Below are 72089 nucleotides of genomic sequence, written 5' to 3'. Positions count from 1 at the left end.
TCCTTCTTCATCAACCACTACATCAATGCTGTCAACAACTCTTCCAAGTCTTTTATTGTAACACTTATATGCTTTGCTATGAGGAGAATAACCAAGGAGAATGCCTTCATCTGCTCTAGGTTCAAACTTGCCAAGATGTTCATCATTATTCTTAATATAGCATTTTCTTCCAAAGATTTTGAAATGTTTTACCGAAGGTTTCTCACCATACCAGAGCTCATGAGGAGTTTGAGTGTTGTTCACCCGTACATTTGTTTTGTTGAGAATAACAACCGCAGCAAATGCAGCTTCACCCCAGAAGGTTGCGGGAGTTCCAAACTCATCAATCATAGCACAAGCCATTTGTTGAACCGTTCTGTTCATCCTTTCCACTACTACATTTTGCTGAGGAGTTCTAGCTATAGAGAATTCCCTTCTTATTCCATTTTTTTCACAAAAATCGAAAAATTCATTCGAGGTAAACTCCCCACCTCTATCAGACCTGAGGCATTTAATTTTGTGATCTGATTCGTTTTCAACCAAGGCTTTGAAAGATTCGAATTTTTCGAAGGCTTCGTCTTTGTGCTTCATAAGTCCTATCCAAACCATTCTGGAGAAGTCATCAATGAATAATATAAAGTATTCTTCTCCTCGAGGTGACCTTTTCCTAGATGGACCGCATACATCTGTATGGACTAGTTCAAGAGACCTGCTAGCTGATCCTTCCTTCTCAGGGAAGTTAGTTCTGGTTTGCTTACCAAATTGACATGATTTGCATATTGTATTGTCTGGAATTCTGATGTCTGGAAGACCACGAACTGCCTGATACTTACATGCTTTCCTTATCTGTGAAAAGCTTAAATGCCCCAACGTCCGGTGCCATAACCAGTGTTCATCATTTTTTCTCAAATAGCATTGTTGTTGTCCTTCTTCAAATATGTATAAATTATTTGGAGTTCTTATGCCTTTGATCACTGTTTTTCCTGTATCAATATCGCGAACACTACATCCATTTGATCAAAATATTACCTATGTTCCTTGATCGCACATCTGACTGACACTCAGTAGATTATGCTTCAAGCCATCAACATACAAAACATTTCCAGCTTTGACTTTTTCTTTCAACTGAACAATGCCTTTTCCTTTTATGACTGCAGGGGTATCATTTCCAAAAGAAACTTTCTTTCCTTTTTCTAAAGCACTATATGATTGAAGTTTTTCTTTATCACTTGCCATATGCTTCGAACATCCACTGTCGATGTACCATTGATTTTCCTGTCCTTCTGCATATAAAGCTATCCCACATCTTTCTGGTTGCGGTTCCTTCATTCTCCATGTTCTGGCACTTGAGGTTTTTTCTTCCGAGTTGTCTTCCGAAACCTGCTCCTACATTCAGAATCTTCATGACCAAAGTTATTACAAATAGAACATTCAATTTCATTTTCAAGGGTGGAAAAGTTTTTATAGGTCCTTTTCGTGATTCCAGTCATACTTCTTTGTTTTTGAGCTTCTCTAGTCATGATTGTCTTATAGGCAACACATTGAGCTGCTTTGTGGCCAAAGTTATGGCAAGAGAAACATTGGCCATTGAAGAAACTCCTGCGACTATCCAATCTATCAGCCAACCGATTGTAGTTTCTACTGACATCCATTCTTGAGGCAAATTGGGAATATTTTACCTGTGGCTGGTTGTGGCTTCTGTTTGTCCTTAAAGTAGATTGCCCCCGATTTTCCTGATAGTCTTTGTTCATTCTTGAGGTAAATTGTCCCTGATTTACCTGATGATTTCTATTAGGCCTTTGCTCGCTCCTCCTTGCTGCATCAAGATAACTTTTGGAGGTGGATGCTTGAGATGCTTCTCCATTATATCCCAGACCTATCTTGATTAGTAGAGAACGCTGCACATTGATAATCTCATCCAGAGTTTCAGATCCTTTAACAAATTTAAGATTAAGAGCTTTTGTTTTCTCAATCTCTTTTCTAAGACCAACAATTTCACATTCCAATTTTTCTTGATTTTTTTCCCTTTCAGCCAGTTGACAATGCAGAGAATCAATAATCACATTTTTCTCTTCTAAATAGATTTTGAGTTTAGAAATCTCTTCATAAAGACCTTCTTCATCTAAAGCATCCATGTAATCATCATCTTCAAAAGCCATTAAAAGTTTATAATTATTACCTCGTTCATCTTCATCACTATTTGAGAGTCCATCACTGTCTTCATGAGTGTAATAGCTTTTCTTATTTACGTATTGTTTCTTGTTCCATCTAACAGGTTTCTTCCCCTTGTCAATCTTATCCTTATGAGGACATTTGGAAGCATAGTGACCGACTCTTCCACAAGCAAAGCATTTGAAAGGTAACTTACCTTAGAATCGTCCAGCACCCCGTTGAAGGTTTTTGACAAAATTTTATTCTTCTTCTTCTTCTGACACGTGTCCTGACTCATAGTAATCTCCTTTGCCTGAAGCCTTGAAGGCAGCTTCTCTCCTGTCTGATGGTCCTTTCCTCATTTCATAAGCAGTCAGAATTCCGTGCAGCTGTGACATGGTAAGGTTTCGTAGATTCTCTTTTTCTTCTATTGCAGAAACTTTAGATTCAAACCTAGGGGACAAAGATCTTAGAACCTTTTCAACCACAACAGCCTCTTTTATTTCTTCACCCAAATTTTTCATACAATTAACAATCTTATATACACGAAGGAAATAGTTAGCCACACTTTCATCATTGTGCATTCTGAGATTTGCATACTGATTTCGGAGGGTTTGAAGTTTTGCTCGTTTTACCTGTTCATCTCCTTCATAGCTCAGAACAATCTTGTCCCATATTTCTTTTGCGGATTTATACTGCGTAACCTTCACGAATTCTGATTGAGATAGACATCCTAATAGAGTATTAACAGCCTTTGCATTTGTTTCATATTTCTTCTTCTCAGCCGGATCAGTAGGAGTTGTTGATGGAAAAGTGTACCCTGTATCTATGATATCCCAGACTTCTGTACCAAGAGATTGCAGATAGGTTGTGACTCTTACCTTCCAATAGACGAAGTTGGTCCCATCAAAAATTGATGGCCTGATTGATGCTTCTCTCTCGTAGTTGCTCATGATGATAGATCTTCCTTCAAGCGATCAAGCTTCTTCAGAAGGACCTACTCTGATACCAATTGTTGGAAATAATACTGAGAGGGGGGGTGAATCAGTATTATCAAGTCAAATATTTTATTTTTCAAACCCAAATCATATACGCTACTTCAGTTAGATAAAACTGTGTATATACGCAACTACAGAGAAGGAAACCCGCGTATGCAATGCAAACTTATAATTTAGTTTATCTTACTGATGTTGATCATTAATCTGTGTATTAGGATCAAATAAATAGTAACCAGAAACAGTAAAACAGATCTGAAGACAATCACACACACAAGAATACAAGATATAAGGTGGAAACCCAATGTGGGTGAAAACCACCTACTGCAATTCGTCTCTATCTTCTTTTAATTAGAAACTTCTTTTTACAATGTACTGGTGTAGTCCTTTACCATTACGCAGGCTGCAACCTGCAGAGAGCTACAAACTTCTCTCGTTCTCCAGCTTCTCCTGGAAGGGAGCTACAACCCCCTTAGCTCTTGCATTAGCCAAGATACTAGTACGTAGGTGCTGGCCTACAGAAGGCTACAACCTTATCTTTCTTCCAGGGACCACGTTTCATAAATTTTCAGACTTGATCCACATCAATCAAATATCAAGAATTTCTGCATCAACCAATCACCTTTTCACCAATCAAAAACTGAATCAAACTAAACACTTCTCTGACAACTGTACCCAGAACACAGTAACTGTAACCACACACCAATTCTAAACCCAGAACACTGCAGCAATAAACAGAAGCAGCTAGAACATAAATCAAGAGATGTACACTACTTCACAGTTCAAAAACCTGCGTGTATACGCTTCTGTGTCAAAGACAACCTGCGTATACGCTTCTTTCCCTTACCAAAACAGCGTGTATACGCGCCTTCACTTCACTGAACCTGCGTATAGATCTATAAAGGATAATTCATTCTTTTCAAACATTCAGTCATTAGTTAACCCAGATTACCAGATTTATAGATCAAGCATGCGCCACATATAACCGATCAAAATCATACAAAGATACTATCATTCAAGCCTAAAGATTATGACCCATCAATAGAACTTATCCTCCTCTTTGCGCTAAGGTTCCTCCTTCATTCAGATTCAGATCTGCACCATAACCCCAATCACCAATATTTCAGATCTGGCACTTATTAGATATTCAATTCATTCAGATGATCATTTGCCAAATGATCTCCTTCCCCTTTTATAGTCTTAGGCCTTTCACAATACCACGGTCCAAAACCATAATAAAACAATACCATGGACCCAATACTTTGGATCAACACTTCTGACGAGATACCATGGTCCAAAACCATAGGTTCAAATACCAAGGACTAACTACCACGGACCAAAAGTAAGTTCTCCAACATATACGCGCTTTTCCTTGCATGAAAGTGCGTGTATACGTATACGCGCCTTTGTAACGTCTAACCCGCGTGTATACGCGCCTTTGTCTAGGTGAGGTAGCGTATATGTTTTTTCCTTCATTCTGGAAGCTTGAACTGAGATCTATCACTAGAGAGAGTTGCCATCAAGGACAACACCTATGCCATAGCTCCAAACCTGTGCCATAATGCCAACACATATAAAATCATTCAATTTGTGCAAGTGTGGGCCACCCTTGCCACATCACCCCTAGACTTCAATCCCAAGTATTCTATTACAACCTTTGTCAAAACCCGTTGGAATGACGAGGACCAAGACAATGTGGCAACTAGTGGACTTGCAAAGGGACATGTCAAGCCTGAACAAAAATTCAGGTGACGTGGTTTATAAGGTGCAGCAAATAGTTAAAAGATGCAAATGGGAACTTTCCCATTCCTCGGAGTCCGTCTCCTCAGAAGATCCAAAGGTGTGCAACAAAGAGACAAGTTGGGGTGACTCGGCGCTGGGAGGGATATGGCATGAGGGCCATTTGAGTATGGGAAGGAAAGAGAACGAACGCCAAGTGGAAACGAGCCCGCATAATTTAATCCTAAGTGTTGAAGTCATCCCAGAAGGGAGATTCACGAGAGAAATATAGAATGCACTCCAAGGAACAGGGTAGGATGACAAGACTCCGGGATTGCGTAGAAGCAGAGAACCAATGCCCAACCAAAACCATAGAGAGTGGGCCATGTGATTGTTGAGTTGTCCCGGGCGCTTGAGGGAGTAGCTAGGTTGGGGTGACGTGTCCCAAAGGACCATAGTCACGAGCCTTGGTCGCATGAGGGCGAACGCTGATATTAAACGTCAAGATTATATGCCACGGTTGAAGGTGCCATCGAAAGGGAGCTTCGCTAAGGGACAGGGTGATAATATAATGCCTAATTATGTGCATCATTTACAGGTACAAAGGGATTATTCCCAGCACCCTTATACAAGTACCTTCCCCACTCTATAGTCACGATTGACGCAATTTTGAAGGGATTAAATCCACATTTGGGTGAAAGAAGCGCTTGCATATAAAATGTGTGTGTGTGTGTGTGAATACGTGTATGTAACCCACATACACATGAAAGCTATCCTTCCTAAGCTTGGAATAATGGACAATGCTTAATAGTCAATTAAGTAAGTGATACAATAAATAGAATAGGGATTTTCCCATTCATAATCACTAAGGCCCATTAGACAATTGCAAGCTCATAACAACTCAGAGATCTACAGGCCTCTTAGACTGATAATAACAGACATAAATCAAGCCCATATTAACTCAAAGATCCACTGGCCTCTTGGGCTATTGATAAACATATAACTTATGAAAGCAAACAAGAAACCATAAAATGCCCAAAATTTCTACAAGAAATCAACATTCCATAGGTAGACAGGGAATCTTATTCCCAATTCGATTCACAGGCATGACCCACACATTTGAGCATCAAATTAACGTCACTACATTCTTGTAGCCAACACAGTGAATACATTTTAGACATGTAATTGCAAGATCTTGAGTATCACTTATCTTATAACTTGAAAGGTCTGGCCACTGAGATTGGGGCTGCAACTCTCCACCCAACCATAAACAAGCTACAACCACTATTAGTTGTATTTGTCACCCGAGAGCCAGATTCCAATGCTTGAGGATGAGTGCTTTCAGAGAAATAATTGAATCTCCAGCTGAAACAAGGTGTCCCAAAGCCACACTACCTTCACCCACCAGCTATTCGAACAATCGATGAATCAATGATCCTTCATATGTACACAATCAATGGAAATGATATGCTTGAGCCAGTATCACCGCTGAAACAGGGAGTCTGAAGGCTACGTCGCCTTCGCCCACCAACTATCTAAGTAGATTACATCCATAGTTTTAAAAATAGAACCGGTGACCGGACCGGTCCACCTAATAAATCAGGTTTCAAACCGAGACTGGTCAGATCTCAATGAATCGGTTTTTAAAAAAATACATTAAACAATTAATTTTTAATGAAAAAACTATTTTTAAGATTTAAAATCATGATTCCAAGACAATAGAGACAAAATATGCAAAGTTTGCTCATCTATATACCTTGTAAAGCTGAATATATCAAAATGGCATTGAGTGCAATACATATCATCGACAAAATACATAAGCAATGAGGCTCTAAATGGCCTATAAAGTCCAAAAACAATGCTACAAAATATGAGGCCATTTGCCTACTATAAGACTACAAGTCTACACGTGATCAATCATCAAATTCATCACCACTACTAGACACGGGATCATCATCAGGAGCTACATAGACATCATCTAGTTCAGAGTGTGAGGATGCCTCAGCCTCATCTACAACCTCAGTAGCACTGCCACCAATAACAATATAAGTGGACCTAATGGAAGCACGAGTTCAACCTTCCATTGGTTTTTTTCCTTTGCTTTATGTGGCTACTAAACCTGGTTCTGATGGCACTACCAAATTTGCTTCAACCCCCACCAATGCCATGCCAATATCAAAATCAGCATCAAACACAGTATCTTCAGTCTCCTCCACCCATTCTGATGTTGGAGAGGGTGTTTTTGGAGGGAAACAACCCTAGTTTTCCCTCCAAAACATCCTTGAAGCTTCCTAAACCACATCGTGTGGATCCATCGTGACCTTGGTAATGAATCAGCCAGTTTGAAACGGCCGGTTAGGGCCGGTTCCATTCTAAACCGGCCGGTTAGGGCCAGTTTTTGTGAAATTTGGGTGAAAAGGACACTTCAACTGGGTTTTTTGGCCGGTTTGACCTAGTCGCCCAATGAACCGATCGGTTTGACTAGTTTCCGGTTCAAGCCGACCAGTTTTTAAAACTATGATTACAGCATCACGGCGTCATAGCATAGATCCTAACACAGAGAGTGAAACTCGACTTCAGGAGAAGAGTTTCCACTTAAAGCAAAGGGTTCATCAGCTAGCTAAGCTACCAAGGAGTACAAGGGTACATCCCTTCGATGGGGTTCACCAATGGAAGCAATCACCAGTCTTATTCAACCCCAAGGCAATACATGGTGTTTCACCAACCCAACAAGCACTAAAATTCCATGTGCTCCCAAGAGGTAGGTTTATCAATCCACCAAGCTTCCCAATGGATTCTTCAACCTCAAGGCAAGCCATTTTCTACGATATTGGCCCAACAAGTGTTTGTGAGGGTTCTTCAGCAAGTTTTCTTCCATTGCTTCCACGCGCGAGCCCTTTTTCCTAAGAGTTTGTTCTCCCTCCTTATGCATGTGCTCCGTCTGAGAGAGTGGTTGCATGCAAAAAAAAATTCTCCCCACTGACCAACTGTCCCTCCTTTTCTTGGTTTCTACGCAGTCCCCCTTAACAACACAACTCATTCCCATCTTCAATACTTTGTCCTTTCTTGCTTGATGTTAGAGGCTAAGAACACTTAGACCTATCCTTTTTTTGTTGGTTAAACTTATTGCTAGTCTGCCCATTAAGACCATTTCAACCAACCAAGGCTGACATTTAAAACAACATTTCCCTCAAGAAATGGACTTCGTGTCCCCCTCTCAACCATTTTAATTAATTACAATTTATTTGCAATGAAGGAATTTAACCAGGGGATGTCATAAATTACATAATGAAGATCACACAAAGTCATCATCAATTTGCAATGCTTGGGGAGAAGGTTGAAGATGTAAAGTTAGTGAACATGGCACTAAATGGCTTACCAACTTCACTGGAACCATTTGCCAGAGGTATTTGTGCTCAAGAAAACTTTCTTGACTTTGAGAGGCTTTGGAAGGATTGTATCTAGGAGGAGACTCAAATGGAGATTAAGGAGATGTCCAATGTCCTAGTTAGTCTTTTCCAAAGTATAAGCATAAACAAGAAGATGATATTGCAAAATAAAATCAACTCCGTAGAGATGACCAAATCAAACAAAGTCACCAATTATCTTATGAAGATCACAAATTTTCATGATCGACTTGTAGCAGTTGGGGAAAAAGTTGAAGATGTAGAGCTAGCTAACATGGCCCTAAATGGTTTCCCAACATCATGGGAACCATTAGTCAAAGGTATTTATGCTTGAGAAAACCTTCTTGAGATGATTGTATCTAGTAAGAGATTTGAATGGAGTCAAAGGCCAACAAGAAGGGTGGTGATCATAACCTAGCTCTATTTGGCCAATCAAATAAGGGAAAAGGTAAAGGGCCTAACAAGGATAAGGGAAAGAGAGAGTCGCCAACCTTGTTGGGTATGTGTAGCAGGAGTGGGGGCCACAAGGGGAGTTGCACGAGGGGTGATAGACCCCATGTAGGACCCCAAAGGGGCATGCCAAGCGAAAATCATCAAGTGTTTTTTATCAAGTAGTTTTTCTCATTATTTGGTGGTTTCTTGGCACACGATTTTGTGGTCCATGGTAATGTAATTTCAATTAAGGAACTACAGTTGCATTTGAGCCCGATCTTAATTGATTGGTGGTTTATATTGTATTGTAACATTGTAGAAAAATAAGGAAAATTAGGAGATGCGGCCTCTAAATGTTGTTTTTGGTTTTCCCGGTTTGGGTTTCCAAGGTAAAATATGTGTTAAATATATTTGTGTGTGTGTGTGTCCTTGCATATTTTCTATTTTTTTAAGAATTTGTTTGCAACAATTAACTATACAGGGTTGAAACCAACATTTGATATCAAAGCAGTTTAGCTTCAAGGGGGCACCTTTGTGGCTAAGGGTTTTGGCTCGAGTCTATGGTAAACATGTTACAGAAAGATAACAATCAAGAAATTCAATGGACAAAGTCTTGAGTTGTGGAAGCTCAAAATGGAAGATCTTTTGGTGGACAAAGTTTAGTGGATCGTTGTGGATCTGAGTGTTGCACTAACAAGGATGTTGACAGAAAACTAGACCAAGATGGATCAGAAGGCAAAGAGCACAATACAGTTGTGTTTCTCAGATTCAATATTATTGAATGTTTTAGATGAAGTTACAACAAATGCATTATGGAACAAGTTAGGGGCTTTGCATCAATCTAAGTCTCTAGGGAACAAATGGTTCCTACAAAAGAAATTGTATAACTTGGCGATAAAGGATGGAGACTATGTGACAAAGCATCTAAATGCCTATAATATTATGGTAAGACAATTATTATCACTAGATATTAAGATTTCAAACAAAGATAAGTGTATCAATTTGTTGTGCTCTTTACCAAAATTGTGGGATAGTCTGGTAGTTGCCATAGATAGTAATGCAACTACTTTAAGATTCGATGAAATAGTCCCATCCTTGTTATGAATAGAAAAAATTGAATAGTAAAAGCATAGATGCCTTATTTGTAAGAGCACGATCCCATGAAAGAAATAAAAATAAGTCCTCAAGTGGGAGATCACAAGATCACGAGGAATAAGTCCTCGAGTGGATTTGTTTGAAGAACCACCTTTCCTTCACGAGGAATGTCGAATAGTGATAGGTGTTTAACAGGTGAAAATGGTGGAGGATCATGACACGATATCATGCAGCTTTCCAAAGAAGGAGAAAAATTTTCTCTTATGGGGTTACCCACATTTTGGTGGGTAACATAGGGTACGGCAGTGGGGTTTCCGGTATTTGGGAGTCCAAAGGTAAAAATTGCAACAGTAAAGTTCTTTCTTTTGTATATTCTCCATAATTGAGGCTTAGAGTATTTTCATCAAGGGGTTGGGTTTCAATGGGCATGACTATTCTAACTTCTAATCATTTCTTGAATTGACTAAGGGTTTATGAAAAACATAATCACTCCATTCCTAGAAATGACAAGTTACTTGCTCGAGATATAATTCTTGGCACACAAGGTTAAAAATTCTCGGAAGTGAAAGGTTTTGGAAGTAGTGAACTGGGCCAAATAAGACTCCCAAACCAATGAGACATATTGAAGACTTATGAATTGTTGGAAGGTTTTCTCTCAATTCAAAAGGGCCAAATTCACAATGGGGATCAAAAACGTCTCATTCATTGTCAATTATGCTCATCTCTTCAAAATTGACAAGTTGAGAACTCTCGACGGATTCAGTGTTTGATTTTTTAGTTTTCATATTAAAAAAAATATGAACAAGGATTAAAAAATACTAGGGGAAGGCGATTAAGCAAGACTGATGGCGACTTTCAATGGTCATGAACTTCAAACAATTGTTGTTGGCGGTCCATCAATTAGCTTTCGCTTTCAAATATTGGCAAATGAAATGATATTTTCCCTTTTAAAACCAATCAATTTGTTGTTGAACATGTGGAGCCCTCTAATTGGATAAAGACATGAGATTTATTTTCTTGCTTTATATTGCCACGGTGTCCTAACGCCATATTCACATGGATCCATGTGGATCAATACTTGGCTGCCACGTATTCTGGAATCTTGATAACCTCTCCAATATAAACCATCCTAGTTGCAAGGTCCATAAATATACTCCATATATTTATTATTTTTTATCATGTCATTCTATGAAAGCGGTTTTGTTAAAATTGGCAACTAGGGCCAGATTCCATGTGGATCATCTTATTAATGGAATCTAATATTTTTCTTGGGTCTCTGTCATCGAGAGGTGTAGGATTGATCTAAATATCATCCGATTCTGATAAGTATTCATAGAGTTATGAATTTATTTGTGTTATAAGACAATTCATCAAGGTCGACCAGCGACCAAATAAACCCCACTTGTGCTCAACGTTTTAGTATAAAAAGAGGTGGCTTGCAAATCATTAGCGCACACTCTTCTTATGATATCTTCCTCTCCACTTGTCTTGGGTTCTGGTGGGAGGAGAGATCCTGAGAGTATACGTTGGCCTAAATCTTATGATGCCCTAAGGAGGATGCCCTAGCAACAGTCTAGGAGCAGTCTGGCCGCAGTCAAAGGAGGAACATCTAGACGCAGTCAAAGGGAATATGCCATGCACTAATCCGCATTCTGAGAGAAACCTTAACGTTGTCATGGAGGAGAGAAGAATTCTAAACGTTGACCTAAAGGGAGATGCCCTAACTGTTGTTCTATACGAGATCAAGGCATAGTGAAAAGAGAAGGATCTACGCAGTTAAGGAGGAAGCTCTATCCACAGTTAAGGGTGGCCCTAATTCACTGTGAAAGAGGCCCTTATATGCAGTCCTAAGGCGCCCTAATCCGCAGTTTGTTGAGCCCTTATTCACAGCTAAACAGTGATCCTATTCCGTAGCAACTGGGCCCTAATACGCAACGAAGAGGAGGTTCTATACACAGCGAATATAGGCCCTAACTCGTAGTTAGGAAAGGTCCTAATACGTTGTCCAATAGATACTTATATGCGGTCCAGAAGGAGCCTTAATATGTTGTTAATGAAGGCCCTAATAAGCTGCCTGAAGCAACCCTTATCCACAGTCCTAAGGGAGCATTCATCCATTGTCAATGAAGCAACAAAGGAAGCCCAATAATGCAGCAAGGAAATGTCTTATCACAACATTAAGATGCATGTTCGTTGTAGGATAAAGGAAGCTGATATAGGCATGCCTTAAGGATTGTTTGATAAGCCATACAGTAAAGGAAAGCAATGAAGTCTGCTCCTTAGTGTTGTTGCATTAATGATGTTTATGTAACTATTTTGAGGTCATTTACTTCTGAGTTGCTATGTGTTAGGCCATAGGCCATAGCATCATAGCAAGGGTTTCTTAATGACTGCGTGGAGGGTTGTTAAGTGCTACAGCTAGGCCGAGTTTGAAGAAAGGAGGACGCAGGTATGTGTGGGCAGTTTTAAGGTAAGGGAAAAAGTTGTTTTGGTTGGCTATAGGTCACAGTTAGTGTAGTAGCATGATGACAGTATGTACAGCAGCATGTATAGGTACAACTATAATGATTGCAGCATAGTGGAGGCAGTATATACAGCAGCATGTATGGGTACAACTGTGAGTGGTGCAGCATAGTGCACCGTGATGGGTACAACCATCACTAGTTGCATCTCAGTGACAAGAGCAGCTTAGTGAATGGGTGCAGCACAGTGACGGGTGTGGCATGATGATGAGGTGCAATATGGTGATGGAGTCACCTTAGTGGATCTGTTGAAGCAGTCTGCCTTCAACTAAGTTCAGCGCAGCTACCTCATGTGACATCTTCTTAGAGAAGATCGTTGCTTCTATGTTGATAAGTCAAAATGTTGACTTCTAATGTATATGTACTATCTCTCTCTGCTAAACTATTGAAGAACATATAAGAAGAATTGATCAAAGGTTTCCCCACATTGGGGTTTGTCCCTGGCTAGCACCACATCTTGTGTCCTCTTGTCTTGGCTTTTCTTCTGCGATTTATGTTTATGTTCTATCTGCAGTTTACTTTAATGCTGATGTGATTGCTAATCTAGAAAAGGTATTGAGCTAACTATGAAAATTGAAATAAATTGCTCTAAGCATAGAGCTTACCTAAAATTTAACATGGTATCGGAGCTGAGGTGAAGACAATGCCCAAGCAAGAGTGAAAGAGAAATCACCGAAGACAGTTGGGAAAGGACAAAAGGATCAATGGATTCCTCATCCCTCTTCAAATTCACCAAGGGTGAAATCGAAGCAGAGAACATTATCAGAATGGTGCAGCGAAAGCTTATGATGACCTACCCAAAGATCACTTCATCGGGAAATCCGGATCTAAGGGTGGAATAAAAGGCAGATGACTTGTTCGGCCACTATGTGAAGGAGTGTCTGATTGGCAGGGACACATCACTTGATGATGATAACAATCATTCCAGGGACATCTTCAATGATCAGAGGAATGAAAGGTAATGCAGGTCATCAAGGAAATGGCCAACTCTTCAGAGAAAGCAAGGAACCCCAGGAATGAAGAATCAAATGTTGTTTATGATAAGATAAAGAAGTGTTATCTTGTAATGGCCCTCTCTTTCAGCTTCTTTGGGAATCTAGCTTATTGATTGTAGTGCTTCAAGGCACTCCATCGAATAGAAGGGTGCTCTCTCTGATTTGGTAGAAATGGAAACATTCGTGGGATTATACTTGGAGCCGATGCCACCTATCCCAAAAAGGGTGTTACCCCTCAATTGAATGAGGGTAACTCGATTCATTTACAGAATCTCTTTTATGTACTTGATCGCAAGAAGAACCAAGTGTCCATTTCGACAATGGAAGTCAAAGGTTTCAGGGTCTCATTCATCGATGGAAAGGTACGTGTTTGAAAATAGAATCTTCAAAGATGCTCATACTCATGGGTTCAGGGTTGGCAATTTGAATCAAGTTGCAGGAAGTCCATTGGGGACCATGTCAGTTCACATAGCACCGGAGGTCTGTGAGTCAGATGATGACAGAGATCCCTGAATTCAAAAGGAGCATGAAGGTACATGTATGAGATGTACCAAAGGAAAATCTTACAAGGGGACCATTCCCCTCATGTAGCAGGTCCACAGGTTTGGAACAGCCCGAGGAGGTTTGAGATTCATGATCGGGAATCTCATGTGTGCAGTTGGAAGAAAGCCCTCTATGGCTTGTAGCAAATCACCCCGGGTTTGATATGAGAGGATTGATAGCTGTCGTCAGAAGCTGAGATTCACTAAGAGTGAAGCCGATACAAACCATTTTTTGAAGGTTGTGGATGATAGACCTCTCATACTGGCACCTTCTGAGAACGACCTATTTCTGATTGAAGCAGACCCTCTCACTTGCAGAAGTAAGAGGGAGTTGGATTCCATATGTGGAATGGTACACTGCAAGCCCGTGACTACCTCGAGGATCTTAACTTTCATAATTTATATGGTGGTGATACCGGACCAGATTCGGGAAATGCCTCTGAGTTTCATAAACTCATTTGCATTGATGTTCTTGGTGAACTTCCATCCGGATATATGTTTTGCAGTTAGTATGGTGAGCTCATATTTGGTTGAGCCTCACTGGACTGGTACCAAGAATCTTCTGAGATATCTTCGGGGCACAATCTCTCATGGATTGAGATACACAGTCGGAAATATGAAGCTGCATGATTATTCGAATGTTGACTGGGCAGGCAGTGTGGAGGATCACTAGAGCACTTCCTAGTGTTGGTTCTTTTTGGGTTCTGCTTCGATATCATGGATGAGCAGGAAGCAAAATACAGTTGCTAGAAGCACAGCCGAGACCGAATACATAGCCACGAGTATGATCTCGTATGAAGTTGTCTGGTTGTGGAAGCTCTTCAGTGAGTTGTTTTGTACACATGATGAATAACACCGTGATCCTCTGTGACAACCAGGGGGTGATTGAGGAAGTCCGTATTCGATGATTGCTCCAGCAGATAAAAATCAGATACTACCTTATCTGGGATATGGTAAGTCGATGAGCGAGGAAGCTCCATCGCATTGAGACTGATGTACAGGTCGCAAACATTTTGTCAATGTCAAAGCCCCAAGGAAAGGTCAAATATGTGACTTCCCTGAACGACTTGGAGTCGTTCAGAGACCTTCATATAAGGGTCCTACATGTTGCATGTGTTGAGCTCTGAGAGGTTTGGGGGGCTTGGGGTACTTACTAGAGCAACACACGACCATAGGGCGACTCACCCTCCCCTAATGGTGCGATGTGTACAGGGTGAATATCTCAACCTTCCCCTATGATACCCCGAGGCAACTTTGGGACAGGATGATTCGTTCTCCTGTGAGCCAAGATAATTAGTTCTCCTGTGGTACAGAATGATTAGTTCTCATGTCGAGGCATCCTACCCATGCAGTCTGGGACTCATGGGAAGTACCTCTCCTCTGATCAATGAGTAGGGAAATGGGGTTAGGGACCATTAGTAGTACTATCGATGGACGCATCGTTGTATCTACCATACTCCCTATGCTAGGATGACCTCCATTGATCTGGGATCAGTATGAGTGATTTGAAACACTCTTTTGTGATATTGATCTGGGATCAATAAAACTGACTTCAGGTCAGTAAGAGTCATATGACACACTCTCTTCATATGAAACTGACTTCAGGTTAGTAGAGAATGGTACGAAACATTCTTGATCAATTCTTCTTCTTCATGGTTCAGCAAAACAGCGCAAGGCACTGATGGCGGAGATAGTACAGTTGGACATATGGATCAGCGGATGGAGTTCTCCCTAGTTGAGAGGGAGTGTTAAAATTGGCAACTATGGCCAAACTCCATATGTGGCATCTTATTAATGGCAGATGATATTTTTCTTGGATCCCTCTCATCGAAAAGAGAAGGCTCTACGCAGTCAAGGAGGGAGCTCTATCCGCAGTTAAGGGTGGCCCTAATTCACTGTTAAAGAGGCCCTTATGCGTTGTCCTAAGGTGCCCTAATTTGCAGTCTGTTGAGCCCTTATTCACAACCAAACAATTATCCTATTCTGCAGCAACTGGGCCCTAATATGCAACTAAGAGGAGGTTCTATACACAGCTAATATAGGCCCTAAATCGTAGTTAGGAAAGGTCCTAATATGTTGTCCAAGAGATACTTATACGCAATCCAAAAGGAGCCTTAATACACAATTAATGAAGGCCCTAATACGCTGCCTGAAGCAACCCTTATCCACAGTCTTAAGGGAGCATTCATCCACTGTCAATGAAGCAACAATGGAAGCCCTCTAATGCAACAAGGAAATGCCTTATCACAACTTTAAAATGGATGTTTGTTGTAGGTGACTGTGTGATAAAGGACGCTGATATAGACATGCCTTAAGGACTGTTTGATAAGCCATATAGTAAAGGAGAGCGTTGAAGTCTGCTCCTTAGTGTTGTTGCATTAATGATGTTTATGTAATTGCTTTGAGGAAATTTACCTCTAAGTTATTATGTTTTAGGCCATAGGCCATAGCATCATAGCAAGGGTTTCTTAGTGATTGCGTGGAGGGTTGTTAAATGCTACAGCGAGACCGAGTTTGAAGAAAGGAGGACGCAGGTCTGTGTGGGCAGTTTTAAGGTAAGGGAAAAAATTGTTTTGGTTGGCTATAGGTCACAGTTAGTGCAGCAACATGATGACAGTATGTACAGCAGCATGTATAGGTACAACTGTAATGATTGTAGCATAGTGGAGGCAGTATGTACAACAGCATGTATGGGTACAACTATGAGTGGGGCAGAATAGTGCACCGTGATGGGTACAACCATGACTGGTTGCATCTCAGTGATAAGAGCAGCGCAGTGAATGGGTTCAACACAGTGACGGGTGCATCATGATGATGAGGTGCAGCACAGTGAGGTGCAGTATGGTGATGGAGCCACCTTAGAGGATTTGTTGAAGCAGTCTGCCTTCACCTAAGTTCAGATCAGAAGATTTATGCTTCTATGTTGATAAGTCAAAATGTTGACTTCTGATGTATATGTACTATCTCTCTCTCTTTGTTGAACTATTGAAGAACATATAAGAAGAATTGATCAAAGGTTTCCCCACATTGGGGTTTGTCCCTGGCTAGCGCCACATCTTGTGTCCTCTTGTCTTGGCTTGTCATCTGCGATTTATGTTTATGTTCTATTTGCAGTTTACTTTAATGCTAATGTGATTGCTAATCTGGAAAATATATTGAGCTAACTATGAAAATTGAAATAAATTGCTCTAAGCATAGAACATGCCTAAAATTTAACAGGTTTTCAATAGGGTAGCGAGGTGGATTTGGTATTTGGTATTTGGTATAGGTGTATGCTTGCCACATACCCTCAGCAATATACCACCTAGGAATCATTTCGAACCCCCCCTTATGTTAATCATCAGGTAGCTTCGGGGGGGTGAAATAGCTTTTAACTGTTGATCTACCTTTGCAAATGATGCACCCACCAAAGAAGTGTGCCTTTTAATTTGTCACTAAAAGTGTAAAAACCCACTGAAATTTAAAATTTTGATAATTTTATTTAATAGAAAATGAATTCCCGCACAATGAATTTCTCAAATAAAATTGATGCACACTTAAAAGCTCAAAAATTTCGAGCTACAACAGCTCACAAAATAAAGTGTTGCATTCAGGGAAAATACCTAGCACAAGCTAAGAAACCAACAATACTTGATAGCTTAGAGAGGATAGTATAGTAGATGGAACCCATGCTGCCATACAGGGAGACAATGGCTAGACGTGTTGCTAGAGTTAGTTGCCTAGCTTACGAGTGAGGAAAGGAATGGGTGGGCAAAGAACAACATTATTATGTGTGTGCGACCTGGGCTATGTGCAGTTATAACTACTTCACACCAAGAGCGAGTTAATACCTCGTTATATACGATGCACCATTTGGGAATCATATGCGCAATGGAAGGGTCCTCAGGAAAGGGGATAGGATCTCCAGAGAGGGGAGAGAAGGAGGTTGAGCCATTAGAACCAGGGAGAGGAGATAGGTTGTTGAGCCATTCACACTAGTCAGGGTTTTTCATTCATGCTGGTCAAATAGTGGTGGAATTCACATTGGTCCAGGCAATGCCTTCAGGGAGGCGCGTGATGTGTAGTACCAGTGTTAAGTTGTGATAGCACCCATTCCCCTAACTACTCCAAGCATTTCATGTTCTCCATCAGACGAGAGAAAGGAAAAGTCTCCATTGTTCCCACATACCCACTGAGAGAGATAGAGCTCCCCATACCAAAACTAACCACTGCAAAACAAAGGTACCTACTTTGAATGGATGCAATGATGAATGAAGCATTACATAAGTTGTTCACAATTTGAGCTTCATATGCAACTAACAGTAGTGGCTTTACAAATCATTCCACATAAGTCCAACCCTACCCAGTCTGATAAGGCACCCGCCAAGTACACGTCCACCAATATCACCAACGAGTCTTATATATCACATCGCATTATATATTTTTATCCCACTTCGTGTTCACTTGAGAGAGATTTGATATATTTAGGACTGATTGCACCGAGATATAGACCCGATCGAGGAGGCCGGAGGCCCCCAAGAACTTGGCACTGATCGAACTACCATGTGCGAGATATAATGTGTTTCCAAGTCAACACCAGATGAGATAGTGATTTATTGTTAAGTTGCGACCAAATGAGAGAAAGTGATGTTATGTTATTTGAGGTTATGTGAGGTTAGGTCCCCCATATGCTACAAGACAAATAGTGGTGATTGAGTTCAAGTTTACCCGCCATACGCTTGAGAGTGTGCCTAGCACGTTAGGCAAGGAAGAAAGAAATGGCAAGCGGGATGTCGTTGGATATATTTAGCGATCAATCAATGGACTACCTGGTTCGAAGTAACCACTAAGTTTCGTTGCATGAGTTTGAAAAACCTTCTCAACTTAGAAAGTGCAATTTATTTAGAAATAAAGCCTTCTTTTAGGAATTTAAGTTCAACCTATTGTTGTTCCGGCTCTTGCCTGTGCTTGCTTGGGTGGGTGGGTTGGAAAAAGGTAAGGGCTTCTTATAGATGTCGTCCCCTACTAATATTCCTTCCTCTTCCTTTCCTGGCTTCAGATTGGGCAGCACTCCATCCATCAACTAGGGGGAGTAATAAATTCAAGGGTAAGGTTGATCCATCCATCCCATCTGGTGTTGCTTGTAAGATAAAGTAATGGGTACCCGATTGAGCATCCATCACACTCTATCCAATGTCAATTAGTTGTCATTTTCTACTTGTTGGGATCCAATTGAATTAGCATAATTAATCTACATCCCTAGGTCACATATGCAACCCTAAAACCCTAATTAACCTAGTGGCCTTACCGCCTCTTCCACTATCCTAGAGTTTCTTGGTTTTTATTTAAACTACCTAGATTAGTTTACTTTCCTTTGTCAAATAGTTATCATTTTCTACTTGTTGGGATCTAATTGAATTAGCATAATTAATCTACATCCCTAAGTAACATATACAACCCTAAAACCCTAATTAACCTAGTGGTCTTCCCACGTATTCCTCTATCCTAGACTTTCTTGGTTTTTATCTAAACTACCTAGATTAGTTTACTTTCCTTTGTCAATTAGTTGTCATTTTCTACTTGTTGGGATCTAATTGAATTAGCATAATTAATCTACATCCCTAAGTCACATATGCAACCCTAAAACCCTAATTAACCTAGTGGTTTTACCACCTCTTCCTCTATCCTAGAGTTTCTTTGTTTTTATCTAAACCAAGAGACAACAACACTCTCTTCTTCCTCGTGGTAGCGTGGTGCCTCACTTTACATCATGCTACAACATCATTTCTACACACCAACCAATGTTCAACATCCATACTCAACATTTAGAAACAAATCAAAATACTTGCACCCTATCTATAACAGGGAAAACCAATAACAAAACCCAAGAAGAAATACCTGTTATAATTGAAGCCCAAGGATGCCCACAAACCCTAAACTTTGTCATTGCAACTAAAGTTGTCGACTATATCTGCTTTACTAGAAAGCTAGCCAAGGAAAAATCAAGGGAATTAGCTTCCCTCCCTAGGCCAAACTCACAGCAAGTAATCAATAAACTTCTTCAAGATTCTTTCCTTACCATAAAGGAGGATGAATAATCCATCAATAACGCGTTGGAATGTGTCGACATTTTCGCATGCCCTTCAGGCTTCAACGTTCATTAGGCTAAGAGCTCTTGCAGTAGCTCTGGAAAAATATTTCACAAATAAACCATTGTTGTCCTATCGGTACCAAGTTGATATTTACTTATCCGTTGGCACCAACAATTGTAATTGACCATAGCTTGTAAATGGGTTATTTTGTTATCAAATTCTGTTAAGTTTTGATTAACATGTTCTTGCTAAGGACAGTTACTTCAATCTTTCATAGACATCAATCCATTTCTATTAGAAGCATATCGATTATTATCACATTGACATCAACTGAGGCAAGAACATAAATAAATAATACAGAGGACAAGCCAAGACAAGAGAACACATGAATATGGCACAAGCCAGGGAAAAACCCCAAAAAGGGGAAAACCCTTGATCAATTCTTCTTCTTATTATGATCAAATGTTCAACAAAGAATGAGAGAGAGTACACATATAGTCAAACTGACTTGCCAATATGTTGAGCAATACCATTATCCAGATGTCAAGGAGATAACCCAATGATGTTTGCTCTTCTAAATGTTGCAACCACTTACTGTACTTCCAATGCAACTCAATCCTGAATATATATGCGGCCTTATTAACTGAAGATGAGGATGGAAAAATCATTGTCCAAATAGGACCTCCATCCAATATGATCCAAAACTTGGACCCAACGCCAAGGAACAAATCATGAACATACCTTCATGCTTCATTGTTCAGGTCAGCTTCTTTTGCTTATGGTCTCGGCCTGGTTAGGGCTAATCATCGGACATCTTCAGCCCTAATCAAGGGCTCAAGAATACTTCTAACAGTTGTGGCTACCTTCTGTGAGGCTCCTATATACCTCGCTGGCTAGTAGGGCTACTCCCAACCCACCATGCAGACTCACGGCCCTCCTCCAAACAGATGTAGGGTTCGACCCTCCTTTAAGCTTCACAATAGGACTGTGGCATTATTACCAAGGATCTGCTCACAAAATGCTACAAAACCAGACCCAAAACATGACTAGACAGTCCGCAAAACACCCTCTATTACTCGGCCCAGCTGTGAGGTCAACTCGACATTCAAACAGTCTTGGAAAAGACTTTAGAACCTGTCTAGGATGCTCCTAATCTGCAACCAAACAGAGATCCTTTGTAGTGTGAATTTCTCTTGAGATGTCTCCAAATGAGGGTGGAAGCACCCCTATTTATACAATTCAATAGAGGGTCAAGAGACGCGTCTATGGATCTGTTGAGCCCTCATAGAGATAAGGTCGACCTTGATAATTTTTGTGTGAGAATAAATTCAAAAACCCACTTTTACTTATCCAAATTTGACGATATTTAAATTGATTTTGGTCCTCTCGAAAAGAGGAATTTAATGCTACAATTATCTTCCCCAAAGGAGTTGTTCATAGTAGAATTTGGCCCTAGTTTCCAATTTTAACACTCCCTCTCAACTAGGGAGAATTCCACTTGCCAATCCATCCATCATCATTGATTATCATGCCAACTTGTCGTCATGAACCATCTTTGTACCTCATCTCTACTCTACTTGGCTAAACACTGATATGAATAATAACGAAGAATCGATCGAAAGTGAGACACAAGACCTTGGCACTCTCCACTAACAAAATTCAATGCTAATAACCATCGGACTTGATCTCAAGAGATCAAGTTGAAGAAACATCATACATCCTAGACATAGGGAGTACAGCGATACACAATGCGTCCATCAGCAGTGCTATGGTCCCTATCCACTTTTCCCAACTCATTGATCAAATGGGAGGTGCTTCCCATGTGCCCTGGACTACATGGATAGGATGGTACTAAATCAATAGCCGGGAAAAAATGAATCACATCCTACTCACAACCACATGTAGGAAAGGATGAACCACATCCTATAGTCACACATCACAACCACCCATAGGGAAAGGATGAACCACATCCTACATATGCAAATCACCAAGAGTAGGGAAAGGATTAACCACGTCCTACAAACATAAGTTATAATCACATACGGGGAAAGGATAAACCATATCCTACAAACACAAGTCACAAAAACCAATCGTAGGAAGGATCCAACATGTGGGGAAAGGATGAACCACGTCCCACCAACATGTCAACCATCAATCATAGGGAATGAGCATCCCACATGTGGTGTAAGAATGAACCACGTCCCACCGACATGTCAACAAGTGCCTATATGCATCTCACTAGGTTATCCACAAGAGAAAGTGAACCACTCATCCTATGCATATGTCATCAACAGTGGGGGAAGATGAACCACTCTCCCTACATACATGTGTTAGCAATCGTAGGGGAAGGTGAACCACTCACCCTACACACGTCATCCATCATGGGGTATCACAGAGGACGCTGAACCACTCACCCTGTACACAACGCACCAATAGAGGAAGGTGAACCACTCACCCTATGGCACCAATAGCTCAATAAGTGACCTGAGCCTTCAATCTTAACCAAAGATTCCCTCATGTAGGGAATAGTGCCAGCTGCTTTCTGAAAATCAAGACTAGATCTACGTGATGATATCGCTGACCGAATCATCAATAACTCCATCCAGCAGCATATATATACATATATATTTACAGCAAAAATCTTAGCAGTACTTCGCAATCCTCTGATTAGCATATCATGATAACTATTTTTACTCCCTCTTACTCAGGGAAACCACAAGCCTAAGCTTGTCTTTCAGAGTGCAGAGTGTCTATCTGGCAGCCTGCTCATTGTAAGATCCATCCATTTAGTATCAATGAACAGGAATTTAGTATTTAGAGTTCTTCCATGAACAGGAATGTCCTTTGTTGTACCATATAAAGTGGTATCTGTTGTTAATACGGAATTCTTTGAATCCTACTCTGTACTATGTGCATAAATGACTGTTGTGGAGTTTACTCAAATGGCCATGTTAGCTGCTTAGTTAATTCAGACTTAAGCAATGATAGATGGTGCACTAGATAAATAGAGTCACAGGGATAACTCAGCAAGCAACTGTCCATCATATGAGGCTTATCCATAGACATAAACAGGGATCAGCAGTTGAACAATGTAACATGTTAAGGTCTTCCACCTTGACTTTAAGAGTCAGCTTCTTCTTATATTGATAAATACGAGGATCATCATCATCAGACACTGTATGTTTATACTTTGATCAATATATCTCTTCCATACATAAACATCGAGATATCTGCAACCTATCCTTCTGAGCTGAGAGAGATTATCGAGTCATCATACCTGACATAGATTACATTTATTAAAAAAAATTGGATAGAAAAAAATATTCAGAGATTTTGCTGCTTCCTCTGAAGCCATGCTTCGGTTGATCATCTAGCCTTGAATCATCAAATTACTTAACTCACGATTTCTTATTCAAGCATCTGTATCTTTCTTTAAGGTACCTCTGACGTCTTTTACATAAGGGCTGTTACAGGAAACCGCTCAGACTTCCAAAGGTGCCAAAATGACTATGGTTCCATCAGGTGCTAGGCTTCTTTATACTGTCCCTTTTAACAGTCTTTAGATTAGAACCTCATCTGAAGAAAGCTCATACATTTTACTGAGAAATATCCTTTCCAAAGGTACTCATTATATTATCCTTCAACAGTCATCATTTCTTCTATCTCAGATACAATTGGAAACAAAATTGATGAAGATGAGACAATCATAGAACCCCCTCAGCTCTGATTCTTTACTCCAGAAGATTTATACTTCTTCAGTGGTTGCCAGGCACCTTACGGGTATGCATGTGATTTTCCAATACAGGCTAGTTCCCAAGAGGAGTATGGCTACAAAGATCATTCTGTTCTGTAGCATATGTGCCTACAACATACCTCAGCACCAACGATCTGAGGACTTATAAAGAATGGCATTCTGACAGAAGAGGTCATACTAGACTTAGTTCTGTCTTGAGTAAAACAACATATGCACAACCATGATGCCCTGCAACAGAATTAAAAATAAAATGCTCAAAAGACTTATGCTGGACTTAAATCACCTCCAGGTTACAGGCTTTGATCTGACTATAGATTTGTTGCAGCGACATACACAGATACAAGGAGATTCTCCTTTCGCTATGATTATCCCCTTCGTTCTTAATGCTGGAGATGAATATTCTGTCAAGATTTGCTGTAGACTAAAGCAAAATCTGTGCAATATGCAGTGTTCAAAACCAGGAGCAATACAACTTCCCCATACTTCTCATCATATCAACGGAAGATTCAAGTACAAATTAATATTGATGAGTGATCAATCTTCAGATGTACATAGGTCAGGACTTCACATAAACTCTGCTTGAAATGACTTACTGTTGAGGGCTTTGCCTACAAGAATCAAAACATACCTTGGATGCTCCCAGGAGACACCACAAGAAGTGTGTGTAGTGGTTGGAGTAAAGTAGATAAATCTTCTTCAACAAAAGACACCTGGAGTTTGCAATATTATCGTGTGCCATAACAGGTTGAAACTTTCCAGAGAGGTTACACCTCAGGTCTGCAACAATTTATGGGGCTGAAATTCTCCAACGTATTCAGATTTTGGTGCCTCTTTTTATCAATAAGGAGCCTTGATCACTAATAGTACAGTTGCCACACAAGTGCCACTAGTGGATGCCACGAGAGGGGCCGATTCAAGCTGCTTGGTGATGAATTCTTGCACAGAGTTTAGGCTTAAGTAAACTTACGGACCAGCCCTCGAAATATTAGCACAAACTTCATCATAAGATCAATACTTTGGAAGATAACGTTACCACAAATGTTTGATTCATACTTCAGATCCGACTGCCCTATCTCAGATCCACCACAGGTCGATGACTTGAATGCTAATGAAACCATTGGCAAATGAAACCAAACCCAGAAATCCGTTTGCAGGGCTATACTCGGCTGCAGGCTTATATTGTTAGGCCACTATTTGAGTCTTAGGTCTGTATAAATAGTGGATCCGAAACTGCTTAGGAGCTAGCCCTAGCAGAGGGTTGAAAAACACAAGAAGTGTTAAACCCTTAGGCACAGAACACAGCTTCAGATTTGCGGGTTTCTCAAGATTCTGTGAGAGAAGACTAGGTCGAACAAGTCCTTCAACAGACCGTCTTGGAATCAGATTCAAAGGAACGAGAATTTATCCCTTGATTGTCATGCAAACTTCCTGGACAGACCCTTGATCGTCATGCAAACTTCCTGGACAGACTTCAGACCTGCTTCAAATTTGTCCATTAATTGCAGCCTCAAATCTATTGTAGGATGGTTGAATAACAACAGAAATCTTCAATGAAACCCTTGCAAGAAATAAACATAACCATGAAGCCATAACAGGGATATCATGGTAAGATCATGTGCCATGCATAGTTAATGGTCCATGCCATGCGAAATTAATGAACTCTGCTATGTGAGGATAGGCCCTAGTGCCAAGTCATGCAGATTTGATATCTGAGCTTACCAAGTGAAGATGCCATAGATCATAAGCAAAATTTGACCTCGAACTGTACCATACAAGCTGATCAAAATTATATGACTGATCTTGACGAGAAAGGAGCCCACACAGAATTGGTGATCGATCTTACTCTTGCTTGGGCTTGACCTCACCTAGCTCTGATACCATGTTAAATTTTGATTAACATGTTCTTGCTAAGGACAGTTACTTCAATCTTTCATAGACATCAATCCATTTTTATTAGAAGCACATCGATTATTATCACATTGATATTAACTGAGGCAAGAACATAAATAAATAATACAGAGGACAAGCCAAGACAAGAGAACACATGAATATGGCACAAGCCAGGGAAAAACCCCAAGAAGGGGAAAACCCTTGATCAATTCTTCTTATTATTATGATCAAATGTTCAGCAGAGAATGAGAGAGAGTACACATAAAGTCAAATTGACTTGCCAATATGTTGAGCAATACCATTATCCAGATGTCAAGGAGATAACCCAGTCAAGTCTGCTCTTCTGAATGATGCAGCCACTTACCGGACTTCAAAAGCAGCTCAATCCTGAATATATATGCGGCCTTCTTAACTGAAGATGAGGATGGCAAAATCACTGTCCAAATAGGACCTCCATCCAATCTGATCCAAAACTTGGACCCAACACCAAGGAACAAATCACGCACATACCTTCATGCTTCACTGTTCGGGTCAGCTCCTTCTGCTTATGGTCTCGGCCTGGTTAGGGCTAATCACCAGACATCTTCAGCCCTAATCTACTGCTCAAGAATACTTCTAACAGCTGCGGCTACTTCTGTGAGGCTCCTCTATACTTCGCTGGCTAGTAGGGCTACTCCCAGCCCACTGTGCAGACTCACGGCCCTCCTCCAAACAGTGATGTAGGGTTCAACCCTCCTTTAAGCTTCAGTACAGGACTGCAGCCTCATTACCAAGGATCTGCTCACAAAAATGCTTCAAAACCAGACCCAAAACATGCCCAGACAATCCGCAAAACACCCTCTATTACTCGGCCCGGCTGTAAGGCTAACTCGGCATTCAACCAGTCTTGGAAAAGGCTTTAGAACCCGTCCTCTCCTCCTTGTCTAGGATGCTCCTAATCTGCAGCCAAACAGAAATCCTTTGTAGTGCGAGTTTCTCTTAGGATGTCTCCAAATGAGGGTGGAAGCACCCCTATTTATACAATTCGGTAAAGGGTCAAGAGACGTGTCTATGGATCTGTTGAGTCAACATAGAGATAAGGCCGACCTTGATAATTTTAGTGTGAGAATAAATTCAAAAACCCACTTTTACTTATCCAAATTTGACGATCTTTAGATCGATTTTGGTCCTCTCGAAAAGAGGAATTTAATGCTACAATTATCTTCCCCAAAGGAGCTGTCCAAAGTGGAATTTGGCCCTAGTTGCCAATTTTAACAAATTCACATATTGAATTGATGGTGGAAAATATGTAAATGGGTTATTCTGTTATCAAATTCACATACTGAATTGCTAGTGGAAAATTCTGTTATTCTACTGCTATACTTGTTATATAGATATCAGATGAATTGCTAGTGGAAAACGTTGTTATCCCACTGCTTTGCTTTTAAAGGGGCGCACCATATGGCCTACAGATAAATCTGATCATTCACAGTGATTACTTGCAGTAAACAAAACTCTGTAGCATTTATCATATGCCCTAAAACAATCCAAATATCCAAACAAAGTTACGAAATAGCATAACCTATTCAAAAAACTACTTTTTCTAAAATTTATAAAAGTGCCAAAGCACCTGCTGAATGTATTAGCACACACATACTGAATTGCTAGTGGAAAATTTTGTTATTCTACTGCTATACTTGTTATATAGATATCAGATGAATTGCTAGTGGAAAATGTTGTTATCCCACTGCTTTGCTTGTAAAGGGGTGCACCATATGGCCTACAGATAAATCTGATCATTCACAGTGATTACTTGCAGTAAACAAAATTCTGTAGCATTTATCATATGCCCTAAAACAATCCAAATATCCAAATAAAGTTACGAAATAGCATAACCTATTCAAAAAACTATTTTTCCTAAAATTTATAAAAGTGCCAAAGCACCTGCTGAATGTATTAGTGTTCATGTTGAATATAAATTCGTTTTTTCTTTCTTGAAAGGAAAAATTATAAAATTTAGTTTTCAACAGAACGATTACTGGATGGAGGCCCAAAGGTTTAGCAGGGAATACACTTTATTATGCCAGGAAAAACTCACTATTCTAGCATTATATGATGAAGATTGCCCTCCATTGCTTCTCAAAATTTTCCTATGGGAATTTTGCTTCTTTGCTGTTATTGGAGGAAAATGCCCTAGATCTCCATCCTCGAACTTTGCTGCGTGTGCAAGCAAAAATTGATCTAAATCTTTTTTGAGGGTGGAAAATTTAACCTGAACTCGAACGCCTGCACATGTGAAAAGAGCCAAGGACCCCCTTCTTTTGTATTAGAAAATCAATTATATTTATATCAAAAAGAATATAATTTGGTGTTACTTTAGCCCAAATATAATACATTATTTAATATTAAAAATTTTGTGTACTTTAAATTTTCGACATTTAGCTCTGTTTTACCCCAAAAAAATTGCCTCCAAAGAACTTTCGAATCTGCCATTTAAAATACCATTCAAATGCCACCAAATTTGTCATTCTCGAAAACCTAAAAGACTAAAGGTTGCCGCAGCCATCTTCGTGTAACAAAAAACAAAAAGAAATGCTGCATTTATGGTTCAGTACCCAAGAGAACCAATGATGCCAGTCATATGCATTGAAACATAACAAAGGGCAAAGAGGGAAATTTTGCCACAACAGTATGTAAATAAAGAAAGATTCCATGTAAATCCAAAACATGCTTTATGTACAGTAGTGCATTAGCTTTGGGACATGCTAATGAAAACTTTGTATTAATTACAATTTGGCCGTTCCTGGAACACTGCCTGTGAAATTCTCCATAGCAAGAGAGAAGCGGATAAATGTTAGGTTGCCTGTAAAATGTCATACAAATAAATGATGGCCACAAATAACTGCCACAGTGCCATATGCTTTTAGCTATTTCAAATTGGAGGCTACAAATAAGCAAACAGACAAACATCAGCAGCTGAAATCTTGGTGATGTTTGTACATGTTACGGTCAAGGCAGAGGAAAAGAAAAGGATAGTACAGAAAGGGTGCCAGAAAATTAGCCCCATAAATTTTTATTACAGCATCCTTCACTTACAAAGCAGCTTGCAAAAGCGAAGGAAGACTTGAAGAAGATGAATAAGCAGAAAGATATCTTGAATCGATTTAACAATATTTATTAGCCCTTATTTATGTATCCCATCTGCAACTTATATTGATATTCTTCTTTCCATGTAAACTTATCCGCAAGCCATTCACCACTTTTGCTACGCCTATTGAAGTCTGTTCTCCTCAATGATCCATTAGTCCCAAATACTGCAAAATCAAGTGAAGATGCAATGGTAAGTCCTATCTGCATAAATGTCATAAACCAGGCCGTTAAAAATAAAATTAATATATTTTCATAGATCAGGCTCATTGAAAAAGAACTCAATATATGTGCATCTATTGCTTAATGCTCATATAAAGAAAAAGTAAAAAAGATAAGGCTCCTCTATGCAATTCAGGACATGAGTAAAGAGGTGAATCCTGTTAATGAAATCCTTCAAAACAAGGAATCATTATTTCAAAACTTCTAGGTACTTACCTTCATTCAAACTGCAAGTTTTTGCACCGGTAAATATCTCATCAGGGTCAATATATTGTTGACTAGTGAGATGTTGAATCAAATTCTCCTTCCTGCAACAAGAAAAATGAGGCAAGGATCCCAAAAGGAAACTCAAAGCTGTTCAAAAAACAAACTTTTACGAGAATAATCAACTACCTTGCCCAGAGTGGTATAAATTTTCCTGGAGCAGCATCTTCATCGTCATCATCTTCATCTGAACCTTTATAGGGTGATATCTCATATGATTGAATATTAATGTCAGGCTCAATTGATTGGAGTAACATTTTGTTAATGCCTGGCATCGACTGCCCTTCTGTTTCATGTTTACTTTTTGAAAAACTATTGCACATGCTTGATACCTGTAATTAAGTAGCAAAAAAGAAGTCCTAAGTGTCACATTATAAAACAAAGAACTGAATACAGATCTAGCCTATATAAGCAATTTCCAAACTTCCTTCCTCTCTAGTTATCACCACTAAGTTACTAACATATTGATACCGCATTGCAGGATCTGAGCCAAGTAATCTGATCCTTGATACCTTCCCAGCATTTGCCTTGTGGGCTTCATGTGTTGCTTCATGCTGCTGATGGGTTTCCTCCAAATGTTTTGCATCCTTCAATGTGAATTTAATAGCCTTTGCATCCTCCTCTAGTCGTCGTCTGCGCTCGGCAGCTTCCTTTTCTTTTTCTATACGTCGTTGCTTCTTTGCCTCTTCCTCCATTGCCTTCCTCTTCCGCTCATATTCATCCTGTTCCAAAATGTGCAAGGATTTAGTTCACATCTTTGTATAACTAAACGCATCAATGTAGAAAATACATTTATGAGATATACTGTATATACCAGAGCTCTCCGCCTTTGTTCTTTCACTTCCTTATCTGCACGTAGTTGCTCTTCAGTCTCCTTCTGCTGCCTATGTGCCTCTTCTAATCGCTTCCTCTTTTCCTCACGATCTCTCCTTTCTATCTCTTCCCTTTTCCTCTTTTTTGCTGCAAGTTCAGCTTCTTTCTTCTTCCGTTCTTCCTCTTTCCGCCTTTGCTCCTCTTCCAATTTTCTCAGTTTTTCTTGTTCCAATTTAGTCTTTGCCTCTAAGGCTCTTTTTAACTTCAAATCAACACCATAAGCAGAGGTGTCTAACTGAGAAGAATTCTCTGCATGAGATTTTGGCAAAGCACATCCAACTGGCTTTTTTCTCACCACACCATTTGATATTGATTTGTTACTGCAATCACTGGTGGCCCTTATGGTTTCTTCTCCTTCTTTCTCCCCTCTGTTACGTTCTTCTTTGGGTTTCTCCTGAAAGTTCTTTTCATGTTCACCACGCCTTGCTAACTCTTTCCTCATTTTGCGTTCATGTTCTTTTTTCTCTTCCATTCGTTTTGCAACTTCAGCAACCTCCAGAGCTTTCACTTTGACATCTCTCTTTCCTGCAGGGAAATACCGTGAATTTAGAAACACCAATTTGGGAACATATCACAAAACCTATCAAAAGCCACATATTGTAGAGTTCTGTACTTAATTTACAATTCATGTGAAAGATTAAATAGTGCAAGTGGAGTCCCCAACTTTCATTTTCTACAATGGTAATATTAAACTAATCAGTATTCTATCCTGCTATATACTAAAATCAATAGGAATGTAAATCCACCTATTACCCTTTCAAAAACACATATTATTTCAACAGCTACATGCTTCATTAAAAATATTGAAAGCTGTAAAAAATTTCAGATAACGGGAAAATATGACTTCCAGTAAATTGGATTCCAGCATATGCCAGTATGAAGAGGCAAGTGAGCTTTTGTGACTATTATTTGCTACAGGTAAGCTACAGGTTAACAATATCAACTTAAGTAATCAGTATTCGTAATTTAGAAAAATATAAAAAAATAATAGATCATAATAATTAAAGAAAATAAAAGAATTATGAAAAAGCTATTTCTACTAGAGCTGAAATTGGTCGTTTGGTAATTCTGCAATATGTAGAAAGGCAGCCATTTAAGGGTGGATTTTCCATTCAAAAATGCCATCTGCAATACTTGAAAAGACATTTTATACATAGCTGACATGCTCGTGAGTACTGGCTAGTACTTGCCAAGTATGCATAGTATCTCGAGTCCGTATTCTCCATAATCGTCAGTAACTTTTCACTGCATTAAAATGATTTTGTGTTTTTTGTACTGCCAAGTGTGAGAATGCCATGTATGCCAAGTAACCTTCCTTGGCAAGTACAAGTTGAGTATGAATACAGAAACTATGATTGTATATATGGATGGTCATTCTTGCATTTTACAACATGGACATTCCTGGACTACTCATAAAGTTTTAACCATCTACATATTCATTTTTTCTGTGATCAAATTAGACACAGGAAATCTGTCACTTCCTACTCTTTGAAGTTTGAACCAATCAACTATAACATTACTTGGAAAATACAGAACAAAAGTTGATGGATGATAAATACAAATGAAAAAAAAGGCTTCAAGGGAAGGGAAATCATGAAACCCTTTATGCCCCATACGATTGAAAGCATCAATTACCCTACCTTTTAAGACAAGACTAAAGGGACAAACTTAATCTACACTGCTTGAAGGAGATTGAAGCTCATTTTGAGTTCAAATCAATGATAAATATATAAAGATCCAGTCAGCGGGTCCTAATCTACTTTAGGGTTGTTTCAAGAAAATTGAAGCACATTTTGAGTTCAAATCAATGATAAATATATAAAGATCCAATCGGCTTGAATCGCTAATCACAGAATCATTAAATAAAAATAACAAATTGTTAATGTCATGTTGCATACAAATAAATTGGAGGCTTTAAGCAAGACATGTATGCAATGAGCACCAGAGTTGAAAAAGGTCCAAAAAACAAAATATTGTCCACATCAGGAAAATATTGCAAAGTATCGTGAAAATTACGAAAACAAAAAAGAGAGATATAATAGTCGAAAAATATAACTTTTATGCACATCTGTTCGCAAATGGTCGATATTTTCACTCGTCACACAATAATATCACAATATCTAAGAGAATATTGCGATATTTGTGGGTGCTATTATCATTTCAGTGATAAAATTGAAACATCGCAATAATATCACGATGTTTGCAACAGTGATAAGCACAATAAGGGATTGGCAATCGTTTTCCTTCTGCACTTAAGATCTTTTTTCTTTTCTTCTATGAGTGGAATTAGATGCAATAATCTCCATTATCCTTTCTTCACCAGTTGGATGTAATTTTACAAAGGCATTGCTCTCATCACGGCTTCTTCAGAAATTATAAATATCCCTGTGCCAGATGTGTAACAGATGTAGTTACATCAAAGAGGCCAGCAAAATTTTAGGGGCTAATATTCGCCATTTGGATATTTTTCATTTTTTTTCCCAAAAATACTTACCAATTCAAAATGAATATTCACCCAAATATCTTTAGGATGAAATCATATGATGGTAAAATTTGTCAGATCATTTATAAAATATATGAAGTCCTTAGAATTTAAAAACATTCACAAAAGTATCGCCAAATATCTGTAGTTAATATTTTCAGTTTGAAAATTATAAAGAGTCATCCAGAAGAAAATTACGGATCCTTAAAAGTTTTCCCTCTGAGGTACCACTGATAGCTGGGGAAGAAAACTGAATATTGATTAAAATACAATGAAAAAATTTCACTCAAGATTGAAAGACACGACTTGAAAAAGGAAAGGAGGAAGACACTCAAGGTGGCTGGAAATACTAAAGTCAATTTTGGATTTTGTCAACTGTTGTATGTAGAATGAACACCAACACCAAAAGTACCTGCACAGGAATCTAATTTGTTTATTCCTACCAAATAATAGATGTTTGAGAAGTTTCTCAGGTTGATTTGCAGCCTGAAAAGAATCTTGGCCCATCACAAGTTCATGCACCTTTAAAGAACTCCAGATGATGCATCCATTCTATTTTCCTTCACTCCTTGCACTTTTGCAGTATTTTGATCTGGAAAGAACAGTAGAAAAGAATATGGTAAAGGCTTCCTGACAGGTTGTAAACTTCAAGAGTTGTAGCCAAGGAAGAAATTTTGCTGGGTTAGCTCTTGATCCAAGTGTTGAATCCAAGCATAAGAAGAACTATTTTCAGATACAGGCAACTACTACTGCACATCAGTTAGAAGAATGAAGGACTGAAGGTTGAAACCTGGCCACCAGTTAACATAGCGGTCTGGCTGTGAAATAGGTAATAGGCTCCTGTTATTGTTTTCATAATCCAGTGGCAGAGGGTAGAAACTTTCTCTGTGATCAAACTTCACGTGATGATATCCGACAGATATATGCAAAAATTCCTCTGATAATTTATTCAAGTCAAAGTAAGCACTGCGAAGTAAGCTCAGTGAACTGATTTAACCAGCTGTGCTTCAGTTCTCCTAATATTCCTACATAATGCTACCAAAAAAAAAGTTTAACTGGAAATTATCTAAAAAAAATTCACTTGTTTTTGGACGGCATAAAGGACTGTGATCTTTTGGGTTTGATGCAGAGTTATTGCCCACTCTGTGTGTATTAAATTGGCCTAGCTGGCCTGCTAGGTCACAACCATATGGTCACAAGGCAGGTGGGGGGACTATGGCCTACTCACTCACAGAAAAGCCATTGTTCTGCTTGGAGTTGAAAATGTATGAAGAATTGTAATGGAACCCCAATACTCCCTGAAAATTTGATGCAAAGGTGTATCACAAGGTAATGACCCCCCACCCCCTCCTGGTATTGATTTTTTTGAACCTAATTATGATGGTCTATGTAATCAGTTTCAGGTAAGCTCCATTTGGGGCTACTTGTCAAGAGGGTAAGGATGGTAGAATAACAGCAATGTTGGCACTGCACTCATACCTGTGGAACAGCAATGTTGGCACTGCACTCATACCTGTGGTCTCACCATGGGTTTTTTTCCTGCCTCAATTTCATGACTCAACCCATTTGATGGAAATCCTGCATCAAGGTCCCTAGGCCTCCAACATTACCCTGGTTGGTTTTTCTCATAGTTTTAAAAACCATTTTTAAAAACCGGTTACCGATCTAACCGGCCGGTTAGCAAGCCCACCGGTCTAAACCAGCCAAAAAACCCGGTTTGAATGCCCATTTCTCCATTTTTTTGCCCTAACCAGTGAAAACCAGCCGGTTTAGGAGGGAACCGGCCGGTTTAGGACGGAACCGGCCGGTTCTGTCCGGAACCGGCCGGTTCTGTCCTAAACCGACCGGTTTTAGGCACGCCCACCGTAAAGTTAAAAAAGCATATTTTTTACTGTGTTTCAGGGGTTTTGGGGGGAAACTAAGGGTGTTTCAACTTTCAACCCTAACAATGTTGGCAATTAATGGTAATGTTAAATTCTTAAAGTAAAAGGATGAAAATGACATTTTCATCCTTTTACTTAAATTTTTAACATTACCATGAAATGACTCAGGATGTTTGAGAGTGGTTTCGACCTCATTGGATTTCATATGGAGAAACTAAAATTTTAGATTTCACTAAAAATTCGGCAGACTTAATGGTTTTCAGGATTTCATGGTTTGGGGGTAAACAATAAATGCAATCGGAGCTCCAAATGATGAGCAAAACCCCTGATCTAGATCCCATTGTGTTGGACGATATTGATCCAACATCAGAATGGGTGGAGGAGACTGAAGAACCTGTGTTTGAGGCTGATTTTGATATCGACATGGCTTTAGCGGGGAATGAAGCAGATTATGTGGTGGCATCAGAACTATGATCAATAGCGGCATCAAGGAAAGGCAAAGAACCAATGGAAGGCACTAATCATGCAGGTCGACAAACTCGTGCTTCCATTAGGTCCACTTCTATTGTCATTGGTGGCATTGATATTGTGGTTGCAGATCAGGCTGGGGCATCCTCAGACTCTGAACCAGATGATGTCTATGTAGCTCCTGATGATGATCCTGTGTCTAGTAGTGGTGATGAACTTGATGATTGATCATGTGTACACTGTAGACTTGTAGTAGGCCAATGGCCTCATAGCTTGCAACATTGTTTTTGGACTTTATAGGCCATTTAGAGCCTCATTTCTTATGTATTTTGCTATTTTGTCGATGATATGTATTGCACTCGGTGCCATTTCGATATATTCACCTTTACATGGTATATAAATGAGCAAAATTTGCATAATTTGTCTCTATTGGCTTGGAATCATGGTTTTACATCTTAAAAATAGTTTTGTTTCATTAAAAATTAATTATTTAATGTATTTTTTTAAAACCGGTTCATTTAGACCAAACCAGTCCCGGTTAGACCGGTTCCGGTCGGTAAACCGGTTCATTAAGTGGACCGGTCCGGTCACCGGTTCCGGTTTTAAAAACTATGGTTTTTCTACATGATATCATGACTTTTCTGCTGATAAAGCCACTCAGCTGCCTCACCCAATTTGTGTTGAATTTCCCAGTTTCCCAATACATCTATGGCCAGAGCACATCGCCACCCCATTAGGGAGTTCGATTTGTCATGACCGTGAATGGTTCTATAAGCCTAGGCCCCGACATCAAGTTTGCATTAGGACAAACCTTTCAAAGGACCTTAAGGAATTCAAGCTCATCCTAGGGGGATAGCATTAAAAATTCCTCTGATAATTTATTCAAGTCAGAGTAAGCACTGCGAAGTAAACTCAGTGAACTGATTTAACCAGCTGTGCTTAAGTTCTCCTAATATTCCTTACATAATGCTACCAAAAAAAAAGTTTAACTGGAAATTATCTAAGAAAATTCACTTGTTTTTGGACGGCATAAAGGACTGTGTGTATTGAATTGGCCTGGCTAGCCTGCTAGATCACAACGATATGGTCACAAGGCAGATGGGGGGACTATGGCCTACTCACTCACAGAAAAGCCATTGTTCTGTTTGGAGTTGAGAACGTATGAAGAGTTGTAATGGAACCCCAATACTCCCTGAAAATTTGATGCAAAGGTGTATCACAAGGTAATGACCCCCCCCCCTTCCTGATATTGATTTTTTTGAACCTAATTATGATGGTCTATGTAATCAGTTTCAGGTAAGCTCCATTTGGGGCTACTTGTCAAGAGGGTAAGGATGGGTTAGGGATGTGTGGAACAGCAATGTTGGCACTGCACTCATACCTGTGGTCTCACCATGGGTTTTTTTCCTGCCTCAGTTTCATGACTCAACCCATGTGATGGAAATGCTGCATCAAGGTCCCTAGGCCTCCAAGATTACCCTGGTTGGTTTTTCTACATGGTATCATGACTTTTCTGCTGATAAAGCCACTCAGCCGCCTCACCTAATTTGTGTTGAATTTCCCAGTTTCTCAATACAACTATGGCCAGAGCACATCACCACCCCTTTAGGGAGTTCGATTTGTCATGACCGTGAATGGTTCTATAAGCCTAGACCCCGACATCAAGTTTGCATTAGGACAAACCTTTCAAAGGACCTTAAGGAATTCAAGCTCATCCTAGGGGGATAGCATTATACGACAAATGGTCCACTAAATCATCTCCCTAACACTTGCTCTTGATGTCAAAGCTCAAACGACTATATCAATAAGTTATAACTATCTACTCATCGTTCAAGCTTACCCCTGCAATGGCCTTGCCAGAAACCCCCCTCCCCCCCCCACCCACTATTTCCTTCCCAATACAACTATTTGAGTTGGATTTCTCAGGCTCCCAATACAACTATGGAGACAGCATGTCTCTACCCTTTTAGGGAATTTCAACAGTCATGAGCATGAATTGTTCTTTAAGCCTAGGCCCCAACATCCAAGTTGTGTTAGCATTAACCTTTCAAAAGACCTTAAAGAATACAAGTTCACCCTGGAAGGGATAGGGTTATACAATAACTCATCCACTAAATTAGTCTACCCAACACTTGGTGTCAAAACCGAAACCACCATATCGATAACTATCTACTCAAGCATCAAGCCTACCCTATAATGGCCTTGTCCACATTAGTGTTGCAAATATCTCAATTTTATTGTGAAATAAAGGAACCAAGAACCAGATACATAAACAACAACAAATAACAAAAAAAAAAACTGAAATCATGATTTTCGGCCCTAGCCGATGTTTGCCAATTTTTAATTATATTTTCTCAATTTTTACGATTTTTTGGTTTTTCATACCATTGTCAACTTTATCCTCATGTCGATGTTTGCAACATTAGTCCACATGAACCTCCGCAAGGACTATTATCCAATGATGGATTAGGGAGGTGTGGGAACAACAATGTTGACACTACACCCACACTTGTGGTCTCACCATGGGTTTTCTCTACTTGACTCGACCCATGTGTTTGAAATCTCGCATCAAAGATCCTAGGTCTCCAAGTTTGCCCTGGTAATTTTTTGTACATGGTATCATGACTTTTCTGTTGATAAAGACCTTTAGTTTCCTTGCCCAATATGGGTTGAATTTCTCAAGCTCCCAATACAACTATGGCTAAAGCATATCACTACCCCCATAAGGAGTTTCATTTATAATGACCATGAAAGGTTCTTACAAACTAGACCCTAGCATCAAATTTGCATTGGGATGAACCTTTCAAAGGACCTTAAGAATTCAAGCTCATCCAGTAGAGGATAGGGTTATACAATAGTTGGTCCACTAAACCAGTCTTCCTAACACTTGCTCTTGATGTCAAGCCTAACATGACTATCGATTCATGCCTCAAGCCTATCATGCAATGGCCTTGCTCGCACAAACCCCCCAAAAACCCAAAAGCTTCCAAGTTCCCAAGCAAAAAAAGCGGGCGAATATGGTTGGACTCAAGTGGCGAGGAAGAACTAAAGCAATGGACAAATTTAACTCAAGTGTGTCGGGGCACCCTAGTCATCAATGAGTGAGCCAAGCATGATATAAGAGGCGTCTTGGGCTGCAGCCAATGGAGAAATTGGATGTTATCATCAAGACCACTATCTCTGGCGTAAATCATCAAAGAAAAATCTCCTCTAGTTACCCCTAGAAGTGAGGAGGTAACACAAACAAAGAATATTTGCATTGAGATGAAGCACCTCCAATAGCCTTTGGAATATTGAGGTGCTGCCATATTGGAGGTGTTGCTCCGTACTATGAGGAGAGAGCCACAAGACCCTCCTAAGCCTGCCTCTACAAACCAAAATATGGGGACCAATATGCCCTGCCAGCAAACTGACACAGAGGTACATGAACAACATGGGTGTGGGAGGAGTTGGCCACTAGCCCTAGCACATAACAAAACCATTTTCCAACTCTATCCTTAGCCATATCTAAAGGGTATAAACCCTCATATCCTTCCACTAATGGGTGGGAACCTATGCAAACCATGATTTTAAAACCCAAGTAGGTTGAACTAGTACCCGGTCAAACCAACCAATTCATTAGGCTCAAAGGTTGACTCGGAGAATGACCCAGTTTGGGACAAGGAAGACTCTGGTTTGGGATAGGGGAGACCCCATTTTGGCACCAAACTGGCCATGAACCAACCAGTTAGTCCTATCATAACCCAATCAATTTATTAAACAACACGTGTGTGGCCACGTACCCACAAAAATGGCATGTTTATCTAGTTGTGGGTTTTTTTCTGGAAACTAGGGGTTGTTTCCCTCCAAAAACAGATGCTCCAAGCCCATAAAACAATACCTCTCCCCTCATTTTCCTCACACATCTCGGTATGGCAATACCAAATTGGCATAAACTGGTATGAACAAGCCAGTCCTATCATAACCCAACCTATTCATTAAACAGCGAAACATGTGCACCCGTGGACCACCAAAATGGTAGTTTTAACTAGTTGTAAGTGGATTTTTTGAAACTAGGGGTTGTTTCCATCCAAAAAAAGCCCCTCCAAGCCTATAAAACCATACCTCCCCTCTCATTTGCCTCACACATCTCATTTGGAGTTTTTGTGAGCTTGGAGAGTGCTAAGTTTTTGTAGCAACGATGTAACAACGAAGAGTTTAGGTTGTGTTTGTCATCTTGGAGATGCTTTGGAGCTATCTGGTGGAATCGACATCTTTGGGAGAAGGCTATGGAAACTATTTTTCACTTCTAGGGAAGGCTTTTCACCTGACAAAATCCATATTTCGTTATTGTCCATGTACTTAATCTTTTTTGGGTACTTTCAAGTTTTAAATTTAAATCTATTTGTAGGCTAAATTTGCCCCACTTTTTTCCAAATTTATCTTACGTTTTCCATTTTACTTAGTTACATTTCTTTTAATTTACAAATTAATTTCCTTTACAAATTTCGAACATTTCATCAACCACCATGTCACCAAAAGCCAAGGATACTGGATAGGCTTATTGTGATATGATTAATGGCAAAATGATATGCAAATATTGCCAAATATATATATATATATATATATATTTTCAGGTTCAACATCCCTTACTCTGTTCTAGGGCTTGATTTTTCCATAAGTAGATCTCCCTCTAGACTTCATCACCCAAGATCGAGCATTGGCCTTTCCATATAAGTGGTCTTACCATAAATATTTCCTTAAACCTATTTTTTTCTCCCTTTCCTTAAATTTTTGGCCTTTTAAAGCAAGCTACTAGGCTAGGGCTAGGGCTGAATTCAACTAGGGCAAGTGCATTTTTCTTTTGGAAGGGCTCTACATGTGGTTTGTAACTCATTGCCTCAAACTTGCCCCCTTTCCATAGTGAATTCTTCCATTTTAGGGCTGATGTCACAAACCTTAGTCAATTTTACCCTAGAGTAACCCCTAATCTAACTCTAGGCTTCAACTTGGGGCTTCATCCAATTATTAATCATATCTATCTTATCAAGCCTTTTATAAGCCTTGTGTACCATGGTAAGCCTTTCTCCTTACCTATTCATTAGCCTTTCTCCTCTACACTCCATCACCCAAGATCGAGCATTGGCCTTTCCACATAAGTGATCTTACCATAAATATTTCCTTAAACCTAAACTTCTCTCCCTCTCCTTAAATTTTTGGCCCTTTAAGGCAAGTTGCTAGGCTAGGGCTAGGGCCGAATTCAACTAGGGCAAGTTCATTTTGCTTTTGGAAGGGATCTACATGTGGTTTATAACTCGTTAACTCAAAATTTCCCCCTTTTCATTATGAATTCTTCCAATTTAGGGCGGTTGTCACAAGCCCTAGTCAATTTTACCCTAGGGTAACCCCTAATCTAACTCTAGGATTCAACATGGGGCTTGTTGAAGGCTTGTTCTTCCAATTATTGATCATATCTATCTTATCAAGCCTTTTATTAGCCTTGTGTACCTTGGTAAGCCTTTCTCCTTACCTATTCATTAAACCCTAGGTCACATGTGCCCCAAATAGGACCTTTGTAGGGCACACTTTGCCTTGTCTTTGGTCTATTTTGTGCTTTTTGCACCAATGGTTTTTTAGCCCTTCTAAGTTAATTCCAACTAAAAATTAGGATTGTTATCTAATCTAAGCTAACAAATTAGGGATTTGGATGCTAAAAAATATCTACATATTGTATTGTCAATGATGAAGATAATACAAGGCAAAAGGGAGTAGTGTGACTCTCAAGTTGGCTAGTTTTCTCAATTAAGGGTTTCCAGGGTCAATCTTTGTGTCATTGTTATTCTTAAGTCTTTTTTTCTATTCTATTACTATTACTTTCTTGTATAGGTTTATCCCTTCAGGAATCCATAAACTTAGAAGTCAATAAGTTCTAGAACAACATGGAAGAAAAGGGTGCCCTTTACTGTAACTACTAAAAACTAATGTCAGTCGGTAAAAGATCTTAATTTCTTAGAGAAGAATGTTCGAGGGAAAAGGAAACACGAAATAGGATTGGGAAATACACCATGATGGGATATATGAATGTGCACCTAACTCATCCAACAATGAGAAAATGGATTAATTCATCAACAACAAAGAATCAAGCATAATAAGAAAAATATTGATAAGGCGCTCTTAAAAATAAGATAACATCATTTAATTAATGCCCACAAGTAGTCAAAGGGACTAGAAGTTACAAGAAGTCACAATGGCGATGTAGGAGTGCCAAACCAACTTTTAAGTGACAAAGGAAATATATATGAAAAATCAAATTAAAAGCAATAAGTGGAAAGGGACAAACCTTGACAAAAACTAAAGCCAAGTACATTAATAAGAAAATGAATAAAAGAGGGGAGTCACTAATCTGCACTAGTTGTAGATGTAGAGGTGAAAAAGGATCTATCTTCGTCGTAATCAACCACTGCGAAAGTACCAAGCCATGATAGCAAAGAGCAATAAAATCTAAGCTAGCAAAAATTATGTACAAGCAAGGTTACACCATAAGTCACAGGACACGTCCTTAGGGGACTCGTGTCTCATATTTTGCATGTCAAACACGACATGACCCATAAAACGTGTCTGACATGTTTTTCAACGTGTCCTAAAATCAGAGCACGTGTTTCGATCATGTCAGACACATGCCCTAACGTGTCATGAATTTAAGACACGTGCCCCACTAAAATCCCAATGTAAAAAGCGTCGTGTCTTGATTTTTTTCACTTTTTTGTCAATTTCGTGTTTGTTCGTGAGGCGTTAACCAACATGGATCTTAATGACCTAGTGCTAAAGCCAATCACTTTTGATGATGAATCTCGAGGGGTCATCCTCCACACCAATAAATGCAGCAGGATATCTTGGATTGGGCATAGAGGAGAAGGATGGAGCAGAGGCAGATGGCAGTGGTAGTGATGATGATTATGAAATGGAGAAGGACCTGGACTATTCATAGAGTCGTGACTAGCGAGTCATGACCAGTACCACTAACAAGCTATGATATTCCTACCTATATTGTATCTACTCTATTCTGTATTTTCCAATGGCATTCCCTTAGTATCTATTTAATACATTTTGATTTTGATGATTTAATGAAAAATCTGCAATTTATGGTTTTAATATTTAAGTTCTACTTCTAAATTTCTAGTTTTATTTTATCAATCATGATATCTCTAAATTTCGAGTTTCTTATGTGCTTGAACAATAGTTAATAACATGAACAATGAACATTGAACATCATTGATGTAGTAAATTAATAAGCTAACTATTTCTAAAATTGTAAATACTAATCCATAAAAAAAGTTCAGAATGACGAAAGCGGTGATTAGGGTTTGCAGAGTGGCCTCTCTGGTATGCGTCGGCTCGGCCACTCAGAGAGCGGGCCGCCTCCTGCTCTTGAACCAGATTGGAGACTGGAATCTGCATGTTTGCATACTCCTATACAGGGATATCCATGGAAGAGATGAAGTCGTCGTCTGGGCGGCTACACTACCTGGAAAACAAAATGCATCAGACAGTATTGAAGTCGCCGCCTTCACAGCTGCTCGCTATGCTACAAAGACTCTCCTTGGAGGTTCCACAGATCACACCTCAGCAGAAAGCCATCAACGGATCTGCCTCTCGAACCTGCCAAAGCGGCTTGCAGAGGCGCCAACGCTAGCCATTCTCATCGACTGGGTAGCAGACTTGGATCTGCAGGCTGCAAGCCCATACATGCCCATGCACAAGGTTCCCCTTGGCACAGATAATGTCGCCGTCTGTGTGGCTGTTTTCCTGGCTAAAGTTCCAAACGGTCCTACTGCCGCCGCTTTTAGAGCTGCGCACATTGTAAACAGGAGCAGCCCTGAAGCTCCCTCAGATCTATTCTCTGCAGCACGTATGCAGCGGATAGGCTTCCCGAACCCGCATGACAGGCCTGTAAAGGCACCAAGGAAGGCAATACACATCGACCGCATAGGTGCCCCTCGTCCAGCTCTGGTCAATGCTCAAAGAATGGTGAATCTGGACTTGGATCTGTCTCCTATTTGTTGGAAGCAGTTTCCTCTCTTGAACCAGCTAGATCTGCCTAAAGAAACACTTGAATTTCAGATCCAAGTCAAACTCTCGGGCAAGACATTGATGCAATGGGTACGCGCAACAGATCTCATGCAGGATCTTCTGCAAAAACTCGAACGCCGGCTGGGGATCCCCTCCTCTTACCTCAGATTGCTATATAAGGGTAAGCAACTTATGAATCCCCTTCCTCTCTCCTCTTACAGCATTCATAAGGACGCTTCTATTGTGGCTACTTTTCGTTTAAGAGGTGGTTCCTTTGGGCAGACCTCCTCTGCCCCTTCTTTCTCTTATAAAGATGCAGCCCGCAAAGACGCTGCCCAACCTCAGTCCTCTTCGAAAGCAGCCCAACCTTCTGGGGCTCCAAAGCCATTCTTGGTAGACAAATCAAAGGAAATTCCTTGCATCAATTTCTCTCATCCTGAGATTGACGATCGGTACCAGATATTTGCAGAATCCGCACTCATATGCAGATTTAATGGGCTTTGGCCTCGCACATCAGATCTATACCAATGGATCCATACCAATTGGACTAAAAAAAGCCAGATCTACTTATGTTCAAAAGGATTCTTCATTGTGGTTTTTGACTTAAATGAAGATTACCAGAAGGCCTTAACAGGAGGCCCTTGGTTCTGGGGTTCGGCTGGGCTTTTCCTTACCCCTTGGTTTCCAGACTTTGACCCTTCTACAGTTGTCATCACCAAGCTTCCCATTTGGGTCAGGCTCCCGAATCTTCCGGCACATCTATGGCATATTTCTGTCTTCTTAGCCATTGGAGACACTTTAGGACACTACCTGGCTTCAGATTCTTCAAGAAAGGAAAATGGACTCTACACCTATGGCAGACTTTGTGCAGAGATAGATATCAGCAAAGGACTATCGGATCAGATTAATCTCAAGATTGGAGATTTCCACTGGACTCAAACCTTGGATTACGAGAATACAGCCTTTCGTTGCCGCCATTGTCATCAAGCGGGGCACCTCCAGAGTACATGTACCCAGTTCTTCGACAAAAAGAAGAATCTGAATCGCAAACCCAAATCCAAGAGCTGGAATCCTTGTGTACCGCCCCCTCCTAGGGACGATACAGATTCCTCTAGTTCGGATGAGGAGGAAATTGAAGCAGATGTGCAGAATGATGAGATTTCGCTGGACGCTCCCTCAGTCGGTCCGGCAATCCCCTCTGGCCCTCAGATCTCTCAGAAACGTTCTCATTTATCTTCGTCCTCAGACTCTGATAAGGATATTCCGCCGCCAGTGCAGAATAGTCTACAACTTGTTATGGCTCAGCCAAACTCCAATGGATGGGTCAAAGTAAGCAAGAAAAAAGGCAAAAAATGTCGTGTGGCAGAAACTGACCCTTCGGGGTAGACTTCTCTGCTTAGTTCTAGCTTTTTGTATTCCCGTGTTTTCTTTGGCCCTTTCCTTGTTTGTCTCTTGGGAGCGAGGTTGATAGCCAATCACCTTCGGCTCCCTTGCTTCTCTGATTCTCTTGCATGCAAGTTGATTGTACTATACTTTTCTTATCTAAATAGAATTAGTCTTTATTCAAAAAAAAAAAAATTGTAAATACTAAATTACTAAATAAATTAGATGTTCTAATTTCTAAAAAAATTAAATGTTCTAATTCCAAGGTCGTTGTGCTTGTGTCAAATACTCGTATTTACATGTCCTCTGTGTACCATGTCCTCGTGCCATGTGGCTCAGGATACACCATAGTTACCAAACCCAATCGATTCTACATATACCAATGGTTCTACCCAGCCCAACACTAAACTAGGCCAATTCCACATGAAACCACCCAAACCCATCTTTGACCATCAAACCGGTTTGACTCACTTGAATCGGCCATGAATCATTTGACCTAGCAAATGCCAAATACCCACTAGACCATCTTGACTCATGAGACTCAGATCATTTGACTTGTCTGACTAGAAAAAGGTGTCGTATATGTCATTTTTGCTCATTGGGTCCTCATTCTTCACCACTTCTCCTTGGCAACTCTGAAAATTTGCTTTCTATAGCATCTAAAGTTCTTAAAGAACACTAAGATGAGCATCTATGGCACAATTTTCAAAGTTAGAGCACAACTTTCCAAGCCAGGGCACACATTTTCAACTACTTTTCGCAACTCATCAAGTGAATATGATTTTATTGTCATCAACATGAACAAAGGGAAAGAGGCCCAAGAGCAATTATTTTCAAAGGATGAAGGATGGAATTCCACTCATTCATAGGATGTTATATTTATTATGCAGAAGGGTTTATCATATTTTGTCATATGATTTCCGATTTAACATGTGACATGGTATGGATCAAACTTTGTACATTTTGGTTCATAACTTCATGCCATACACCATGGCAAATTCGATATATGTTGACATGGTCATATGATAATGATATGCTTGGATATACTACCTTTGCATTTCAGTGTTATGATGTTATCTTTCATGTCTAATCTAGATTTAATGCAAAATATTTTGAATTTTCATGATATATCTTTCCATTTTTCTATATGGCGAATCTTTGTTGGGTACACTGGCTAGTATTTGTGGAGTCCCAAGTCAAGTTTCACTAGTGGGCCAATACATGGCCCAAGCTGACTTGAGTCTAGTGACTTTGGGCTACACAAATAGTGCATGCAAATTGAAATTGGTAGATGATCAGGTGAAGCAGCCATCCCAAATTTAGAAAGCGAGGAATCAGCACCCTAATTTCTTTAGAGATATAAATTTATATGAAAACAACAGAAACTTTGGGGAAAAGGTTTAGCAAAAATCAGACTTCTAGAGTCTAACATCATACAAAATCATAATTTCAGATTTATATATCATACACGTAACAATGACATCATAGAGATGCTACCTTTGCATTTCAGTGTTATGATGGTATCTTTCATGTCTAATCTAGATTTAATACAAATATTTTTAGTTTTCATGATATATTATTTTTATTTTTCTATATATTTAGAATCTTTGTTGGGTAGACTGGCTAATCTTCGTGGTCTCCCAAGTCAACTTTCATTGGTGGGTGACTACAAACCCCAAGCCGACTTGAATCTGGTAACTCTGGGTTACACAAATAGTGCATGCAAATCGACACATTGGTAGAAGTTCAGGTGCAGCAGCCATCCCAATTTTAGAAAGCAGGAATTTACACCCTAATTTCTTTAGAAATATATACTTATATGAAAACAACAGAAACATTAGGGAAAAGGTTGGTAAAATCAGACTTCTAGAGTCTAACATCATATAAAATCAGAATTCCAGATTTATATATAATACATGTAACAATGACAACATAGACATTCCTATTTCAGATTTCAGTAAACAACATTACACATCACTGATCAATATCATACATAATTAGAATCTCAGATTTCTAAATTGTAAACAAAATTGGTACTTTGTACAAAAGCATATATCATAAATGCCAACTGCAGTATCATTCCATATATTAATATCATAAATTCTTAATATGTCAAAATTACAAAAAACTCCCCTTGTCGGTAAAGCTCCAAGAGTCCAAAATCAAAAAACATGAAAATCTACTCTTCCCTGATAGTGTTCACCATCCACATCCTCCAATGGATGCACTATGCTTCCGTGATCCTGTGTCTTTATTTTTGGTCATTTACAATTTTACACTAGTTATGATAGATATGTTGTCCTTGTGGATAGATGCAGAGGATATATTGTACACGGATCAAGATGTTGCATTCAATTTGCAACAATTATGATCTCATTTATAAAGCAGGCTTGTGTTGAAGGATAATAGTATAAAGCATATGCCCTTCACAGCTTCTGAAGCTGTTCCCACAGAACAAAACAATTTCTAAGGTACAGAATACTGTGTGTTCTAACTGCTAGTTTCCTTCAATTCTATAACTTGTAATCCCTTGTATAGGCTGTGGCCAGGTAACTCCACTTAATGGAGGCATGGCCTGAAGATTGAAAAGCTGAAAAGTTCATTACTCAACCCACACTAAAGGCAACACATCCAGAGATACAAGACTGAACTCACAAACCCCCAAAAGATAGGCGAAAAAACCCTTTACAATAACACTCAGGGGAAAACATATCGCCTTCCAATAAACTCCACATTGCATTAGATCCACATAGAAAGTATCAAAGTCTTCACCCACTTGTTCACCAAGAGTTCCCCACCTGGTAACATCAATATGGAGGATCTACAAGCATCAGCATTCAGAACTTGGTGCAAGCAGGGGAACAAATAATATGTGGTGATCATAGTCAAGTTGTGAGACAGAAGGCACCCTTCCAAATGTTTTGGGATCCATTTACAATCACAGGAAACATATTCGTCGCTGTCGGAACCATTTCCAGTGACCCAAAACTGTTCTGACTGGAAAAAGTAAAAAGTGTTCAATCCAAAATTCACGATCACAAGAAACAGATCCATCACTGTTGGAACCATTTCCAGTAACCCAAAACTGTAATGACTGGGAGAACTAAAAAAATGTTCAATCCAAAAAAGATCTATGGTTCCCCATTTATAAAGCAGGCTTATGCTGATGGATAATAGTATAAAGCATATGGCCTTCGTAGCTTCTGAAGCTGTTCCCACAGAACAAAACAATTTCCAATGTACAGAATACTGTGTGTTCTGACTGCTAGTTTCCTTCAATGCTATAACTTGTAATCCCTTGTCTAGGTTGTGGCCATGTGGCTCCACTAAATGGAGGCATGGCCTGAAGATTGAAAAGTTGAAAAGTTCATTACTCAATCCACACTAGCGGCAACACATCCAGAGATTCAAGACTGAACTCACAACCCCCAAAAGATAGGCGAAAAACCCTTTGAAAGAACACTCATAGGGGAAAACCTATCGCCTTCCAATAAACCCCATATTGATTAGATCCACATAGAAAAGTATCAAAATCTTCACCCACTTGTTCACCAAGAGTTCCCCACCTGATAACATCAATACAGAGGATCTGCAAGCATCACCATTCAGAATTTGGTGCAAGCAAGGGAACAACTAGTATGTGGTGATCGTAGTCAAGTTGTGTGACAGAAGACACCCTTCCAAATGTTTTGGGATCCATTTACAATCACAGGAAACAGATCCATCACTGTTGGAACCATTTCCAGTGACCCAAAACTTCTCTGACTGGAAAATCTAAAAAAATGTTCAATCCAAATTAGATCAGTGGTTCCCCAATTCCAATCCATACTGTGTATGGGATCGGCACCCTGCCTAGGCAATTCCAGTAAGAGCGTACAAGCTATGTACTGCCAAAAGTATAAATAGAGGGAACTTGAGAATGTCGAAATGGCTGTGGGTTATAATATTGCACTAGTTCACAGGTTTGAATCCTGTAGGGGAGGAGTATAGGATCACGTAAAAAATGTAAGCTGCTATGACAACATAAATAACAATGCTGCTAGCCTGCTATGACCATGACTTGGTGATTTGAGATGCCCCAAGGGCATTCCCGGTTTAAAGAATATGTAGAATGGCCACTGGTGGATTTCTCTTAGTCCTATAGTTTAGAAAAACTCAAGACTAGTGACTGGAGTCTTGAACTATCATTTACAATTCAAAATATCATTCTTGTTTAAATCATTTGATTGCTTTCAATTATTACGGAAGCAAGAATCATGATTTCATCCAGCAGAAGAATAACGTTATCTTCTTTGATGCACGCTTCCTAAATGAATGACTAAAGCATTTCTAGATGATGGCAATACTGTGGATTAGATACCATTAAACTACCACATGCGTTGTCATCCTAGGACGTCAATTCACTAATATGATTTACCCGCTAAGCCATTTTGAGCAAGTTCCTAGTGGGTAAAAGCATGATTGTTAAAGAGTGAGGCCTCAGGTTCAAAAGACATGAGTGAAGAAAAATTGTATTCTTATTTCCTTCTAAGCAGTCACTTGGAGAGAGAATGGAGTTGCAGAAGATGACAGGATCAGGTTAGATGGAAATGTCAACTTTTAACGCTGACTTATCTGATCAGGTGGCAACTAGAATAGATGTTTAGATCAGATACTGACACATTAAAGTGCAGTGCTAAGGCTGACATGTTGGCCCTTATATATATATGTGGGGGGGGGGGGGGGGGGGGGCCTCTATATATATATGTGTGTGGGGGAGGGGGGTGGGGGTCTATATATATATATATGTGGGGGGGGGGGGGGTGGGGTGGGGTGGGGTGGGGGCCTATACATCTGTGTGTGTGTGGGAGGGGGGGCGCAAGGGAGCCCATATGAGATCTTAACTCACCAATGTACTTGATGTAAATCTTCAGTTTCATGTTAATATAAGATACATTCCTAGAAAAATAAGATGGATATTCAAATTAGGACTACAGATGCTTTTTAGGTTATCATGTCTGTTGGGATGGGGAGACAGGTATAGTAGTTGAGACGAAGCATCACCATGCAAACAACTCAGGTTCAAACCATGGAGGACAAAAAGCCCTAGAACATTGCCATGTTTGACAGCTCCCCATGTTGAAGTAGAACTGTGAAAATGCGGAAATGGGTTCATAGCTCCTTGTGGATTAAAAAATGTGTTTCCCTTAACCAAAACGATATAGTCTTTATAAGTTATCCATACTGCTTCTATATCATTTATTTTTTCTTTAATCAACCAAAAGATTATTATCTATTTACCAATTTCAGATTTACCCAAACATGGCTACTATAGATAACACTTGCTTAAAAGCAACTTAAAACATACATCATTGTACTTTTTCCTTGTCATTGCACTGAGGCGCTCTACAGCCCAGTACATGAGAGAGATGTTATCACGTAATGTTACGTTAACAAAAAATAAAAATAAAATAAAATAAAATAAATATATATGTGTCTGTGTGTCGGCTAATATATATGTATATGCAAGAGATGTTATGTGTAACCGTTATTTACAAACAAACAAAAAAAACCATTACTTTAAAAATCAATGTCCGCCATAAATAAAATACTTCAATTTTCACCTTTATTTTACATCAGACTTTATATAGTGAGATAAAGTAATCAAAAAAAAAACCTTTTTAGTGCGAGGGATATATAAAAATAAAAAATAACCCATGGTATTGACCCATGCTTTTAAGAATCCATGGTATTGACCCACGTTATTCATGTGGAATATAACCTATTTTAGAGACAAATATAAACTAGCTTAGATCTATCAAAATGATGGCCTTGAATCCATGTAGCCCGTAAAGGTAAAACTTTTTTATTTATTGATATGTTCACATTGGGCGTTTGTCTGGATATGTTCGGAAGGTGGGAAATATTAGCAAAAATGTAATTATTTGTCTACCTCTATCTATTTTTTACTAGGTTAGATTGGGTAAAATATAATATTATAATATTCATTTTACCCAATATTTCCCCTCAACTGATCCACTTCTTATTGCAATTTTTCTTTATATTTGAAATTTGAAAGTAAACAAACTAAACTATAAAATTAGCCCTCCATCCATGGCCACTTTTGATTGGGTGGGGGTGGTAATAATTATTGGGTAACATATAATATTGTAATATTATATTTTATCCAGAATTTCCCCTCGCCCAATTCAATTTTTATTAAAATTTGTCTTTATATTTGAGGTTCATAAGTAAATTTAACAGCTATGTAAACATTTGATCCCGGTAGATATTGTAATCTTTAACATTTTGACTTGGTAAAAATAAAATAAAAAACATAAAATTAATAACTATATTTATAATTAATAATTAAACCAACCTAGATCCCCATCATCTATCTTAACTCTGGATCTACCAAGCGCCGAGAGGGATCAAATTTCTTGAGATGCAAACCTCCTTTAAAGTGAAAAGAAATTTGATCCCTCTCAGCGCTTGGTAGATCCGGAGTTAAGATGGATCTAGGCTGGTATATATATAAACGGTATACTGTGCCCTTTGCATGGTAACAAATATTCACTATTTTCCTGGGAAGCTGTCTGTAGGCTTAGTATGCCCCCTTAAGATTTAAAACTTGACAGCCTCATGATGTGCTGCTCCTAAATAAGAGTAAAATTAAAACTGGGATGAATTGCTGATTGAGCAATCTGAGCGCACATTTTATTATTTCAACATGTCGTATCTCACTTTTCTACCATTTTACTCCAAGTAGTGTGCTTAAATAAAAACCTTTAAAAAGCATGCATGATTTTCATATTGTACAAAGACAACTATTTTAACAAAAGTAGGATTTATAGTAACCAATGTTAATGGTAGGTGAAGTTGATTTTGTTTCTGTTGCAATGCAAGACTATCATCGTGACAATTAGTTCCCATGTACCATTACAACTATTTTAGTAATTCATAAACATTGATGGAAGAACTATACCTGTCATGATTGATGCTGCTGACAATTAGTTCCCATGTACCATTACAACTATTTTAGTAATTCATAAACATTGATGGAAGAACTATACCTGTCATGATTGATGCTGCTGCCGGTTTCTGCTGGACCAATGGAATAAAAGATCTCACGTTAGACAACAAATTGTTTGATTTCTGTTTGTTCTTTGCTGGTGAAATATGACTCGCATTGCTGCTATAAGCCTCTGTATTGTGATCTCTTAGAACCTTCTTCTTGACAGATGAACCATAATTTTTCTGGAACTCATTTACCGATACAGAAGGCTCTCTGTTCTCCTTCTCAAGTCCAACCTCCTCTTCATTATTAAAACAGTTATCATTATTTTGGTTCAGATAAGCTTTCTTTGGGAGCAAGTTTGATCCTGTATCCGTGTAATTTGTGCTGATTCTTTCAAATAACTTTCTACCTGTAGGAGTTGTTACCAGTGAATTGTGTCTTGCTGAGCTGCTATCCATCAGAATTTTCTTGGCACCCAAAACACTTTTCTTAGTTGATGATCCAGATCTGTTTTTAAAATGTTTTACTGAAATTGGATGATCCATACTCTCCTCCTCGACACTATTTTCCTCTTCAATGGGAAAACATCCAGAATGCCCTTTGAACATATGAACTTTCCTTGGGAAGCTTTTGGAGTCCATGTTCATAGAATTTTTGCTGATTCTCTCAAAGAATGTTCCACCCGCAGGAGTTAATGAAGGTGAATTCTTAATCTTTGGTCCATATCCCACAACTCCATTAAACCCTGACCTCGTCTGAAATTTATTTGTAGGGAGCCCATGGGCTGCCATATAAGAGTCATTTATTGCATATCTCTTTCCCGGATATTCTCCAGGGCTTTCTTTATGTTCTTGAAGTCCCATGGCATGAGACGAACAAGCATTTAATGGCACAAGTGTTTTACACTTCGAGATATGATTAGGGCCTGGAGTGAGGGAGTGAAAAGCTTTGCACAACTCAGTAGCTTTAACACCCCCCTTCGTAGAGGAATATTTCCCATTCTTATCTCCAATTCTTTCATATTCCATATCTATCTCCACACACTCGTTCCCTTTCCCTGAGTTAAAATTTTTGTCTTTAGATAAGAGCCCATTATGAAAGCCTTCAAATTCCTGCAACATTTTTACATCATGCAAGGATGCTAATTGCATACTTTGAAATAGCTTGTCATAAGCAACTGAATCAACAGTCTGATTTGTTGATGAAAAACTGCAACTTGGTTGCACCAACTGTGGCATCCCTAGGCTTCCTGTTGCACCCTTTGCAAATCCACTGATTGATGAGTTAACCTTGGGCTGACAATCCACTTCCAAACTAGGCCTTTTCTTCCTCTGTGAAATTTCTGAAATACTCACATCAACCTCATCTGAAAAGTTTTCATGAGACTCCAGTCCAGCTGACTTTAACTGATTGAGAGGCTTCTGATTAACTAAAAGCGACTTAGCTAGACTACATTGAGCCCGCTCCCTAACTACACCTCCTTTCAGTAAAGGTGTACTCTCCATGTCATTGTTTTCCATCCCACTTAGTCCCTTCTGGAAAGAGAAGTCTGAAACAGTGTCATCTTCAGGTAAAAGCTTGCAGTCACCTTCTGCACCATGATTTTGGGGACTTGTCACTTCAAAACTAGATCGAAAAGAGCAGGATTTTAATGGAGCAGCATGAAGGTGAACCTGGCCCTGTAAACAAGCAGGAGAGGTGTTATTGTTGGTAGCTTGAAAATGCATACCATCAACTCTCACTTGAGATGACCCTGTATAAGCAAAGGCACCTTCATTAGTTGTGGAATATGATAGACACGAAGGTGAGCTTCTCCTGACATTTTCATTTCCAATCCTGCATTTTCCCTTTCCCAAAGTTGTTAAGGACTGCCTTGGGTAGAGTCCCATCCTCGTAGAACATTCCTCCAATATAAGCTTTGCCCTGCGCTGATGTTCATTATCTCCAAGGGATTGTTCTACATCCTTATTGATTTGAGAAGACAGAAGACTTGACCTTGGTTGATCTGGAAAAGCCTCTGAATTGTTACTTCCTAAAGAAGAGAAATCTTTCAGTAAATGAATGTTTACCATGTTATCATGCCTTGGCTCAGTGTTTTCCATATCACCATTTCTTTTTGAATCAGAAGCACATGATTTAGCCACTCCATCACACTGAAATATATCACCAGCATCATTAGACATAACTTCAATTCCACCATTTGACAGCCTTATAGATGTCTCATAGTCTAAAACCTTTGAACATGACTCAGTTCTCCATAACCTTGATCGGCCAACAGAGTGAAATTGTTGTTGCACCTGAGAACTTCTTTTCTGATATTTAGGCCATGAGTAATGTTGCAGCTTCATACCTCCCTCTTCTTTCACCCCACCCATGTTTCTGGAAAACAACTTGCCACTGCTTAGAAGAGTTCTATCGATAAAATCAATGTCAGCATCTGGAAGTTTCTTGCTAGGGGCATTGTGCAAGGTTTCAAGCTGCCCCTTAGCAGCCTCATCTTGACTAGAAATCACCAAAACAGAATCATGAGCTCCCATCTTACCTTGGGAATCCCTTGATTTCTGAGAGCAAACAAAACATTCATCTATTTCTCTTGTCATAAAATCCATGTCTTCTGGCATCTGCAACACTTTATTCTCCTCACCTCCTGATGGGCCAGTGGCACTTATGTCCACTGGAGATGCTGACCTTGCCCTCTTCAAATTTTGGCCTTCATTGCTTTGTGATGGAAGCCTTACAGATGACCCAGACAAACTTCGGAGCCTGCTGAATGATACAGCCTTCAAACAGTCCTGTCCTCCCGCATTCACCACAATATTACTGCAATTATTAGTTTCTTTCCCTAAAATGTTTTTGCAAAAATCCATACTTCTGTTCCTCAATTTATTTGTTAAATCTTGTGTAATATCATCTCCACTTTTGTGTAGGTTGTAACATGATAATCCCTGAGCTGAGTCAAATGACACTGTTCTGCCATGGATAAAGCCTGCATTTAAATAAGATTTGACCTTCTCATATATATCTCTTTCTTCATATAAAGTTATTTCTGGTTCATCTTGGTCAGATATTTTTTCAATGGGACAAATGAAATTTTTTCCAAGACCTTTTCCAATGGCATCAGAGTCCTCTCTTTCATTTCTCAATAGAACATCTGCAACAACCATGTCAGTGGCATTAGCTTCCATTGACAACTCATGACCTGCTTCTTCTATAGAAGGGCTATCTGGAACTTCTTGAACCAACCCATTACCTAGCAAAGGGTGAACCAACCGATTACCTAGCAAAGGACTATCTGGAACTTCTTGAATCAACACATTACCAGGTGTTTTCTCATTAGGACAAATGGAAACTTTTCCAAGACCTATTCCAATGGCATCGGTGTCCTCTCTTTCATTTCTCAACGGAGCATCCATAACAATCATGTCACTGGCATTGGCTTTCATTGACAACCCATGACCTGTTCCTTCTACAGGAAGGCTATCTGGAACTTCTTGAACCAAACTATTACCTACCAAAGGGCTATCTGGAACTTCTTGATCCAACCCATTACCTAGTAAATGAACATTGTCAGAAATTGGATGGCTGCCCTCATCACAGACTACTAACCTTTCCAACAATTCAGTACGCCTTGAGGGTCGAGAGGCATCAGACAAGCCACTTTTACCAGAGTAGTGGGGATTGGAGGGTGTCTCTTGAACCAAAGAAAGAGAACTTCTCAAATTGTCAGCAAGTAAATCAACCTTACTGGAAAAGGTGGATGCTCTCCTCTCTTGAGGTGTACATGTTGTGTTGCTAACCAAGGTTGTATCTATTGGCATGGTATCCATGCTCTTTTGGTTTTCAAATGGCCTTAAAACTGCTGACAATCTCCCCTCAGCACCTTCTTCGACTGGACTCAAGTTATCCTTAAGTTGAATATTAAAACCCATTGGACGTTCTTCTTCTGTCAGTTGTACTTGAGTACTCTTGGTAAGATCTGAGATCTCATGCAGTTGGGCATTTTCAATTGCAAACAGAGTATCCTGCTTCTGGTCAGTTTCAGTCACATTTGAGGCCTCTAGTTCTTCAACGTCACAACTGCCAGCACTTCTTCGACAATCATCCCTTGGAACTGCCTCTTTCGTGCATCTTTCCAGCATTTCTGGAGTGTCTACCTGCTGATCACTCTTATGATCAATATCTTTGAAACTTACACGACCCGGTTCCATGGAAGCAGAATTCGCCTCTGATTCCTTCACGGCGGTTCCTTCTGTGCGACCAATATCGTCCCTTCGAGCATTATCCTCGATTTGCAAATTACTCATTACAGGTGATGAGTGGTCTTCATTTTGCAACTCTGTCATTCGAGGAGATAACTCGGCTTCCACTTGTGATTCAGCAACAGGAGATGACTTGTTTTGAGACTGAGATTTGGTCTTCGGTGGCGATTCCGGTAAATGATTTTCAATTCCAAAGACATTCATCAATGGAGATGACTTACCTACAACATGCGGTTCAGTCACTGCTAACTCAATCACATCCTTAGGCTCTTCGGAAACCTCAAGCCCGGCAGCACCCTTGGCACGCGCGTTTCTCCTTGTTCCCCGAGGCTGCTTGGGTTTCGCTGCGCTTCTCCTCTTATCAATATCCTTCCTTGCACTGAGAAGAACCTGGCACTGCTTTGCTCTGGAGCGTGTAATTCTTCCAACAAACGGTGACACTGCATTGGTCTTTTTCTCCTTGGCCCCTCTCCCTCTGGACCTACCCTTGACTCGTTTCTCCACGCCCTCAACGTTTTCTTCCTGTTTAACATCGTTTTCTTCATTTCTGCCCGGCTGAGCTTCAAAGAAGCGCTCCCCTCCCTCATTTCCTCCATGTTGTACATCAACAAATTCCCGTATCTTCTCATTTTCGCCATGTTGGGCATCTTCAAATCCCTGTTCCTCCCCCTTCTCATCAACCAAGTCTCGTCTCTCCTCATTTTCTCCATGTTGGGCATCTTCAAATCCCTGTTCCTCCCCCGTCTCCTCCTCTAGGGCATCCAGACCGAGCTCTCTGCCCCGGTCTCCATCAATTTCCCTAGCCCCCACAAAACCACTTTCCTCGACTCTAGGTTTCTTAGCAGCAGCCGCCTCATAGCATGAAGGGCGATCAACAGAAGACGAGGCCCTCTTGCGGTTGCAGAGAAAATCACGATAGAGCTCAGAAAATCGTTCTTGTTTTGAAAAATCTGGAAACCAAAATCATCCCCCAAAACAAAACAAAAAATTACAAAACCAAACAAACCACAGAACTTCTGAGACTATAAATACAATTTGCAATGCACTTGAATTGGAATTCACATACCTCTATTGACGGAATCCTGGCGATGACCCCTCTTCCCATCTGACCCAATTCTAAATGCACTGCAAGATGGCCGCCTGCTGAGCAAAACGGGTATTTCTCCTTTGTTCCCATCGATAAACAACCAGGGTGGAGGGTCCAAGCCCTTGAGAAACACATTGGACAGCAACGCTTCATCAAAGAATCGCTGGTGGGATTCGAACTCGTGAACAACTTCGCTCTTGAGGTCGAATATACGCTGTAAAGCTAGCTCTTCCACTGATAATGCCTCCATTATAATCTATCGATGCTGACCTCCTTGCCCATCAATACATTACCGAAAGACCACACCAGCGCTGACCTGCTGCCCTGCTCTTCCTCCTCTGCCCTGTTCCTCCCAGATCAATGGTCACCTCACACCGGCTGTAACAGGTCGTCTTTGAAAAAAATGCCGCCCGTTGGGGAAGGTCCCAATATTCAAACGCTTTCGAAATGTAGCCGTAGGTTCAAATTTTACTTCTTGGAGTAGAGTGCCTCAAGTCATCAAGGGTATAAGCCCAGCCGTGTACCTAAACTAGGGTATAAGCCCAGCCGTTGGGTCAACCGATCGGGTTCCATTAGTGGCCCAAATATTAGTTTGGGATTCAAAAGAATGCTGGAAAAGAATTAACTATTAGTGGCTTATTAGTGGCGCATCGAATTATATTGGTGGGTTACCATGAACTATACTGGTTGGTTTAAATGGGTTGATAAATTAAATATCATGTGATTTACACTGAACAAATTAAATATCATGTGATTTACGTTGAAAAATATCTCATAACAAAATATCAGGGTTTGAAAAAAAAAATCAAGAAATCATGAAAGTCTGCCAGTGACTTAAATATCACCAAAAGTTTGCATCTCTAAAACTTTGATTTTAGTTTTTCAAGTTAAAATAAATGTATTTGGATTTAAAATATATATAACATTAATGATAATTATTTATTTTGATGTAATTTGATCAATGTTTTGGTGTTTTGGTGTTTGGAATCTATTTGTAAAAGTCTTATAAGTATTATAACAAGATATTAGAATATCTCTTCCATATTAAATATATAATATTAATAACAATTATTTATTTTATTTTATTTCTAATTTTATGTAATTTGACCAAGTCAAAATATTAATATAACAAAACATTCAAGTGCCTTTTCAATGTTAAGCTAGACATTGCCTCGAGACGCAATTAAGCATCATGCACTGATTTAATCATTGGCTCATTGTATTCATTGGATATCATTTTATTTTTATCCAATGGACAAGATGTTTGCTCATTGTATTTGGATATCGTTTTATTTTTATCCAATGGATAATATATAAAGACATTGTTTAAGCGTTGGCTTACTACATGGTGCTTAATATTTGCTTTGAGTAATGGTAACTTTTGTTGAAAATTGATCAATGGGTAAAACCTGTGTAGTAATTTAATCAATGGCTCATTGTATTCATTGGATATCATTTTATTTTTATCCAATGGACAAGATGTATGCTCATTGTATTTGGATATCATTTTATTTTTATCCAATGGACAAGATGTAAAGACATTGTGCTAAGCATTGGCTTACTACATGGTGTTTAATATTTGCCTTGAGTAATGGTAACTTTTTGTTGAAAAAAAACTTTGTATCATTGATCAGCGATAAGAACCTGTGTAAAGTCTTCATGTTAGCATGTTGCTAGGTAATTTTTTATGTATATTGGACTTATGATATTATCTTAAACATAGTTTAACTTTTTATTGTTTTAGCTCTTTTCATGTAAATTTTTAAGTTATTTTGGTAAAAGATTCCTTAGAATTTCATAATTGAGTTATGAAGTCTATATAATATGATTGCTTAGACAAAATTTCAAAGTATTGAATTTATTTATGCATTCAAAAATGCAATTCAAATAACAAAAAATTGTATCATGGGATATCAACAATAAAAGGTAAAAATGTAGAAAAAAAATTGCACCTCTCTTAAATATTAATATATATCTTCAAATACTACATTGTCAAATCTCTTGGGAGAGTGTGAATTTTTTATCAAATAAAAAAATTACAATAGCAAAACAAAACCTTGTTATAAAAATAATAACCAACCTTAGTTTATTTATAAATTTTTAAGTTGTTCATGTTTCTCTAACTTCCTTTTTATATAAGGTGGTTGTTTGGGTGCAATTTGTATATAGCATCAACCTAGATACATGCCAATTTTTGGTATATTAAACATCAAGGGGAGTTAAATTATTTAGTTAAGTGTGCCACTAATTTCTTTGTGGATATGTTATGGAGTTGGTCTACTTCCTTGGGGTGCACTACCCTTATCCAATCCCCTCAAGTGGTGGGAACTCCTTGTTAAATGAAAAGGCAAAAGAGAAAATTAGCAATAGTAAACTAAAACTATGTTGCAAAATAACCATAATTCATTGTAATTGGTTTGCCTCCAAATTTCTAACTTATTTGGGTTTCTTGGTTTTCTTTTTAAGTATGATGTGTTGTGTGGGTGTGTGTATGTATGGCATTTATTTATATTTGTCTTACTTATGTATCGATTAAATGACAAGAGGATCAAGTTGCTCAAAGTGCAAACATTTCTTGATATAGTTGAGATAAATTAGCAGATAAGATGAACCAAAATGAACTAGGATAGAATCACCAAATGAAAAACAAATCATAGTGTGTTCATCCAGTAAAAATGATAAAAGAGACCAACGAATCTAAGTATGCTATATGGAATGATGAGGAATTCTCTGTAGTTATAAGGAACATGGTTGGGATGCACACTTAGTCACTCTCTAATGAATTAGTATGGGACAAACTATATGAATGGTTTACTTGACTTGGTGATGTTATCTGGTGTCGTGAGTACGTGCCAATGATGTATGTTGTCAATGAAATGTTGCATGATGATGAGCTTGGATGGACCGATGGACAACATTTTTCAACTTTATGTTCTTAAGGTGTGTTATAAAAAGGGAAACTTGAAATGATTAAGACATCTTATGTGAGTTGAGATGAGCCAAAGTGCAAATTCAAGTGAAACAACATTAAGATGAAATAAGTGCATGATAGGACTTTGGAATGCACCAAAATTAGCTAAAGTGACCAGATAGAAAAAGCCAATGGAAATTAGTATGCTAAATGAAATGAAGGGGAATGGGGAAGTCCTTCAAGGTGTGCAAAAAACACTTGGATCAACAAGCCAATAGAGAGTGCAATAAAATAGACATTTTGCATTAACAAAGCTGACGTAGGATGGTTAGTTGAGTTGCATGGACCCTTAGTTTGTCTCTAGCTATTAGTATAGTATGAATCCTTTGAATGATTCAAATGACTTGATGGTGTTATCTGATACCTTGATAATGTGTTATTGAAATGGCAATGCATTGTGTTTGATGGGTTAAAAGATAGGTTAGTTCATGTTTATGTTAAGGAAGAATATCAATGAAATGGTTTATGGTTATGAAACTTGGATAAAACAATAAATAAGTATGCTCAAACTTGGGTTATTGAGATACATCGATGGGAAGGCATGATGATGAACATAGAGATAGAATATGCACATTGATAAGAAATTTTTGCACCTTGAGGGATTTGATCCCTTTCGACACCTAATAGACTTTGGGTTAAGATGGATCTAAGTTGTGATTATCATGGACTTGATGTATTATTGTTAACTTTTGTCTTTTAGATGTGAAAGACCTATATGACATCAACATTATGCTCACTACTCACTCATGACACATCTTCCCTGTATTGCATTGTAGAATGCTCCTCTCAACACAATAAACAAGTAGTAATTAAATATGATAATAAATAAGGGGTGGTGGGAGCAGGAAGGGTTATTTTTCGCCCTGATGAAAAGATAGAATTAACCTTCTCCTGGGGGTTTGGGAAAACGTCAAACAATCATGCATAATCTTATGCTTTGTACCAAGTATTGATGCTAGCAACATAGCAGAGGATCCAAAATCTAATTATCTTGGGAGACTCCCAAATAGTCATTTAGATTTTAAGGAAAAATTACTCCCAAAAGACCTTCATCTAAAGGCTATAGTTAAAAAAGTAAGGGTCTCATATCAAGGCTTGAAAAACATGAAATATATCACATTCTCAGACAACATAATGAACTTGCCTACTCATTGGCCAATGAAGGAGTTGGGTTATGTCTTGGAGAATTAAGAAGGCGACACACAAACAAAATATGCATTATCCCATGGTTAATAAAATGGAAATAAAGGGGCCTTGTCCCCAAAAGGGAGAGGGCCAAATGGCATCCTCTAGTCCGGATTTAAATAGGAATGCAACAAATTACAGATATAACCATAAATATACAGATACGACAAAAATAATACTTCAATTTATTAATATCAAATACTGAAAATATGCTTACAAGCAAAAAATGGAAATAAACTAGCTAGGGTGATGGTAGCTTACCTCTAAGAAGAGATGTGGCGGCTACGTGCCTCTGAACTGTGTTACAATGAGGGTCGAAGGCCTATTTATTATTGAGAACCAGTGGAAAACCCCTAAACATCCAAAAAACTAACCCTAAGAGATGAAGCGCCAAATTATGGGCCTCGTTTGGGTAAATTGGTACATCAACTTCTAAGGGTCGTAACTTTGGCATACAATCTTCGTTTGACGCGTACAATACCTCGTTGGAAAGATCTATCCAAGGACTACAACTTTCAAGTGGCCAACATGAGTACCCATTTTCCCAAAAAAAAAAAAAAGTCGTTTAGAGCCTCAAACCGGCTCCTGAAGTTCAAGACCCGAAAAACTGCCAAAATAGTAAATTGTGCTACAAATAAGGAAAATGAAAAACTGAAAGAAACAATGGTGGGGTTCCCAGTGGAATAAGCGAGTGGCCACCAACATCCACTTGGATCATTCCTCTCTCCCTTTGTTGCATGCAAGGGAGTTTTCCTACATGGAATATGGAAATGGGTCTATAACCCTCCCAGAATTAGTTGAGAACGCAACAATGATTAATAAAAATGCTTTTGTTGGCATGGGGTGGAGGTAAGCTCCCATGATTTCAATCTGACATCTAGGAGAGGCAATGGTGGTTGTGGAGAATGTTGGCACATTGTCATCCGAGGTTTGGCGTTTTTTAATATAACCTATAGAAGACGACTATCATTTCCAAATGTGGGAGCTTGTGTGGAGTGAGATGTCTTATAACTGAAGAAACCATAAAATTGTCGGGAGAGATGAAGATGCTCTCCTAGAATCAAAGGCGTAACAAGTCAACATCAAATTTACATGCTCAACTTTGCCCTTGCTAGCAATTTAGTGCCTTGTATGGTGCAGAAAGAGCAAATACAATGTCAAAAAGGTTTAAAATTTAACAAGGATCTTTGGTTCACAATGGTATTATCATCCTTGCGAAGGTAAGCTTAGGGGTCTCTCTCTCCTTCTCAATTTCCTTACTCACGGTATTGGAAATACATAATTAAATTTTATCAGAGGAAGGTTGGAAACTATAAAATTAAAAAATTGCTTAGATTACTTCAGTTGCTTTGTGATGGTGTTCTATTCCTACGAGGATGGTGAAGAAAGGGTTATCTTTAGGGTTCTTTATGAGCAGAGGGATTATGTCTTTTTTTCGCTTTGAGAATCATTGGTAATAGGGAGTCAATTGGTCGATATAGTCAAGTGGGTGATCCCCGAAGGACTGTAACACAATGTTGGAACAAGTAAGAAATACCTTCATCACTTGTTAACTACGACCCAGGGTGATTTGGTCACAAGGGGGCAAGGAGACTAGTGAAAACGAAGGGGGAGGTGATTAATTAACTATTAGTGTTAAGTTTTGTTAGGATATTTGGGTTCTCTGCTTGAATCAAGGAATTTGGACGTTAGAGGTTGAGAATTGGTTATGGAGAGGGGAAGTCTTATTTCTATTCCTATTTGGTATCACCTTTCGTCATGTTAAGAAAAATTTCAAACTAAATTGAAGAGTAGAAGGACTAGTACACAAGAGGATTTCAACTTGGTGCTACAGATGGCTAATCCTAAAAGTGAAGAAATTAGGCTTCTTTTGGACAAAATAAATCATTTACAATATGAAATTCTCACCCTACAATTGAAGCATAACCAAATTGATTCAAGCATAACATCAATCATGGACATTTTGGGCTAACAAAAGCATAACATCAATCATGGACATTTTGGGCTAACAATGTAGTATCATCTAAATAAATGAGGATGAGATGTTTAGCTTGTGCCAACAAATTGAAAATCTCCAATTAGCAATGGATTGAAGACCCACTTAATCGTTATCCAATAGTTAGCAACCTACAATAGCTCGATTGATTCTTGACCTGAATGTCACTGAGTCTCCTCAGTGGGAAGAAACCAAGAGAGAAGGTGGTCCCCCTCATTAGACTACATGTATGTTCCCTTGTAAATGTTGTTTAATTTTGCAATCTTTTTGGTGCATATATGCATATAGATATGGTAGGAAAAGTGGGAAAAAATTACAATTTTTTTGGAAAAGGAGTCCCATAAGAAACCAATGTAAAGAAAGCTTTGTATGGTTTAGGTCCCAAATTTTATATGGTTTTCACGATGTAATAGTTGCATCTCATATGTAGTTTTGAAGCAATAGAAACCATATTCTCATTCTTGTTTAAAATAAATAAATATGATATTAAATAGGAGGATGTGTCATGTTCTACGTCTCAAATAAGTTTTTACAACTTTAAAATCTCCACTCCTTTTGTTTATTATACTAGTCGATTGTGAGGTTGGGTATGTAATAGTAAATAAGTATTAGCATAACATGACCTTTAGTTGATGGGGTTGTCCACAAAGGCAATACCCCTCCTAGTAACATAACAATTGATTAGCTATAGGATGAATATGCATGTTTGTTTCTACTCCCCCTCCTTTGTGAGATGTGTTGTGTGGATGTGTGAATAGCAATGAGTAACTGATGACATGCTTGTGCTTGGTGTCTTTGAATAGTTTCTACAACATTAAAATCTCCTCCTCTCATATCCCTTGAAAATGGTCATTACATGAAACTTTTTTGTGAATGGATACCACAAATCAAACTATTGTCTAAAGATTGTCCTTCCTCCCTCCCTTTGCCTTGCTAGATTCTCTTGTTGTATACTTCCCTAACTAATTTGTTAATCTAATTTTTTTCCTTAATGTTGTTCTCTTCGAGCTTTGGTTGTAGTGCCCAAAAAATAAAATCATTGATTCATCTCTTTTTCCAAAATTTCTAGCTAGATTTCTTATAATTAGTATAAATGATGCAAAATTTTATGAACTACTTAAATTTGATGTCGGAGGGTTGACGTTCTAAAATTGTGGAAAATCTTTGCATGATAAGTGAAAATAAGATCCAAAATAAGTGAATTATAGGGAAAATGATATAGCATAGTCTAATAAATTACACAGTTAATGCAATTTGGTGTAAATTTGGTACAAAGCGATTTGGTCACTATGTTTATTAATGATTTTTTGAGTCCTATAATGACGCCAATTAAATATAAATTTAATGCAAAATGATATAGTTTTCGATAACACTTACTTAACTCCAATTCCTTAAGACATGTCTTTGCAAGTTAGGGTCATCCATGAAAAAATGCACACTTTTTAATCTATCTTCTCTAGAAAATCACAGTGAACCCATATGTTAAGTTTTTATTTCTCTTTATGATAGGATGTTTTCCCCTATTCAAGTTGTCTTTATATTTTTAAGTGATTACGAAATAGTTAATTACATAAATTAACTCAGATAATTAAAAACTTTAAACTTTATTTACAAAATTTTAATTAATTTTTCAACTAATTGGCTTTATTACATTCCTCACTAAATGTTCTTAATAAACCAAATGCTTCAGCAACAAAAGGAGTTGTCTATAATGCGACTTTTTGGAGATTCCGGTGACGGAATCCGGCGGAAGAAATTGAGGTTAAATCTTGATTTGTTGCAGTTAAAATGGTTTTTTAACTGCATATTTGGATTCAGCACCCTGAAAAACCCCTAGGACGCTTTCATTGTGCAGAAACTAGCTATCAAACTTGCGATTCCAATAAATTCCTGCCGGATTTTGACCGGAAAAACCCGCCGGAAAGGCTTTCAAAAAGTTGCGTTATAGACAACTGCGCAACAAAAAGCAAACAAATTAAAAAAATACAAAAGAATATATATATATATATATATATATATATATATATAATCTTTTCCTTATATTACAAAGTTATTAATTATATAAAAGCATAAAATAATTTTTTGGGTTCGATTTTTAACACCATTAAAAATGATTAAAGGGAATGGAATTTTCGCCAATAGTTTGAGGAAAAACTTTTACTTTAATCTTCACTTAGGAATTCCCGTTGTAATATTAAACACAAACTCTTTCATCTTTCCCTATGTACACTTAACAAGGCATTTTGATGTAAAGTTCTATGCTAGTGTAAAATAGGGTTATGTGAACTATAACTAATTAATTATATTAAAAATTTAATTTTATTTTGACAATTATTTAAAAATAAAATTATAATGTTATTTTAATTAATATTGTATATAAATATATATTTTATAATAAAATAATATTTCTTTTTGGGTGACGAACACGGAAGGTACGTTGGATTGGGGTATTAATTGCCCTCCCATGTCGTAGTAATGACGGTGAAGTGTGTTTGGAAAGCAAAGCCTAATGGCTTGCAGGAGAATGTTCTTGAGCCTGTGAGGGTTATTATTCCAATGGTGATGTCATTCAAACGCATTTGCAACAAGTGTGAGATGAGAGCTTGGATTTCTGGCAGAATTGTCTGCTTGGTTGAGGCGCACAAATGTGGCTAACAAGGTGATACATGAAGGTGCTCAACATGTATTAGTAGCCTAGTTCATAATTTGGGACCCTCGTTCGATTCATGCTTAGCAGTTGGCCTTCTCTGGGAAGTCAAGCTCGTGGCTTAGGAACGCCTGAATGTAGACTTTCCTGTAGATGCACAAGCTCGTGTAATTTCCTAAAACACAAGACAAGAATCTACTCTACTCTCAAACAGCAGAAACCAATGATCGATGAAAACAATAATCAGCAAGAGGAAGATAATCAATGGCACATAACACAATATTTATCTAGGGAAAGCCACAACTCAAAATCTCTACTATCTATATTGCATTAATCACAAATCCAAAATGAAAATAGAATGCTTGTTCTCCCTAGAACAATCCTTGCACAAGTAGGATCAACTCTCTGCTCACAAGCTAGCTTAAGCCAAACCTTAGCTTATCCTGCTTCTCTCCAAGCCCCTATTTCCTTGCGCAATTCCTAAGCTGAATAACCCATATTAATGGGAACCCAGTGCTTCCAAAACTGCGCAATCCAATTTAGGTCATCTTCCTGATTGCATGCATGATCTATACAACTCAATAAATCATATAATTGATAGTACATTGTCCTCGCCCTCTAGTCTCAACTGGGTCTTTCTCAGAACTGACATGCATGAGTTTCTGACCACTGAATCTTCAGTTATCTGGAGTAGCACCTGTGGATGCACTAGTGCACTAACTGACTGTTAATCCTCTACTAGTTCAATAAACAATTCGAACTAATTTAACTGTCTATAACTCAATCAAACTGAGTTATCAAATTACAACTCAAAAAAACTCATCCTTGACCACTAAAATTTAGGGATCACACATACATGACTACAAAAATACTTCCAAATCGAAATTCCTAGGTTAATTAAGTCAACTTAACTTAGTTAACAATTAGAAGTTGCTATGAGAAAAGAATTACAATTTAATTAGAAATATAATTCAAGGACAAATTAAATTGGAATTTCTGGATTCTTTTTTTAACATTTCTTGTTGCTATTTTCAACACTCCCTCTCAACAAGAAAGGAATTCAACTTTATCTCGATCTTGAACCTTTGGAATGTTCTATATGCAACACTTCTCTCTAGTGTTGTTGCTACAACAACTCTTGAAACTAAAAAAACATCCAACCTGAATCAGTATGATGCATCTATCATCAAAGTCTCAGACTGTCACTGCATTTGTCGACTGAAAACTTTGTGCTTCTGTTGACTCCACATTTCTGCATTGTTGTCATCCCTTCTCTACGCTCTTCAGTATCTAACTGCTCTAGCTTTTGTCACTCTGATCTCTGATTACATCAATCACCATTGGTTCCTCCCGCTACTATGTACTTTTGGGCTCTCGTAGCAAGGTACGATCCATGAGATAAAACCTCTCAATGGACCCTAGCCAATTCTAGCCCTCTTGGGACTATCACTTCACATCGCCACACCTCACACCTGTAGGTATCATTGCATGTGCTCCCTTTGCCCACTTGGCTTGAAATTTCCCCCTACTTGAGGTCTTTGCATGAGTGGATGCCTCCACTCGGTCTCCTCTCTGCTTGTCCAATTGTGGCTACTCCACAATTGTCTAAGACTGATTCTAAGGCTGCTTCTAGGGTTGCATGTTGAGAAGTAATTTACTCTCCCTCTCAACCACCAAGTCTCTAACCTGTGCATTGCTCCTTAAGGTTTTGCATGAATCTTGTACCTCAAGAGCATACATGTTCTTGACCCATGCACAAATCTATTTCACTTGTCCTATGGCGAAGTGTCTAAGGAAAACCTTTCCCTTACTAAAAATCACATCATAGCCACGATCTTCCAATATTGCAACTCAAACAATATTCTTCTTTAGTCCTGGAACATGCGTCACATATGTGGTCCTGGGAGGGGAGTTAGACTCCCTCTGAATGGTAATTGTACCAATACCAATAGCTCTATACCTCGCGTCATCTCCAAACTCTATGCTTTGCTTGAGGCCTTTCATCTCAAAATCACTAAAGAGATCTTTGTTCCCTGTCATATGGAACAAGGCACCACTGTAAAGATACCACACACCTCCCATGACAGTGTTGGCCAAGCATGCAATGAGAGTGAAATCAAGTTCGAATTGTGAAGCTAGAGCTTCACCTGTTGCAACTACTGCAAGCTCCTTCTTGCTTGCTTTCTTCTGTGGGCAATTCGTGGCATAATGCCCATGCTCGTGACAGTGAAAACACTTGACTTTCGACAAGTCCATCTTCTTGTCACCCGCCTCACCTTGGGACTTCTTTCCCTTGGCTTTCTTTGCCTTAACTGCTAAGGCAAAGTCCTCTTCCACTTCCTTGGAAGAGGTCCCATCTCTGGTGTTTCATTGAAACTCCTCTTGTACCAAATCCGACCATAGTCGTTCCCAATCTAGCAGCTTGTCCATCCCATTGACAAAGTCCTAATAACTATGCCAACTATTGGGAAGTCCTAGAAGATCTAGGCTCACCATATCATCCTCGGCAATAGTGATTCCAACACTTCCAAGCTCATCCCGACAATGGGTGAACTTAGTAAAGTAATTTGGAATTGAGTCGCCCGCCTCCATCTTGATTTTTCAAATTTTATCCTTCATTGCCAACTTCCAATGGTCATTGTTGTTTTGAAACAAGTCTCTCAATTCTTTCCACATAGCATGCGGAGTTTCCTTGCCATGGAGACTCCAGACAATGTGGTCTCAAATTCCCCCAAGGATAATTCGCCTCAGCCTTTCCACACACTTCCTCCATTGAGCGAGATCTTTTGCATCTGATGATGGTGGCTTAGGAATGTCTTGATCAATGAATTCCTTCAAGCCTTTATCCTCCAACACAGCCTCCATCATGTCCTTCCAGGCTATGTAATTCAAGTTACTATTCAAGGCATACTCAAGCCGCAAACAGTAGAACACCATGTGCCGATCCTGAAGCATGTAATGCAAATTCGAATTTCACCTGTAACCTTGAACTCAAAAACTTCGAAATTTCCTCTACTATATTGTAATCAGCTCTGATACCATGTAGATTTTCATGTAGATTCACCATCTCATGTAATTTCCTAAAACACAAGACAAGAATCTACTCTACTCTCAAACAACGGAAACCAATGATCGATGAAAATAATAATCAATAAGAGGAAGATAATCAATTGCACATAACACAATATTTATCCGAGGAAAGCCATAGCTCAAAACCCCTACTATCAATATTACATTAATCATAAATTGAAGATGAAAATACAATGCTTGTTCTCACTGGAATAATTCCTGCATAAGTATGATCAACTCTCTGCTCACAAGCTAGCTCAAGGCAAACCGTAGCCTATTTTGTTGGTCTCCAAGCTCCTATTTCCTTACGCAATTCCTAGGTTGAATATCCCATATTAATGGGAATGTAGTGCTTCCAAATTTGTGCAATCCAATATAGGTCCTCTTCCTGATTGCATGCATGATCTATACAACTTAGTGTCATAGAACTCATAGTACACCGTCCCTGCACTTTAGTCTCAACTGGGTCTTTCACAGAACTAACATGCATGAATTTTCGATGAGTGAATCTTCAGTTATCTAGGGTAGCACATGTGGATGCACCAGTGTACTAACTCACTGTTAATCCTCTACTAGTTCAACAAACACTTATAACTAGTTTAACTGGTTATAACTCAGTCAAACTGAATTATCTAATTACAACTCAAAAAAACTCATCATGTACCCATAAAATTTAGGGATCACACATACATGGCTACAAAAATACTTCCAACTCGAAATTCCTAAGTTAATTAAGTCATATTAACTTAGTTAACTATTACAAGTTGCTATGAGAGAAGAATTACAATTTTATTCACAATTTAATTCAAGGACAAATTAAATTGGAATTTTTGGATTCTATATTTAGCATTTCATGTTGTTATTTTCAACACAACAAGAAAGGAATTCAACTTTGTCCTAATCTCGAACCTTTGGAATGTTCTGCATGAAATACTTCTCTCTAGTGTTGTTGATACAACAACTCCTGAAACTAAAAAAAACATCTAACCTGAATAAATATGATGCATCTGTCATCAAAGTCTCTGACTGCTATTGCCTCTGTCGACTAATAACTTTGTGCTTTTGTTGACTCTGCCATTCTGCACTGTTTTCATTCCTTCTATGTGCTCTTTAGTATTTGACTACTCTAGCCTTTTTAAGTATGGGGGATTTACGCAGTGCATTATATTAGATATCATTTTTTGGGATTCAACTGCGTTAAGTAAGTCATTCAAACGTATGACCATTTCCATGAGAGGTAGTCGTAACTGACTAATTTCTCATGACTGGATCAATTTCCACTGATTCCTCCTGCTACTATGTACTTTTGGGCTCCCGTAGCAAGGTACGATCCATGAGATAAAACCTCTCAATGGACCCTGCCCAATTTCAACCCTCTTGGGACTATCACTTCACATTGCCCCACCACACACCTGGAGGTATCGCTGTATGTGCTCCCTTTGCCCACTTGGCTTGAAATTTCCCCCTACTGGATGCCTTTGCATGAGTGCATGCCTCCACTCGGTCTCCTCTTTTCTTCTCCAATTGTGGCTACTCCATAATTGTCTGAGACTGCTTTTGAGGTTGCTTCAGGGGCTGCATGTTGAGAGGTAATTTACTCTCCCTCTCAACCACCAAGTCTCTAACCTTTGCCTTTCTCCTCAAGGCTTTGCATGCATCTTGTACCTCAACAGCATACAAGTTGTTGACCCATGCACCGATCTGTTTCACTTGTCCTGTGGTGATGTGTCTAAGGAAAACCTTTCGCTTACTAAAAATCCCATCATAGCCATGGTCTTCCAATACCGCGACTAAAACAAGATTCTTTTTTAGTCTTGGAACATACATCACATTTATGATCCTGAGAGGGGAGTCAGAATCCCTCTGAAAGGTAATTGTACCTATCCTGGTAGCTCTATACCTCCCGTCATCTCCAAACTCTATGCTCTGCTTGAGATCTTTCTCCTCAAAATCATTGAAGAGATCTTTGTTCCCCGTTATATGGAATGAAGCACACTATCAATATAGCACACACCTCCCATGATAGTGTTGGCCATGCATGCATGAGAGTGAAATCAAGTTCGAATTGTGAAGCTAGAGCTTCACCTGCTTCAGCTACTGCAGGATCCTTCTTGCTCGCTTTCTTCTATGGGAAATTTGTGGCATATTGACCATGCTTGTGACAGTGAAAACACTTGACTGTCAATAATTCCATCTTCTTATCGCCCGCCTCACCTTGGGACTTCTTTCCCTTGGCCTTTTTTGCCTTATTTGCTAAGGCAAAGTCCTCTTCCACTTCCTTGGAAGAGGTCCCATCTCTGGTGTTCCGTCGAAACTCCTCTTGTACCAAATCCAACTACAGTCGTTCCCAATCTGGCAGCTTCTCCCTCCCATTGACAGAGTCCTGATAACTATGCCAACTCTTGGGAAGTCCTAGAAGAGATAGGCTCATCATATCATCATCGACAATAGTAATTCCAACACTTCCAAGCTCATTCCAACAATGGGTGATCTTGGTCAAGTAATTTGGAATTGATTCGCCCACCTCCATCTTGATTTTTTGAAGTTTATCCTTCATTGCCAACTTCCTATGGTCACTGTTATTCTAAAACAAGTTTGTCAACTCTTTCCACATAGCATGCGGATTTTCCTTACCATGGAGGCTCGAGACAATGTGGTCTCAAACTCCCTCAAGGATAATTCGCCTTGCCCTTGCCACACACTTCTTCCATTCAGCCAGATCTTTTGCATCTGATGATGGTGGCTTAGGAATGCCTTGATTAATGAATTCCTTCAATCGATTATCCTCCAACACAACCTCCATCCTGACCTTCTAGGCTATGTAATTCGATTTTCCATACAAGGCATACTCGAACTACGAACCGTAGAATGCCATCTGTCGATCTTGAAGTATGTAATGAAAATTCAAATTTCACCTATAACCCTGAACTCAAAAACTTCGGAATTTCCTCCACTGTACTATAATCAGCTCTTATACCATGTAGATTCACCAACTCATGTAATTTCCTAAAACATAAGACAAGAATCTACTATACTCTCAAACAACGGAAACCATTGATTGATGAAAATAATAATCAACAAGAGGAAGATAATCAATTGCATATAACACAATATTTATCCAGGAAAAGCCACATCTCAAAACCCCTACTATCTATGTTGCATTAACCTAAAATCGAAGATGAATATACAATGCTTGTTCTAACTAGAACAATTCCTACACCAGTGCACTAATGGACTGTTAATCCTCTACTAGTTCTACAAATAGTTAGAACTAGTTTAATTGGCTATAACTCAGTCAAACTGAGTTATCTAATTACAACTCAAATAAACTCATCCTGAACCCCTAAAATTTAGGGATCACACATACATGACTACATAAATACTTCCAACTCGAAATTCCTAAGTTAATTAAGTCAATTTAACTTAGTTAATTATTACAAGTTGCTCTGATAAAATAATTACAATTTAATTCAAGGACAAATTAAATTGGAATTTCTAGATTCTATTTTTAACATTTCTTGTTGCTATTTTCAACACTCCCTCTCAACAAGAAAGGAATTCAACTTTATCTCGATC

The 72089-nt window shown here is 38.9% G+C and overlaps 2 protein-coding genes across 3 annotated transcripts; both read right to left on the bottom strand.

The window, feature by feature from the left end:
• Window positions 1-28229: 28229 nt before the first annotated feature.
• On the bottom strand, window positions 28230-54400 carry LOC149139893 (uncharacterized). Of its 2 annotated transcripts, none has more exons than XM_089446319.1 (6): window positions 51355-54400; window positions 29979-30562; window positions 29626-29886; window positions 29294-29496; window positions 29117-29208; window positions 28230-28845 (listed from the first exon to the last, which is right to left on the bottom strand). In XM_089446319.1, exons 1-6 carry the CDS (start codon window positions 54164-54166, stop codon window positions 28709-28711), a joined length of 4089 nt encoding a protein of 1362 aa, XP_089302445.1. In that variant the 5' UTR covers window positions 54167-54400; the 3' UTR covers window positions 28230-28708. The 2 variants fall into 2 exon arrangements, with proteins under 2 accessions (XP_089302445.1, XP_089302446.1); XM_089446320.1 differs by having other exon boundaries at window positions 29677-29886.
• LOC149139892 (uncharacterized) lies at window positions 54190-57150 on the bottom strand. Its single transcript, XM_089450848.1, has 3 exons — window positions 56625-57150; window positions 54403-56508; window positions 54190-54269 (listed from the first exon to the last, which is right to left on the bottom strand). Exons 1-3 carry the CDS (start codon window positions 56893-56895, stop codon window positions 54190-54192), a joined length of 2457 nt encoding a protein of 818 aa, XP_089306974.1. The 5' UTR covers window positions 56896-57150.
• Between the last annotated feature and the right edge of the window lie 14939 nt (window positions 57151-72089).

Source organism: Pinus tabuliformis, chromosome X (assembly GCF_031772625.1).
Source record: "Pinus tabuliformis cultivar Carrire ecotype Pingquan chromosome X, CPIR1, whole genome shotgun sequence".
NCBI lineage: Eukaryota > Viridiplantae > Streptophyta > Pinopsida > Pinales > Pinaceae > Pinus > Pinus tabuliformis.
This window is presented reverse-complemented; position numbering and strand designations above follow the sequence as displayed.

Coding starts and splice junctions, on each gene's coding strand:
- LOC149139893 (XM_089446319.1), bottom strand. CDS start 54,166: ATGGATTTTTGCAAAAACATTTTAGGGAAAGAAACTAATAATTGCAGT. Junction 30,563..51,354: donor AGCAGCATCAATCATGACAG/GTATAGTTCTTC, acceptor ATTTCCCTGCAG/GAAAGAGAGATGTCAAAGTG. Junction 29,887..29,978: donor AACAAAGGCGGAGAGCTCTG/GTATATACAGTA, acceptor ATTTTGGAACAG/GATGAATATGAGCGGAAGAG.
- LOC149139892 (XM_089450848.1), bottom strand. CDS start 56,895: ATGGAGGCATTATCAGTGGAAGAGCTAGCTTTACAGCGTATATTCGAC. Junction 56,509..56,624: donor CCAGGATTCCGTCAATAGAG/GTATGTGAATTC, acceptor TTTGGTTTCCAG/ATTTTTCAAAACAAGAACGA. Junction 54,270..54,402: donor CTCTGATGCCATTGGAAAAG/GTCTTGGAAAAA, acceptor TATCCATGGCAG/AACAGTGTCATTTGACTCAG.